At 39.7% G+C, this 72,089-nt stretch overlaps 1 protein-coding gene across 1 annotated transcript; it reads left to right on the top strand.

The window, feature by feature from the left end:
- Positions 1-18,560: 18,560 nt before the first annotated feature.
- LOC309679162 (transient receptor potential cation channel subfamily V member 6-like) lies at positions 18,561-45,159 on the top strand (the record flags this gene model as incomplete). Its single annotated transcript, XM_082492416.1, has 15 exons — positions 18,561-18,691; positions 28,431-28,528; positions 29,064-29,186; positions 30,134-30,274; positions 30,796-30,894; positions 31,103-31,278; positions 32,160-32,306; positions 38,707-38,919; positions 39,267-39,353; positions 40,487-40,563; positions 40,870-41,035; positions 41,309-41,375; positions 41,970-42,238; positions 43,324-43,430; positions 44,886-45,159. 15 exons carry the CDS (start codon positions 18,561-18,563, stop codon positions 45,157-45,159), a joined length of 2,175 nt encoding a protein of 724 aa, XP_082348542.1.
- Between the last annotated feature and the right edge of the window lie 26,930 nt (positions 45,160-72,089).

Genomic DNA, 72,089 nt, shown 5'->3' with positions numbered 1-72,089 from the left:
TAATTTTGAAGAAAGTGAGTTCAGATAAAAGAGTAAGTTCACAGTTGGGACCTTCCAAATTGGAGTTCTCCACTGCCTGCCAGGGCATGAAGAACCTGATGCCTTCAGCACAACAGCAGAGGAGTCAGCCTAGCCTAGGGAGAAGAAGCACCTTTCTGTCTGGCCTGTCGAGCCTCACATCCTTTATCCAAATATCTTTATGGCAATCATCAACCACCTCCCTAAGCATTCAATAAATATTGAAATCTCTTTTACAATGGTCTTATTATGTTTGCTTTAAAGCATTCTTACGTTCTTTCTCTAATTTACTTCAGGCTACCCCGGCCAAATTCAGACATAAGATAAAACATAAATGACTTCAAAAGAGTTTTAGCTTCTTATTATTTCAGAAAGTCATAGTTGCTAAGCAAGTTCTTAAGAAAACTAATAAACTATCTGTAAGATTATAAGAAACACAATATAGGAGATTTGGTTTTCCTTCTGCTCTCTGAATAAGCTTGCTTAATATTTTCAGGGTTCTTTTTTTAGTAATGAAATCTAGGAAGTAACTTTTTAAAAAGATGGCAAAATTCAGGGACTCAGTCCGATATGCACTGTAGGCTTTGAAGGTCTTTCTGCAGAAGGCATTGTAGTGCTTGTACAATGCAAGTTATGTTCATCTCCTATGGAATCTGCATATATCCATCCCTTCTGCATATATCTATCCCTCTGCTTTTTATGATGTAGATATTAATGTGTTTTTTTTTTTTTCATTTGTGATCTAAGGCCTATGTGGAAAAATATACATTTTCATGATTATTTAATTAAAATAATAAATATAACTAGTCATTATTGTTTAATAAATGAATATACATCATTATGGCAATAGAATGAGGCCTCCAAATGGGTGGAAGCTACATATACCCAGGGTTCTTGCAAATGAGAATGTGAGGCAACTTACCATGCGCTCAACGAAAGTAGAGAGAAGAGGAATGGTAAGGTTACCATGGGAATGCAAAGGTCATTAGGTGCACTGTCAGGGCCTTGAATTCCTTTCTCCCCAGGCAAAACGACAGTGACATTGTTCTGACATGTTTTCTTTATGAATGGGCAATAATACAAGGTTCTGTCTTAATTTCTCTTGAAACTGTTCCAGAATTGACCACATGATGTAACTATTCATTAGATAAGGTACACAAATCACTGCTGCCGTCTCCTTCCAGGCTGTAATTTGGTTTGGGGTAAATGAGGGCAGTACAATGATAAGATGGAGATCCGAGATAATTTGGTAGTTTGTAAGAAAGACTCTGATAGTTCACTGCTGTCAGAGGTGTTACTATGAACTGCCCCTGAGCTGCATAATCTGTGTCATGCAATATATTTCAGTCACTCTTCCTAGCAAGGAAGAATATCTAGTAAAAGAACTAAATAATTAATTATGTGTTTAAACAACTAAATATGATTATTAAGAAAATGAATCTTACTTCATTTTTATTATTCGTATCGTGTTTTCTAAATAGCCATGGAACACTTCTGAATTTCTTGTCAGATAGATATTATTCCAGTTTCTCTTTGTTCAGCGAAGATTTTACTCTTCCAGTCTCACTGTTTCTTCCTTCTGTATTTATAAGCCTGGGTTTGCAATACTGACTTGCTGTAATGGAATAAGCAGATGTATGAGATTGCACTGCCCCTTTAAATATAACTGTATTCTGATTTTGAAAAGAAGTCGGTTGCAAAATAGCAATAGTTTCATTTGGAGCCAAGATTTTGCTTAAGTAGTATCTGCATGCGTACTAGCTGAGTGGGAGTATCGCAAATAGTCTTCAAGGTGTCTGACGTAGGTAGTTACACAATACTGTACTCTGGAAGTTTTAGAGTTGGTTTGTGGTGGGTTTTTTTGCATTCAGTTTGCTGAAACAAAACCAGTTAACCCAAGATTGAATGTTTTGATGGTATTTCTTGGGAAATTATTTGAATTGTGTAAACAGAGTTGTCTGAAGAGGGAGAAAGAAGTGTTTACCATGAAGCATTTAGACTGAGAGGGCTGTGTTGCAGGACGGACTGGACAAGTAATGGTTGCAGCTTCAAAGATATGATCTTAGATGCTTTGCATTATCTACATCTTCTGTAATGTGCTTGACCTTCTCTTTATCTATTGGATAAAGCTCTTTTAAAGCTGGGCCCTCTCTTTTACTGATATTCCTTCCAAAATGGGAATACATTGATACTGCCAACAAACGACATCTGTTTATAAGGCAAGTGAACATGTTCTGACAGGGTAGTCGTGGCGGAAGTACTTCCTAGTACCGTAATACTGTCATGCTTTCTTAGAATTGCAACAGAGGGGGGCAGAAGTTGCCAGAATGTACATTCTTCCAATAATAGTCTTGATAATGCGATGCCCAACCTGTAATCTGATCTGTATGTTTTGCAGTGTGAACCGTGCCCACCATTGCAGCACCTGAGCTCAGCTATATATTGAGTTTCTTTGGGTGTCTCGTAGTCTAGCCCTGGGAAACAAATAGCAGAAGTTGTTTTGAAGATTTTTTTTTGTTCTTGTTCCTCCTTCTTTCCAAAGATAGCAGATTCACAAATGTTTTTGTGAAGATGAACTCCAAAGGTGGGGAAGTTCAAATGCCTTATGTTTAGTAACTTATGTGACTGCCTTCAGATCTTCTTTTGATGTGAGATGACATAGTTAAAAGGTATATACTTAGGGTTTTCTTCTCATGACTTCCTAGTCATGGCTTGGAATGTTTGCTATTTCTGTATAATAAAATCAACATGCTTTTAATATAAAAACTATTTCATATAGTTTCATAGGAAAGGATAAGAGTACACAGAGCATAGGCAATATTAAAGAACCGACACAAAAGATAATAAAATGGTAGAAATTATATTTACTTCCTGGTAGTGAGAAGTATTCTTAAAATTGCAAAATGATCTTTTATTAGGCCTACATTAAGTTACTCCTGTTTCTTCAAGTCATTTGTTCATTTGGGTAAGGTTTCAATGTACGTCACTCCCCTAGGGTAGATAGCTGTAGAAAAACTCTGACCATTTAAATTATTTGGTGTTAAGTTATTTTATAATTTATTGTCAGATTATCATTTCTCTACTTATTATTAAAAAATATAAATCAAGTCCCACAGATAATACAAAAAAAAGCAACAGTAGCTGAATGACTGCTCTAATTTATAGAGTCATCACTAAGATATCTTTATGAAATACTCACTGTATGGCAGCATGTGAACTACAAATGCAGCTGAGTTTGTGTTCATGATACCATGGCAAAGAAATCAGTACAGGTATTTTCAGACATAGCTGCAGCAGTTGAAGGAACTACCAGTTCAGATAAGAAGTTTAGTAGTTTATATTGTTAGTATTGTTGTTTCCATTTTTTTTTTTAATAATCAGTAACAATCAGTCCTCAACTTCTCCCTGACAACTATGTACCTTTTTCAAACGCACTTTTAACCAAAAATGTTATGGACCTAAAAGTGTCCATGAAACAGCTGCAGAGCTGCAGAGCACTCATGGGTCTGCAAGTCAGTAGTGTTTTGTGAAATAGGGAAATGAGCTGGCAAAATAATTCCTACAGGTTTTATAAGCATTAGCGTATTGATCATATGTACAAGCTTCCCATACTCCAAGTTATGATTACATTATTTCTGAGAGAGAATGGGTGTCAGAGCTTTGTTACTGGATGGTGGAAATGAAAATGCCTCAAACTGTCGGGAAAAGGAAATTTCCAAATGAGGAAAGATTAAAAACACTACACAGCCTAAATAAAAAAAGAACAAGAGGTGACATTACACTCTTTAAAGACTGGAAGCAAAACACTAAGCTGATGATCTGGCCTGTAATAGAAGTAATCACTTTTCAAATAAAGTTTGTATATGGCATCATGTGAGAAAAGATTGGGAGATTTATAGTTGATTTCAGAAGGAACTTAAGAGGCCGAGAATGCTTTAATACATAACAATTTTCCTTGGCAATCCTACATACAGGAGGAGCCAAATGGAGTAAGTGTATTCAGTTAGCATTTCTTTTTCAATAAACTTGGTGACTCCAAAGGGCAAATTATGGAAAAATGCCGTGGGTGTACAGGGGATGTTCAGGTGGAAAAATACTTTGTGGTCTTTTCCCCAGGGTTTGGATGAAGGTCACCCAGATACAGTGTTCTTAGAGCAGTTCTAGAGACATGACCTCTGATCTTACAGGCTTGAAATCAGAAGATGGGCAAAGACTTGGGCCCTAATGCTGGTTACTGAGCCATATTAACAGGAAATAATCTACTTAAGAGCTTCAGCTGATCTGATTTAGTGTTTGTGAATGTCCCACTCTAAGTGGGAGGTTACACTGGATATCTCAAGACATGTCTTCCAGAAAAATGTGATGCTACCATTTTATTTTTTGTGATAACAATGGCCTTGAACCTCCAGCAACTTGACTATGAAATCACATGGAGCAGATGAGAGGTTGCTTCTTCCTAACTATAACTGCAAAGATCACACATGTTTCAAGGGATACTAGACTAAGAAGCAGAATGGTTCACAGAGTGCTCTTGTGTGCAGAGAAAGCTAAAAGGCTCTTTGCTGAAGCAGGTTTACCCTGCAGTCTGTAGTGGTGAGATACCCGAACTACTTTTAAATTAGCTGGCTTGGTTGGCAGCAGCAGTATCAGCTTACACTGAATTCTGAGATGCTGTGGGTGCTTGGTGGCAGGTTCTCATCCAAAATCCTTTAGCTAATACACAGAGACACAGCAGGGTGACTACAATGTGGTTGTACCCTTGGTCTGTATATATGTTCCAAATAAGTCAAAGTTAAAATTATTTGGTAGAGGGTACATCTTGGATAGACAGTTGTTTTCCAGGTGTTATGAAAAGCAAATTCTTCTTTTTTTCCCCGCAAATTGAGATCTTGCGAGTTTATTTTAGCAAAATTCAAATTCTCCAAACCTCATACATTTTAGTTCATAAAATAATTAAAAAATTAACAGTAGAAAATGAAGTTTCTCTTGTTTCCTAAGGTCAGCCGTTAAAAATTATTTTTCAGCAGAAATAAGAGATGTAGCTTTAGCTCTTTGCTACTTGTAAGTACAATTTGTTGATTTAGTTACAACAACTCATGACTATATCACAAATTGAAGTGTGTTTGTAAGCAGTATTCAGGTCTCAGCAAGTGCTGAAAATACAAATAGAGCTGGTTCACACAAAAAACCCTGAAGGACAACAGTCACATTTATCGGTTAGTTGTTCACCTCCAGTATCTGCTTTGGTTAATGCTTGAAGAAGATGAGTGTGATGTAATTTTGATGGCTGTACAGGCTGTACTGATGTTAGCATGCACTAACATCAGTAAAAAGGTAATGATCAGACACAGGAAGTTCATATGTTAATTAACAAAATTTTAAAGAGTTGTCAGATTTTTAGTTCTTAAAAGCACTTCAATTGATTATAGCCTTTAAAACATCTGTACTCCTTGGTCAAAGCAGTGCCAACATCAAAACTAGATCAGCTTGCCCAGTGTTGTTCAACTGAGTTTTGAAAAGCTCAAAGAAGCAAGATTTCACAGCCCCTCTTAACCTATTCCAAAGCTGAACCATGTCCTCACTGCAGTATTTGAAAGTTGTCGGCTTTTGTCCTTGGTACCTCCGAGAACACTGTGGCTCTGCCTTCTCTATGACCCTCTTTAATGTGGTTACTGCAATTAGACCTGTGCCTTCCCCACCCTCCCTGCCCCCCCTGCCCCTTCGCTAGCTCCATGATAAACAAAACCAGCTCCCTCAGTCTCTCTTCGAACAGTGTTGTCCATCTTAGGGGCCCTCTGTTTGACATGCTCCAGTTTGCCAGTATCTCTCCTGCACTGGGGGGCCCAGCCCTGGACGCAGGCTCTTATATGTAGTGTAACACCTCCAAAATGGAAGGGAATAATAATTTCTCTTGACGTACTGTCTACAGTATTGCTAATGCAGTCTAGCACGTGGCTGACCTTCATTGCTGCAAGGGCACACTGCTGGCTTGTGTCCAACTTGCAGGCTCTTTTCTGCGGAGATGGTCCCCAGCCAATCTTTCACTAGCCTGTACTGACATGCAGGGGTTTTTCAATCCCAAACCCAGGGTTGGGTATTTGTCTTTGTTGAAGTCCCTGAGCTTCTTGTTGGCCTGTTACTTAATTTTGTCAAGTAGTCTCTGAATAGCACCCCTGCCCTCCAGCATAGGTCCCACTCCCCATGCTTTGGTGTCACCCGCAAACTTACTGAAGGTGCTCTTTGTACTTTGAATGTTTGTGAGACCATTTAACAATGTGAACGAACTTTAATCAGTCCAGTAGAGGGCAGTCAGTCTCTGCTAATTATCACACAGGGCACAAAGGAACGTCAAAGCACACATACCACCCCTACCCCAGCTCTGGTTGTGTTTCATAGATAAGTAGGTTAAAAACTAGGACACCCACTATCGAGACCATTGGGAATAACTAAAATAAAACAGGCATTTGTTTGTTATTCAGTTGTTGGGCATTACACTGTGGCTTGAGCTTGTGTTTAGTGATAGTGGATGTACAGTGGCCACACCTCCATATCCGGACTGAATCAGGGAGAAGTGAGATTACTTCTGAGTCATCTCCTAATGCCATTTTGTGATATCAAATTCGTGGTGCTTTGTTAAGTTGTGATCTTTGTGTCACATTGCCTATACTCCCTTCAGCAGCAGGAGTGATATTTTTGTTGCTCACTGAAGGAAAAAGTCTCATTTTGCATCATCTAAGCAGCAAAAGAAAGAAATCCTTGGTTAAGATGTAGTTTGAGGAAGATTTAAACATATTTAATTGTTTGGTCCATGGCCTTCAGGGAGGTGATAAATGAGCCTCTGCCTGGAAGATGTCATGAATCATACTTGCAAAGGGAAAGGTAACTTTTTATTTCAAGTTCAGTTCTCAGAAACCCTCAGAAAGATAGAATGCTTGCTCTAATAGTTTGTTTTCCAAATGTCAGTCCTATTCAGAGTTATGTAAGTCAATGGAACTTCTTTCCCCTTAAGAACCTAGTTAGTAGTCACTACAAACATATATTTCATATGCCTCAGGAGACTCTTCATAATAGAAAAGTCCAACTGTTCCTGGGGGAATAAAAAAAAGAAAAAAAGACCCAGAAACAACAGGTTCATCACTTTGGCTCAGCCCAGGTAATGCCTGGAGTATGTACAAATGCCTGAAGACCTGACTTCTCAGAATAACTTTTGTTCTGTACTCAGTTTTAAATCAGTGTGAGTTTGGTTTAGGGAACAGCTTTCCGGTATATTCAACATTCTCAGGAGGGAAAAGAGGAATTTTGACCATTCATCATGTTCTTAATTATGTGGTTGTAATGACAAACCTGTTTCTCCTATGGAGTAAAGCTCTCAACTTCTTGTCGGGGATGGGGGGAACAAACCACCAATGCAAGTACAGCTCTTGTGGCTCTTTGGGTGTCATGGTATATCAGGCTCAAAATTCATTGCTCAACATGAGCCAGCAGTGTGCCGTCACAACACAGAAGGCCAACCGTATCCTGGGCTGCATCAAAAGAAGTGTGGCCAGCAGGTCAAAGGAGGTGATTCTGCCCCTCTACTCCACACTCGTGAGGCCTCATTTGGAGCACTGCATCCAGCTCTGGAGTCCCCAACATAAGAAGGACATGGACCTGCTGGAGTGTGTCCAGAGGAGAGCCACAAGGATGATCCGAGAGCTAGAGCATCTCTCCTATGAGGAGAGGCTGAAAGCATTGGGGCTGTTCAGCCTGGAGAAGAGAAGGCTCTGGGGAGATCTTATTGCGGCCTTCCAGTAGCTAAAGGGGGCCTACAGGAGAGCCAGGGAAGGACTTTTTACTAGGGCATGTAGTGATAGGATGAGAAGGAATGGCTTTAAACTGGAAGAGGGCAGGTTCAGATTGAACATTAGGAAGAAATTTTTCACTTTAAGGGTGGTGAGACACTGGAACAAGTTGCCCAGAGAGGTTGTTGAGGCCCCATCCCTGGAGGTGTTCAAGGCCAGGCTGGACGTGGCCTTGGGCAATCTGGTCTAGTGAGAGGTGTCCTTGCCTATGGCAGGGGGGTTGGAACTCGATGGTCTTCAAGGTCCTTTCCAATCTAAACCATTCTATGATTCTATGATTCATTAGCTAATGAAGTCTAACTGGATAACATGAAAGTGAAGAAAACCTCAACATATTACAAAAAGTGAAAAAAAGTGATAATGAAATGAAACTCTGATCCAGCACAGTGTTATTCAGAATTCTTCACAAAAAAAAGAAGAATTCTGCATTATTAAATAGGGTGAAAATAACAGAATCTGAGGAAAAACAAAAATCCAAACAAAAATATCTCAACCACCAACTTTTCCAGCAGAAATAAAGGGGAAACTAACTAATTGCTAATTAGAAACTAAATTTAAAAATAAACTATTTTAGTTTTATTAGTTAGTTTAATAAATGCATTAAATAGAAAACAGTTGGTTCCATTTTACAGGAGATTTGTCATTTTCTTTCTCAGGGCTGTTAAAACTTCATTTGTTAGTTCACTGCCTTCTACCTGAATCAATTCCACTTTGGGTACAGCACTCTTCATTTTCAACCATAAAATTTTCCATGAGGTGTATAACAGTCCTTTTCCCAGAAGCTCAGGACAATAAGCGCTACAGCCTTTGAGTATCTTTCTTAACTATTGTGATACCATAGCTCCACAGAAAGAACAGGATTACTCACACAGTAACACAGTAACCTGAACCTTCCCTGGGTTAGCTAACTAAAGATGATTAATAGTGAAATGCTTCCTCTGTCTATGGGCAAGTCCTTTGATGAATATCCTTCTTCAGGATAACCTGCTTGAGAAGAACATCTCTATCTTATCTGCTCTTTTTCAGAGGGGACCTTTTTAAACTCTATCTGCTTGGGATCAAGCCCTGATATACTTACCTAATTAAAGGCTTCCCAATAGTTAATATAAGAAATCACTGGCTCCTTTGTCACTTCTCTACCTGGAAAATTCTATAAGAAGCTCCTCAGATACTGTAAGTGGACTCTACCATTTTTCAGTGATTATTTCTTTTCTGTTGTTGAAAGCAAAAAGTTCATGTAAGCTGAGATATTTGTTTCTACTTTAATACTACTTTTAGGAACAGTGGTTTGACAAAGTTAATTTTGCAGAACAACAAGTCAGATCTGGCCTCTTCCCATGATCTCTTGCTACTGCCAAAACTTTCAGAACAGTTCAAGACTTCACTAGGACAATCTTTGATATTGCAATTTGAAGAATAGTAAGTGCAGAGGTATTTATAGGACCTCTTAAATTGTGAAGGAAATGTTAGAAACCAGCAAGGGATGGCTGCACCTGAAGGGTTAGGAAGCTGAGCACGACTTCACACCAGACAGTAGAGGGTCCTCATTAGCTAGAGTACGGCCCCACACTACTTGAGCAAGGTGAGTAGGCAAACCTGGAGATGGTAGCCAGGTTCAAGCAAGAGCCTAGATTGTCAGGCAATTTTGTGATGATGAGGCAGGTCTCAGATCAAGCTAGGAAGTTAATCGATTGGTCAGAATGATGTCCAGTGATGGTAAACAAGGTCCACTTATCTCTAGGTAGCTCCATGTTGACAAGGCAAGTTTGAAGTCAAGCTACAAGTCAGTCAGCAGGTCAAGGTCCAGATCATTGGAGCCCATGGCCAAACACAAGCATAGCTGTAGCTGAGCTAAAAATTTATGCTTCTACAAAATAGCTAAAGTGGGAACTGAAGGCCCAAGACACATTGAAAATAGAGCTCTTATGCTCATGGGCAAGGCATACATGTATATGTGTTTGTGAAGGTCCTGGGTTACACTGGTCAGGGTCATCCAAGCCCATTAGTGCACTCAGGAACCTAACAATAGTGTCCCCTCCCAGCAACAGGTGTCCTCACACCCTACAGGGAACCAGCGTCAGAAAGGACTGTTTGTAGAGTGGTTTAATTGTTGTGGGGTTTCGTAGGATTATTTCAGGGGACACAGAGACAAGGACAGGGTACTGAGAGAGACAGAAGGCATGGGAGACTTGGGACTGGGTAGTGGACCTCAGGTTGCCTATGAAGTCCGTAAAGGCTGGGTGGGCTTGAGAGGCAAGGAGGGATGAGAGGGGCAGAAATTCACGCTATCCCTGACAAGCTTTGGAAGCAGGGGAGGGGGAAGGGTCCAAACTATCCCTAGGAAACCTGGGAGGCTGGACAGGATTTGAGGTGGTGAGTGTGTGGGTAGAGACCCCAGGTGAGGCTGGTCAGGGCCATTAAAGCCTTTTAGTACACTCATGGACCTGACCAAGGTGGGAGAGGGCAATAAAAAGAAGTCAAATATTTTTACTCTGTTCTGGTATGTTACAGGTGTTTGTAGCATGCCCTGTAGTCTGTGATGTATAGTCGAATGGCTCCACCAAGCCATCAGCAAACAGCGTTCTTAAAGACAAACATTTAAGAGGGCCCAGATTTCCCATGTTAGCCAGGACAAAACCCCTTGCCATCAGCAGTTACCTTCAAAATTCTCTCTCTTCCACTGAAACGTATATCCAGGAGCTCCCTGATGATGCTTTGGACAACAGCATAACTCAGAGCTGTGTGTTCCAAGTACTCAACGGTGTCACTTGTTGTCACACAAATAAAATAGTCACAATCCAAGTTTGATTTCCTGTCTGCTATCCTGACACAATTGCACTATTACTACAGGCTAAGGCTCAAAAAACTCAAAGTCAAATCAAGATAGATTCATTTTTCAGAGGTTTCTGAGACTCTTTAAAGCCTGATGCTAGCTATGAAATTGGGAGTCAGCGCACTCACACCCAGTCTTAATCCAACACCGTAAGGCATGAACACCAAGCAGTTGTCACACTAACTTCTTCCTTTTTCCAAACTGTAGAAATGTTGCTAGCCACAGATTTGGGGGTTAACATTCCCATGGATGCATCCCAGTTATATACTTTCACCCTTTTGAGTATCTTTTGGAGCAAGGAAAACTACTAAAAATGTAGAGTCTACCAATTCAAGGACTCACACACAGTACTTTACAATTACTGGATGAAAGACTTAGGTAGTCTTATAGCACTCCTGACCACAAGGTACAACTAATTAGTTAGGTGCTCTTTTTTACTAATGCTTTCTCCTACTGTGTTACAGGCTGGTTTAGAGATTCCTAGTATCATCCTTAGGCTATCTTAATATCCCAGACCTTTGAGGAAATACAAATGAGAAGGTTCTCACGGCTTGATTTCAGTATCTTATAGCTTAAAATACTACTGTCACAATTTTTATGTTAGTCTGCAGTCCAGATGAGTTTCCAAGTCCTTTTCTACTTTTTCTACATTACCTATTTTTATGTTAGGACCCACTACCAGTTCCCTATGTGCAGGACTAGAATATGCTTCGTGTTCACTCATTCCATCTTTTCCAAAGGAATATGCTTCTGCTTTTACTAAGTACATGAGTCCCTGAGACACTGTCCCTTGACAGAAGGCTGGGGGATTGGTCTCTTACCTAAACCAACAGTAAGCTCCCTAACTCACCAACAGAAAGCTTTCTGATTTAATCTAATAGCTCAAATCACAACAGTAGGAAAACATCTGGGACGCTTACCTGGGCTTCCCCAGCGAGGTAGAATCCTACTGACCCACTCATTCAAGGTTACTTATGAGTTAGGAAGTTTCTCGGTGATCCTTTTGCACCAAGAGCTCTCCTTTAAGTTGCCAATATAGCTGCACTCACCAGAGGTCTTCAGTTGTTCCTGTTGTGTCTTTTGACTTTTCTTGGAAATGCTACCAAGTCTGCTGCAAATGTTGGTGGGATCAGTTTTATGAAGTCTAGTGATTTTTGTGCTGCTGCACCAGGATTTTCTGTAACAGCCAATAGAACTATTGCTGATCCCTCATCCAACTCACCAGGAACCTCACTCTAGCAACCAATGATAGGACAAGGGGTAATGGATTCAAGCTGGAACACAAGAGGTTCCACTTAAATTTGAGAAGAAACTTCTTCTCAGTGAGGGTGACAGAGCACTGGAACAGGCTGCCCAGGGAGGTTGTGGAGTCTCCTTCTCTGGAGACATTCAAAACTCGCCTGGACACCTTCCTGTGCAACCTCATCTAGGTGTTCCTGCTCCGACAGGGGGATTGGACTAGATGATCTTTTGAGGTCCCTTCCAATCCCTAGCATACTGTGATACTGTGATACTGTGAATGCATCTTTCAAAGGACTCTGTGCCTCTGCTGCCATTCTCCACCACAAGTAGTTGACCTTGCTTCTGCTATTCCAAGTCAAGAAGCGGACACCAACTCTACTTTAAGTTTCTTCTTAACCAGGCTTACTGTGTACTGCTTACACACATTCACACACACCAAGCACATGCTATTAATTAAGATAATTCAGCACAATATTTTATTTAAAAAAAGTTTGCCTTCAGCCTTTTGGACTCCTTCAGGCCAGGAGATGGATTCACAGAATTACACATCAGGATTAGTTGTGTAATATATAGTAGATCCTTAAAGGACACCTATGCCCTGATATAGTTTATAATGCATTTTTAAGTTATTTCTCTTTCCGAGTTATCTGTGATTTACTGGTGGTTACATAATTCCTGTTTACACAGTAGATGATATCTTGTGAAGATAAGAGCTTCTCAAGACTGGTGGAGATAACTCTACTTGTGCACTTCTTCTGGAACATCTAGTTATTTTCCTCTGTTAGTTGGGGTTTTTTTTTTGATATATATCATCACTCAGTTGTGTGATAGGAAATTGTACATAATAATGTGTAGTATTTGCATACAATCATCCACAACTTTGTTTTCCTATGCTACACAAGGAAGATACTATAACTTGAATGACTGGAAATACTACAGTCCAACAAGATTCCCTGACATATCTGTGATACATCAAGCAGTTGTTGGCTAGTCATTATTACAACCTCCTCATAGGGAAGATTATCCATTATACACCTGGAGAAACTACATCACTGCTTACTGCTGACCTGGCGAGTTTTTGACTTTCTGTTCTGTGTTCTGTCTGTACTCAGAAAATGTTATTTTTCATTGCTTTTTCCTGTACTTCTGTTTCTCTCATTCTTTTCTCTCACAACTTACATCTTTAGAGCTTTTATTACATGCTGCAATTTCAGATGAAGAATTGCAGTACAACCAGAAATGTACAGTGGTGATGTTGAAAGGCTGAAGTCTGGTTGTAGGCTGCGCTTCCACTCTTGCTCTTAAGATGGTAGCCTGAAGTCGATTGTGGAATCTGTGCATTTTGTTTTTGCTGTTGCTGAAATGACAGAATTACTCTTGTGATTACTGAAGTGTGAATTTTTTAAGAGCAAATTCCTACAGAGGTGAGGTGAAAGATTTTTGTGAATTGGAGCAAAAAATGGAAAGCCTTTTTTTATTTTTAAGGTTTGAGCATGTGATTCTGATAGAATATATGGAACAAGACAGGGAGAAATATGCAGTGGTAGAAGAAGAGCTTCTGAACTGGCCTGGGTCTGATGCTGTCCCTAAGACAGCAGAACAGGCAAATCTTTGTGCTGAAATTTGTCCAAGGGTTGGACAATGCTCATCACTGACATAGACAACTTGGGTTGGCTATAGGCTAGCCAAGACAACCTGGCTACTCAATGGCTGTACAATGCTCTGAAGATGTGTTAAGCATCTGGTTATGCTACTTTATTTGTATAACAGATGCTTAACATGGATTTGGGGGGCAAATTTGGAAGGCAAATGGAGAAGAGAATTTCAATTCATCATAATAAATAAGCTGATTTCCCTTTCTTTCCTTTATCCTCAAAAGTCACTTCATGTAAGTTTTCCTGATATCATTTATTACATACATTTCTGTGCTTAACAGAAACCTTTAGAATCTTTTCAGAAGATAAAAATGGGTAACTTCTACCATGTGCAGCTGATATTGTTTCTCCTCTAGGTTCCACAGGCTTCCTTACTTTTACAATGCCTTTTATCTTCTCCCTTTGCTGCTAATCACATTTCATATTTTCATGGATCTTGTGAAAGACTAGGATTACACTTATACCTTTGTAGTAACTTTAAAATATCACCCAGCTCTTGCAGTTTTCTCCCCTATAAAGACACTGTAAGAGAAAAACAGAGAAAGAGAAAAAAAGAACATGCACTCCCATCCTGATTTGTCACCAGATAAGCATATTGAATTCAATCCTACATACCTTAAGCACTCAAAATTTCCAGGAAGGTTGTAAGAGATGACTTGTAAATTCCCTGAAACAAATGGTGAGAGACGAAAGGGAGGAGGAGGCCCTCCAAGACTCATTGAGGAATGTTTCAAACACTCACAAGTACCTTGAAATGTAGCTATAGCCACGGGGTATATATACGCATGCAGGCCTTATGCTCAAAGTACTGATAAGGCTGACACCTGCTTGCTCAGGCGGGAAAGACACTTGCTTGAGTCTGGATGAAGGAAACAGGACAGCGCTGCTTTTTGTCACCAAGGTCAAGATAACAAGAGTCTGTGTAGTCCTATGTTTCTTCGGAAGGCTGCTATGCCCTGTGAAGACCTTTGCCTCATTATCTGCGAAATGCATAATAAAGCTGACACCCCTGCTACGAAAGATTATCGAGATCATGCTGAACATATATGACTATAAGCACTCGTCTCTCCACGCGAATCGTGCTACATGTCATCTGTGGGGGGAAGAAACCTGAGCATCATTAACAGTGGGGCGGGTTGCACTGATACCACGAACATAAGAGGGGAAAATAAGTGCCCCTAGGGAGACTTTTTCCTGGGGAGATTTTACACATACAACGAGCCAGAGAATCCCGCTGGCCGGACCAACGCTGGAACCAGGACCTGTGATCTCTTTATGTATCTCTCTCTCTCTTTTTCTCTTTCCCTCTGTTTCTTTTATTTTCTTTTTTCTTTTGAAATTAAGTAAGTAATGCAAGGCATACCTTACCACTCGCCATAATTCATTGTATATCTGTTGTTAAGTACCACTTGCCATAATTTGTTGTATATCTGTTGCTATGTAATGCAAGGCACACTTTACTGCTTGCCATACTTTGTTTTACTGTCTTCCATAATTTGTTATATATCTAACCAATTATTGTGGACCTAGTTAAGATGTATATTAATCACCGTGGGAATCTAATAAATGTTTTTGTATGGACCTTGAGAGTTGTCTCACCTTAGTCCACAGCGCTGGGTATTTGTGAATCTGCGTCACTTCGCCCTCTCTCCCCTAAGTGGGGTTTGACAAAGGTTAACAGGAGCAAAACTCTCACAAATGAGAACATGGAATGTAAGGGTCAGGGCTATTCAGAAGGAAAGGAATCCATGCCATGTACTGTGCAAATTATGTCTGTCTACATTAGCACTGAAATTACTTCTATAATAGGCGAGGTAGTAGTCATTTTGATTTATGTTTGAAAGAAAGAAGGAACTGAAAAGGTGGCTGGGATGAAGAGAAAACTAGAGACTATGTCGAGAATTTTCTTGTAGTCTTTTTCTGTAATTTTTCTGTAATAATTTTTCTTTTTCAGGCAGGCTGCTGGAAAAGGCAAACTTAAGTTTCAGGGTCACCAAAAGTCTGTTTATTCATACTCAGCTATTCAGCTTTATGCTGGGTTTTTTGTTTGATTTGTTTGTTTGTTTGTTTGTTTGTTTTGGTTTTGGTTTTGGTTTTTAATCTAAGCTGACCTAAAAGAAACGCAATGCACTATAAAAAAGTGTAGAGTAATGTCTCTGGCAAGATCACAATCCCGAGTGGCAAAAGTGGCTTTCTTGTTCCCTTGTATTTGTAGTGGGATTGTGAAAATAGGAATTCCTTGGTTGTTGCTGAAGTGTTTCCACATATTGGCTTATTTACACAGTTTCTATAGCTCTACGAAGCGCAGCACATCCTAACTGTACCATATGCCATATTGATAGATCCCCTAGAATCGTGACGTGACTGAACTGCACAGAACCAACATTGTCCTATCATTGCTAGTCTGCTCCTAATTTTGTGTTGTTAAACACTGTGGTGGGAGGAACATATTTGGCTAGGTTGTACTTTGTATTTCTTCATGCTTGCTTTGCTCCTCGTGGCCTGTGGACATAGGAGGGAAATTGTGTGTGAGGAGATTTTGACATCAACTGTCATATTTGTTAGGCAGGGCCAAGCTAGAATCAAGAGATTCCAGGAATCATGTCAGTCGGAATCACGTCAGTCAGAATCAGCCCAAGTCAGAAAAAAGAGAAGTCAAGACACACATCAGGAAAGGGCATCACTGGCAGCCAGGATAAAGACCCTATTTGCAGTAGGAACCTGGAACAAGGAACAGGTAGAGATGGAATAGTGTCAGGAGCTAGTCACAGTATGACTCGGGAGCCATGGAAAGGGATACAAAGAACTAAAAGTAGATATCAGGTACGTGGGTACATACATCAAAACTGTACAGACCTACAGTCCATCCCTTAACAACTAGGCCTCACTGGGTCCTTAGTTTTTGAAAAATTGTTTACAGCCTCCTGCTAGACTGACCGTCCGACAGTGCTTGAGAGTTATGGCCGTGACCTACTAAAGAAACTTTGGTTCATGCAATATTCTTCCATATTTCATCCATCTTTCATCTCTGTATTGTATTACCTTCAACAGTGACCTCTATCATGACTTACAAGAAAACACTCTTCTGCAGTATTAAACTTTATATCTATACAAGTTGGTAAAGGAAAACTAATGAGTCAGATATATTGCAATCTGAAGCTATAATGAGAATTGTAAGGAGCCCTCCATGACAGTGTGGGTAGTGACCTAAGATACTGGTTTGCAGTTGTTTGAGCTGCCCTGGCTGCTGCAGCTCTTGCCTTCATGTACCTTAGAGCTGCTGGGGGGCAGTAGCACCACTGCCCAGAAGAGGGGAGGATATGTCACTGCTTGCTTGTCCTGCTGATCCCAGTCTTCTAGGGCTTTTACTCCTTGGACAGACAGTAGAAAGTATTCTCTGCTTGGGAGAACAGCTTAGGAAAATAGAGATTGTGTTTGTCTATCAATCATAGGCGCTTAACACTTCAGTTTCTAAATACCTTTCTCAACTTTAAGTGGAGTTGCTTCCTCCCCTCAAGAATGTTAGGAGGGACACATTATTGATGTTGTTAGAAAACCCTCACATTTTGCTGGTAACATCTGGCTGATGTTACACTGTAACCTTTCAATGTAGCAAGTAATAATTTTTTCCCATTATGACAGTTTAACTTGACACTTCCTCCTAGAACTGGACAATTCAGTGAATCTTGCATTTTAGGATACAGTTCCTCAGGTTTGCCTCAGAGCATTGTTTCTTCTGTGTGGTATCTTACATTTTTATAGGAGAGGACATATAATGAGTTTACAGAAGTTTGGATGTTGTGACTCTTGGTTTGGTAGGTCTAAGTATCCTCTAAATAAATCATGAGTTTCAAAGAGGTGACTCAGACCTATTGCTTTACACACTTTTCTCCCATGCCTACTGATTCTGCCTGGGTCCAGGCAGCCTGAACAGAGTCCTTTTCTACTACAGCAGAAGTAAGAATGAAGGGACATTTCTGTTGATTCAAGATGCAAGAATATCAGGACAAGCCTTTAGGGTAAGAAGATTAGAAACTAGGAGCTTGTTTTTTTTTTTTCTTTATTTCTCCCCTGTACCTTGCAGATTCTTCACAAGAAGAATGTCTTCTCTCTTCATTTTGATATTTCGTCTACTGCTTTGCAGAGATCCCCCCATGACCTTGATGACATTTTTCTATACTAAAGACTATGATTTTTTTAAATAGAATTTTTATCCCTTTCCTAAATAAGCTTTTCTGGAAGAAGTGTGAGGAAGTAACAAAAGACTGTGGAACAGAAAAGGAAAATGAAATATGTAAAGTTTACACATTAATCTACATAAACTCTTCTTCCAACTTGTGAAGTGATTGTTTTTGACGCAAGAAAGGTGGAGTCTGTAATGATAATTTCTTTAATGGGATTTGCAGACAGTCGGAGTGGGAGGTGTGTCCTCTATACCACCTTCGCAAAGCGCAGTGTCTTTTAGGGCACGTTCCCACACGTTCACTCACCTAAAAGGTGTTTTGCCTGACTTGTTCACTTGTCTGTTTTAAAATTGCTTAGATGTTGCTCTCCAGAGGCATTCAGAGATATATAAGGAGGATGATTACTTCTAAATTCTAGACTTCAGAAACGAAATACGAGACGCCTAGGACATTGATGCTGTATGAATCCTTCAGTGCTGTATAGGGTCTTTGTGAGGGGTAAGGCTTCGGGTGAGCTACTTCTAAATCAGACACACCTTTGGGTTGGGCTATTTTGGAAACTTAGAACTTGATGAGGCTCAAGGTATGGTCTGCTAGGGACAAGTGATTTTATTTTGTGTTTTTACATGTACTTGGATCAGCTGATGCAGGTGACAGACAGTCTCCTCTGTAAGTAACAGACTGGGGGTGGAGGAGCGGTGACCTGTAGTGAGCCTTCCCTGACTCTTATCAAAGTGGGGATTGCTGGCTTTCAGGCAGCTAGTCAAGAGAGAAAAAAGGACGTGCTATGGGGGTACCTTTACTTGGGGATAGCAAGCCCTTCTATTTCCGGATCTGGAATGGACTAAGTCAGAAGTTGCAAGGCAAAAAGTCCTGGGATAAACATCTGGATGAAATCTTCTTACTCCAGCAGAAAAGGTACAGTGCATTTCAGCCTTCCCTTTTATTCTGTTGCTCTCTCCCTGTAGCTGATTCTCACTCTTTTCCCTGAGGCTTTTCTGCCAGTAGATAAACTTTAAACAACCCTGGAGCACTTTTCTCTATCAGATTTCTTCTTTCAACCTGGAATGCTTCTGGAGTTCCAATCTTATCTGCTTTCACAGGTGGGTTTACTAGGTCGCAATTGAATTACCCTGAGTGCAGGACTTCAGTCACAAATTAATAACATATACTCTTGTCTTTCCTGCTTCATTGGTAAATCTCATAAGAAAATGCATGAGAGTTTATTTGTTTGGTTTGTGGTTTTTTTTTTTTTTAAATTATTATTAACAGTGTGTGTGACATATATGTTGCAGTCAGCTGAAATGATGGCTTTTTTTTTTGCAAGGATTCTGCTTTCTGTCTCTCTAAAGATTGCCCTTACTGTGGGGTAGAGTGGACTTAATGTTGTTCCACATTCTGGTGGTCAGTCACTTCCTGGGTCAGACTGCTGTTTCTTCACCCCCATGGCCCGGGTGTCAACATGTACAGTGACTCCTCTTAGACTTTACATTATCAAGAAGATTGCCTCTCTCTTCACATGTAAATATTGAATCAAGGCTGTTTGTTATTGCTGTGCAGGGTGGCTCTCTCCACACACAGGAATGCAGGAGTATTCATGGAAATCCAGCTGAATCTGTTTTTCATGGTTCCTTGTCATTTCTGCATGTGCAAACACTGTAGTACTCAAATAAGAAATTGCCACCAGTCCCTTGTAAAATTTGTTTTGTCTTTTTTCTTTCGTCACAAAACTGTGAACCTCTCTGGGGACATAAAGGTGGCTGTGTGGGCCAAAATCTATCTATCTGTACATATGCATGTGTATATACACACATATAAGTAGGATAGTACCTTAAGAGTACATATCTGTCTTTAGGGCTAGAACTTACATATATCATCATTTAACTTCTGACCAAATACCAAAAGCCTGTTCTATTTTACTTCAGAGCAGTGGGAACTTAAATGCACTTAAAATGGGAGGGACAGTGGGAACAATAGTGTCTCTGTAGAATGCTGAAGTGTTTACATTTTGGTATGTTCATGAGACGCAACACAGGTAACTGAAAAATAAGTTCTCAGCAGATTCTGTAATATCGAAATGAATGTGTGCAAAAGAAAAGTCTAAATATATTAATATTTTTATAATTATAACATTATCTTCACATTTTTAAGTCATAGAGGTGTGGAAGGAATCTCTGGAGGTCTAACCTCCTGCTTGAAGCTGGATTATTGCCAGCAATAGATCACATTGCTTTGGCTTTGTCTAGCTCAGTGTTGAAAGCCTCCCAGAAGAGAGATTCCACCATATCTTTGGGTACCAGTTACAGTGTTGTAACCTCCTAGTGAAAAAAGTTTTTCTCCTAATGTTCAACATGAATCTCCAAAATCATCATTTGATGCTGTAGTCCCTTGGTTTACCATCTGCTGTTACCAAGGAGGGCTTGACCCCTTCCTTTTTGTGGCTCCCTTTCACATAGGCTGCTGTTAGATTGCCTTTCAACCTTCTCTTTGCTTGACAATCCTCATTAGTCATGTGCTGCAGGCCCATGAACATCTTATGTGTTGCTATTGATAGCGGAAAACAGAAAACCTGTTAGGCATATAAACCCTTCTTCATCAACTTCTCTTAGATCACTATAGTGCAACCCCAGTGGTCCCCAAAACTAACATTTCTGCGTTTCTTTATAAAACTCTGTGTAAAAATAAACATAGTGCATACGAGATTATTGTCTGTGAAATCAGAGTTGCATGGGGACACAATTGTTCCCTTCCATTTTAGGTCTATGTGTTTCTCACAGCTTTCAACTAACATAAATGAGCCTTCTGGTATTTGGCCAGAAATTCCACGGTGGCAATATGTGGATACTATTTTCCTAAAGAGGGACAGGACCATTTCTCCCTCTTATTATCTGGCTCTTTCCTTTCCTTTGTTGTCCCCAGAGATACTTTGAGGAGCAAGAAAATGAACATTTTGCAGAGGACTGTATTCAGTATTATTGCTTTCATATTTTTAATTACCTATAGACAGAAAAACACAACAGGAAAACCTTCTGCAGTGTCTTGTGTATGGTAGCTACCTTTGCTTTTGTGGAAAAACTGTTGTAAGCCGTGAAAGCTTTTACTTCATGCTGTCATTTTGTCGTGTGGAATTGCAGTGTTGTGGCTTCAGGTTGAGCTGAAGTGTGTTAATGGTGCTGGAATACATACAGCAATACTCAGCAATTAAATTCTACTATTTTATTAATGAAAGCTGGTGGCAAATATGTTACTATTTAACTACTACACTCTGACTGCACACAGAAAGTCTGCAAGAGAAAAACAATGCATTTTCCTGTCCTACAATTGGTGATGATAATACCTGAAAGCTAACTGGTTTTGGTAGTTCTCACCTTCACTGGAATTGCTGTTCATTCTCTTTCTTCATCTGTAATAGTTCTCTGAATCTTATTTGCAGTGATCTCAGCATTATCCACGGCGAGGGATTTATTTGGCTTAATCCTGCACTGTATAAAATTTCCCAAAGGTGCATCCAACTTCAGAAAGTATGGTACAATCTTGTAATATTAAAGAGGACTTTGAATTTGTTTTGCCTAACTCTGATGGTGTCTTTCTGTTCAAAACTATTTTTTAAACAGCCTGTAGCTCAGTGTGGAGTCCCAGGGACAGTGGTCACATCTCATATATACTTTCTAGAATTATCTTTGGAAGTAAACTCTGGGATCTACATAGCCTGGAGCATATGAACATAAGAACTCAACATAGTTCATAATCATAGGGAACAAAGAGATAAATACTTATGAAAATTCAGGCCTGATAGATGTGAGGAGTCACATGCCTGTCAAAATCTAATAGATCTTCCAGAAATTATGAAAATCATTGCTTGATTTTTTTTTTTTTTTTTTTTTTTTTTTTTGGTGTCTGGATTTCAGTGTAAGAGGTTCTAAGGAAACGTGAACAAAATCGCACTAGCATGTAATTTTGGAAATTCCACCATATAAGAATTGCATTGTTCATAAAAAAACCCTAATAAATAAATTAGAGCAAGTGAGTACATGGATCCAGGACAATTATGTTATATTTTTCTTTCTGCTATTGCCTGCCTCTATAACTTTGACTGATAAATAATCTGTCTTCTCTGTGTCTCTTCTCTTTCACAGCTGCTGTTTAGGGATTAGTGGTACCACCTGGCTCTTTCCTTTCCTTTCTTGTCCCCAGAGATACTTTGAGGAGCAAAGGATTTATTGCCATTTTTTAATGGCAATAAAATATTTGTGTTACATTTTTAAAAAAAACACCATAAACCAAAGTATTTTTACACATTAATTTAGTATAGAAATCTGTGCTATGAGAAATAATGCATTAGAGGTGCTTGGGACAAATTGCATAACTTGCAGAGAACTATAGTCAATCCAAACATGTCACACTAAAAAACTTTATATCCTCTTTAGTTTCCAAATTTTTTTGTGACTCTTTAGTCTCACAGCCATATTAGCGAAGTGCTTTGCTCACCCTGAAAGCAAACATGGCACAAATAAAAAGTAGCTCAGCCTAATGCGATTAAACTGCATTGCTTAAGAGTTGTACAGGGCCACAGAGAGCATTCAGCTTCTGTAAAAATCTTTCTCAAGCTGGAAGTGAATGAGAGATGTCACCATAGTTTTGCTGTTCGTTTGTGTAAACAACACTGCTGAGTTTCCAGTGCACAAGCTAAGGTAGGACTCTCCTGTCTTAAAATCCACAATGCCTGTCAGTATTAATTGTTTCCTTTGCTTCCAAAGGTGAGAGTGAAATAAAGAGGCCAGCTCCCAGTTACACCACTTAATTTATAACATGTTTCAATAACAGCGCTTCTGAGTAATCAAGATGCAAAGAACAGTCTGTTGGAAACTCTGCTGCTGCGTGTCAGATAAAGTCAAAGGCATCACTGGCAGCATTTCTAGTCTTTCCTTATGCTGTTAAACCTTCATCCTAATCAGATTTTTGAGTCTAATTACGGAAAACAATCCTTCTTAAATTCACAAGTGTGAAGGTCATCCAGAACTCACTTTTCCTCAATAATACACAGACATAGACACAGCTGACCTCAGGCCTAAGATGTGGTGTAGGCTCATAGATTTAGGAAGCTATCTGCCATCTTAAACTTGGCTATAGGTTTCCTTGTGAAGCAGTAAATATGAAATTTGTGCTCTGAAAAAAAAAAAAAAAACAAACATGCCAAATAAAGAAGTTGTTAGAGAAAACTAATTAGACACAGGGTGAGGAACACAATCTAGAATAAAACTGCAAGAAAATCCCTGTTGAAGAGGGTTGGAAATTTTGATGCAGTATGAGGTTGTGCTTCAGAGAACAAAATTGTTTTATGAATAACTCAGTGATACTAAATAATAACTAACATCTGCTGAACTGTAAATCCAGTCCTACCATGAAATTATTCTTAGGATAGTCTCAGATATAGAATTAAAAAAAGGAGATTCACGCAAGGAGATTGCCCTGCTGCAAGTGACTGAGCAAGATTTCTATTGCTTAGTGTGGTAGATAGCTAAATATCTGAAGGGATAAGACTTCCCTATCAGTTTCTTGTCTAGTAGCATCGGCAATTAGTAACCTGTTTGATTTATTTCCAGAGAAGCTCTGTTTACTGTTAGCTGAAGGGGCTTCAACATGCATGCGCAAGAGGTTCCATTTGCCGAGTCTTGCTGATGGTGCTGAAGAAATTTGCTGACCCTGACCCTGCGTTGATTGTCCAAGCCCCTGTTATCTGTCTCCTTTTCACTTTGCACTATTAATTCCTAACTCATTACTTAGCATCTTGTTAGATGACTGCATTGTTCCTCTTTCTGGCTGTTTAGCGTCCTCTGAGCACTCCTCTGCTCTCCTGAAGTCTCGCACACGTTTACATAAACATACTAGCAGAAGGAAGGGAGAAGAAAAGGAGAAGATGAATCTCCTTTGGCAATTTCATGGCGGAGTGTTGAGCATGCGTATACTGAACAGCACGACTGGGAAAGAAAAGAAAGCTGAAATAATATCCTGCTGATGAATTTATAGCTCAGAAAGAACTGCTTCAGACCCTCAGTAACTGACATAGCTAGGGATAAAGCATGAAGCTAGAAGAAGCCAAACAAACTAGAGCAAACAACAGGAAAATTCCGTACAGGGTATGACTCAAGTAGCAGAATCTGAGAAGGGAAGGAAAGAAGAGAAAGATGCTCCGTTGCACCTCTGGTGAGCACAGTCTTGAAAAAGAAGCTTCAGATTGGTTGTTGTCCAGACAGTGCACATATTTAACGTATTTCTTTGTTTTAAAAGAAAAATCCTATAAATCCAAATTCTTCTTTTTATAACAGAATTAAGACTTATGGACTTGTCCTTGCATTCTTTATCTCTTTATAAGTGTAATGGGCAGTATGCACTCCAAAAGAAGTGCTTAAGAAGCCGTAAATCCGAAAGGGTACGTATTACTAGCAGAAAGTGCTTGTGAAATCCTTAACCTTGTTTAAAAGTATTTTACATGACTCCCTCAGTCAGAATCTGACCTACATTCTATCTTCTCTTTGTTTCACAATGGATTTTTGGGTGTTCCTGATCTTGTCCTTACCTATATTGAAAAATAAATCACAGCTTGCTGAGCATATCATTGAATCATCTGTTAAGAAAACTGACTGATAATAATGCTTAATGATCAAGGCTTACTAAATGTCTCAACAAAGCTACATTCCTTAGCTCAGTAAGAAGAACCCAGGAGCACTTTCAGATGGATACTGTTGTGGTTTTCCATTGCCCATCAGAACTATTGGTTAGCTATGTAGCTGTGTTTATCCTAAACTGATCCTATAAGGAAACATCAGTACTGCCTTGTGTTACCGATCCAACTTAGCTGACTAAATTAGGAGCTTAGTGTCCTTTGACTCCATAGTTGATGAAAAGAATGATTTAGAACAGGAGCATAACTTAGATGTGCTGAATTACCTTCTCGGGGTGTCTAAATAGGTCTCTGCTGAATCATTCTCAGAAAGCCACCCTCTCCATCCACTGACATAATGGTACTTTATGAAAACTAAGCATCTACTGAAGGCAGCACTGTTAATAGACTAAATTAGAGAATTTACCTGCTGCTGCTTCGACACACAGGAACCAGAGTTGTAAAATGTAAAATTCATGCTGTGTTTGATGGGTCAGGAAGAAAATTGGTTAAATATGCAGAACTTAAAGAAATTAAAATGTTTTAAGGTTCTAGATTCAAGTGACTTTATTTTATTTTTTATATTAGCAAATTTGGCTCACCTGACATTTGTATGCTCACCACATCTCTCTAATGTGTTAAAAATGAGATGATAATTATAATGGTGTGTTTTAAATGAGAGTAAAATGTTTCCCCAATTATGGGGCAGAAAATTAAATAAGAATAAAAGCATATGGTATAAAGATGTCATGGACACTTAAGGCATCAGAAGGAGTGTACCATGACATTTACCAACACTGCTGGGTTCTTCACCAGGTTGCTGTTTGGCCTGGGATCTCTGGTTCTTTAAGCCCAGTTGGAGGTTCCTACAATAAGTAGAAAGGTTTGACAATTTTGGCCTAAATTTCTGAAAGCTGAGTGTATTAGTTTTTAGGTGTCTCCCTCTTAGCAGGCTTGTAATTTAATTAGTTGTTTACAAAGGCTTTGGCGAATTTTGTGAGAAAGGTATTGTGTTTGTGTCCTCCCACATTGTCTCTTGCCCAATCCTTCCTCCTCTCTGAGGTCATTTGAGGGATAAAGGCCTACCCAGTAAAGCATCAACATATTAATTGTAGCATTGTTTATACTATTGAAACCCCACCTCCTTCCCACTTCCTGCCTCTGAAACTTACATTCTCCAGGAACATAGAGTCTTTCTCAGACAAAATAATGGCAGAGGTGGCAATCTTGCTTCACTGATATTGAATCTTACAACTTTTGCTGAGAGTGCCTCTTTATTTTGTTCCTATTTGTCCAAACCTAGATGATATGCTCACGTTAACTCATCTTGTAATTAGCAACTAACGCAACTGATGCATGAGTAAGCTAAAGAAGGAAGACTTCTTAAAGCAGCGAGGCTAAGAGTTTGAAGGACGCATAAAAAATAGCTTAGAATGGCTCCCTGGTTTGTTCAGGATGGTTCTTTATATTCTGAATGTTTTTATTTCTCCTCTGCAGCACTTTCCTAGTCTAGTTTCTAGTGACTTAGGTAATCAGGTGCTGTTGGTGACAGGAAATGCTCCTTTTATGAAATGATAAATATGATGTTCTGTTATGATTTTATTACTTGTAGCCCATGCCCATTAATTTACTTATTCAAATGATTCCTATTTATCTGTGTAATTTTGATACTTCTCTTTTTTTGCTTTATCCCCCAAGTTCTCTCAAGTGTGTTAGTATCTTTCTGCTGTATAGTTGTGCGGAACTTGCACATTTCAGGTGGATTAAATCCAGAGATAACGGCATATCATATAATATTTTTTTTATTTGTTTGAAGATTCTTGAAGATTCTATTGTTTGTAAGAGAATAATTTAAAGCAAGAAATATATATTTCTGTAAGCCGCAGAATATATGCTGCCTGTTTTCCTATGGTTTGATTGTTAAATTACCCTATACCTAATGAGCACAAGTTTTGAGAAAACATTTTGTGCAATGGGCCATTTATATTCTCTTTTTCTCTTTCTATGATGTGGGTTTTCTTGTGGCTTATAATAGAGTTATATTCATTGATAATGTATTCTAACATCAGTGTTATTACTTCATGCAAAACACCTATTGCTTTTTATAGTGTTTGCCCCATAAACTGTACCCCCAAAATCTTGCTACTAAATAATACCAGAATGCAATGAAGAAATCTGGGACATCACAAGGAGAAAGCATTGAATGTATCTCCAGGCATATGGTTTGACTAATGTATTTTTTCCACATGCTTTTTTTGTTTGTGTGTGTCTGGGTGGGTGTGAGACTAATATCCAGTCTATTGGCGATTGCAGTAAAAGGGCAGATTGGGGTGAGAAAATGAGGCCTGGGCTTCTCCTTGCTCATATCAGCTTGAATTTGTCATTGTTTTACTGTTCTCCTTAGACTTATTCCACATCACACATTACAGCTTGACCTGAGCCATGCTAGATAATTAAGAACAAATTAAACATCTGTACTACAAGAAAGCAGAGGTGAGATAAAAGCACAAAATTGGCATCTGAACAGAGGTCTAAAACTGAACTTCTCCTATTTGGAGAGAGGAATCTCTTTCTATTTCATACTGAAAAGTCATGAAACGTAGGCTGTTTCTTTGGGTTTGAGGGTTTTCTTCCCCTTAAATCTTTAGCTCCTGAACTTGGGCTACGTATAATTCTTTATCTGTATAAAACCAAAAATTGAAAAAAAAACACCCTAAACCATTTTTTATTAATTAAAAGATAAATCTGAAAATATTCAAGGACAACAGAAATATTTACCCCAAATTAGTAGATTTTGTTCTATGTTTTGTGACTTTTGGGTGGGCAACTCATTATTTTGAACATTGGCAAAGCATATGTGGATGCTGAGCAAGTGGGCATTGCAGGTAACTCTTTGCACCCTCCCTTCAGGTACTTACACATGTTGATAAGAACCCTGCCCGAGTCTTCTATTCTCCAGGCTAAACAGTTCCCGCTCTCTCAGCCTTTCCTCATATGAGCCATGCTCCAGTCCCGTAATCACCTTCGTGCCCTTCACTGAACTCTCTCCAGAGCTCCATATGTCTTTTGTACTGAGGATCTTTTGTACTGAGAAGTGGACACAGGACTGTAGGTATGGCCTTGCCAGAGCTGAGTGGAGGTGGAAGATCACCTCCTTTAGCTGGCTGTTTGCATCAAAGGACCTTGTTGTGGTGAAGTTTGGTAACTATACTTGTAAATTCTTCATAAGCTCCAGAAGATCTACTGAAATAACCCAGAGCCTCATGGAAGACCCAAGGGTTTTCTTCAATTGTAAGTGAACAATTTCCAGTCTGGAACTTGTTTGGTGGCATGCTCCTTCCTAGGATAGGCATACATTTCAGTTCTCCATAATTTCCCCAATTTTCTCAACATCAGAGAAAAAAATGGTATAGCTAAGCTTCCAAATTTTTCGTCATAACTTTGTATGATGAGGAACTACATTTCAGAGCTCATTCTTTTAATTATACTGTAGGAAGCGTTTCTATGACACAGGAGGAATTCTTGTTTGCACTTTTTCTTTTCCATCCATTCAGATGCTGAACTTCTTTTGATTTCTTGTGCTGTGTAAAAAAAAAATACCTGCTTTTTCTGGCTCCTGAGATAACCAGTCTACTGTCAGGAGGGGTATCAAATGACCTATCATTCACTATCTTCTGTGGCTCAAAATGTGGGCTATATAAACCTGAAACATTTTGGTTATTCATTTCTCCTTCTCTCTGCTGCCACCATATGGTTAAGCGTTAGTAAGTCTGGAGAGGATGAACTACTTGGGTTAAAGCCCTACATTTCTATACTTTTGCTGGTTCTTTTTTTTTTTTTTTGCATCCAAAAAATACCTCAGACGGTAGGTGTGCGTTACTGATCTTTCAGTGAAAATGCTGAAGATACTGTCTCAAGCAAAAGCCACGGTAGCTCTGGAGAGAGGCACTATGTGTTTGACTGTGTCTCTTATCAGCCACTTTTTTTTGACTACAGGATATGGGAATCCCCACTCCTCCAGGCTGCCAAAGAGAACAACCTCCCAGCCATTAGGAAACTTCTCACTGATGGAACATGTGATATCTATCAGAGAGGTAACTTGCTTATTTCTCACAAACGGCTTTCTGTGGAAGGCAAGAGTCTGCTACAACAAGTAGAGTAGTATGTTAGTTTGCTAGGACATTTGCATTAGCAGACTTAAACTACTTAAATGTGTGTCAGCAGCTCTGCAACAAAGTGAGTTTTCTAACTTGGAGACCTCATCAAACCCTAAAGGAATGGTGAAGATCAGAAGTTTGTACCATGAACAGGCCTTTTTTTCTGGAGGGACTGAAGGAGGTGATTTACTGTGGAAGGTGGTCAGTGGAAGGGTTGTGTGCTCATTCACTTCACACCTACATCTGCTGTCACTTACAAACACCTGTTCAGCTTTCAGATTTTGATGGGGTGAAGGACAGAGACTATGCAGTTATGTGGCTGTTACCATGTCATATGATGAAGTGGGACCTAACAGCACTCAAGGGAGGACCTAGCACTCCCGTAATTCTCCACCCCAATAAATCCATTTCTGCTTTTGGCCCAGACAGTTGAATGTCTAGATGACTCACATGCTTCTCCTACTGTTTTTAGGTGCAGTGGGGGAGACCGCCCTTCATGTAGCTGCCTTGTATGATAATGTGGAGGCTGCAGTGATTCTGATGGAAGCAGCTCCCGAGCTTGTCAATGAGAGGATGACATCAGAGCTCTATGAAGGTAACATCTTAGGGAATAAGGATGGCCAGGATTTTCTGCAGGGGAAGGGAGGAAGTACTACCTGTACATGTAGGAAAGTGACTTATACTGTCCTTGCTTCAGTATATTGCTAAACTGTTACACAGCAAAACCAACATACAAATAGCTCCTGACCATTTGTGGAAGGTGACATTATATTAAACCCAAGTACATACGTGTGCAAACATGCAAATGTGTAACGGACAAACCCTTAACCACAGGTGGCCCTGTTGGCTATACTGGGATTGCAAAGATATGCACAGTTTGCTTTCTGCCATAGTCATGTGTAACAAAGGGGACATCTACTCTATCTCCTCTGAAAGAAGAAAAAATGGTTCTTTGGTTGAAAAAGAATAGGGATTGAAAGCAAATGGGGCCACTGCTTTTGAGTCTAGACTCTGAGCCAGGTTTTTAAAGAATGGTTCTCATTGACTACACAGAAGTGCCAGACAGAATCCTGAAACCACTAAAATAGTAATGATAGGGTTTTAAAAATTCTAATACCTAGTTTGATGGATTAGGAGTCTGCTTTGGGAGCTTTGTCTTGACCTGGCCTTCATGTCCCATGAAGGAAAGCATAGTCTTTTCTGAGAGACACGAGCTTTCAGTGTGCCTCCTGGAAAAGTGTGGCATGTCTTGTTTTCTCCCAGAAAAAATCTAGAAAGTGCATCCTGTTAGCTTTTAGGGCAGGTTGTAAAGTAAGTTTTCACGAATCCATAAAATCCATTAAATGGAATGGGACCTCTGGAAAATCTGTAGCCCAACCTTCTGCACACAACAGCTAAAAACTTCAAAGCTAAATCATATAGCCACTATGGATGCAGTTCCAAAAAACTTAGATTTACCATGAGTGAAACGTGAACTGCAGGCTACTGATCAGCCTGAAGTTGCTTTCTTGGAAAGCGAAGTTTTATTTCTGTGTCTTACAGGGCAGACAGCTCTCCACATTGCAGCAGTGAACCAGAACATCACTTTGGTGAAGGCTTTACTCAAGACTGGGGCCAATGCCTGCACAGCACAGGCCACTGGGCACTTCTTCAGGCGCAGCTCCCAGAATCTTCTCTATTTCGGTACAGCCTTTTCTTTTCCCCTTGCTGTTATGTGGTGATGAGGGAATATAAGGGAGGCTTGCTTTAGTCCCCATCTAAACTGAGGCTCCTGTCTCCAAGTCTCACCAGTCACACCCCTTTTAGCAAACAGTAAGATTCCATCTGAGTATGTAAATACTGCATAAATATAAATATATAAATCATACACATTTTATATATTTGCATTTATACAAAAAATATACTTTGCCTAAGAATTATAGTTTAATTTCTTCCCAGCAGCGTATACTGCAACTTACTTGTCAACCTTCTTATGAAGATAATCTGAAAAGAATGCTTATTCCTTTTAGTGTTTTGTGGGGAAAGTCGTCTTTTCCTTGTTGAGTAGGATGAGGAATGGGGCAGGAAATTTGCAGGTTACGTGAAGAAACTCTTCCTTTCATAACCTCTGGCTTCATAGCATGGATAGATTTCCCTCAGCACGCTTCAACCTCTCCCGCCTCCTGTGGTCTTAATGTTGTTTCTCCCCATTCCTTTCTTTGCAGGAGAGCATGTTTTATCATTTGCTGCCTGTGTGGGAAATGAGGAAATTGTACAGTTGCTTATTGAAAACGGAGCAGACATTAGAGCTCAAGATTACCTGGGTACGTGCTGTGGAGCCTAGTAAATTGCATACAGTGGTTCTGGACACTTTAAATCAGACTCTCTCATCTGTGCATGCACATAGTTTTCTCTCATTACAAACAGCTGTGGGATGAGGGATGTGCCGCTGTTATTGGCAGCAGTCAGTTGCCAGTCTTTGCACAGGGCTGGGCTACTCCCTATACTTTATCTGCTCTGCTTCCTTCATAGGTAACACTGTTCTTCACATCCTGGTTCTCCAACCTAATAAGACATTTGCCTGCCACATGTACAGCCTGATACTTTCCTATGACAGGAACAAAGAGGGACCAGGATCACTTGAATTGATTCCTAACCATGAGGGGCTTACTCCATTCAAACTGGCTGGAGTTGAGGGCAACACTGTGGTGAGTTTAAGTGACACAGTTGCCTCCTTACAGAAGAGGTTATTCAGAAACGGAGAACTTGAAATAATATCATCCAGACCAAGCAAGTTTGTGCATGTTCTTAGGGAGTGGAAGACACATAACAAGTCTTTTTTTTTTTTTTTTCTTTTGCTAGGTCTCATGTAGGACCAGAAATTTCTTTATCCTAATGAAAGAAATAAATGCTTAAAGAACCAGTCCTTTGACCCAAATTTTGAAGCATTTTTGTTAAACAGACATTAACAGAGAGAGCCACTCCAAGCAATTTTTTGAAAGTCTGACTGAAATTATTGTCTTTGTGGTCTAGATTTCATTACTCTAAACTTGACATGTAGAAAACTTCTTTGGGTATCCACAGACATTTATTCATAGCCAAGAACTTAACATTTAATGCAAAATCTTATCCTTCCTCTTAACAAAAAGTCAAAGATGGTTAGTCTTTCTTCTGTAGATCCACAAAGGACAGGATCATTTCTCTTGCCACACATCTTTCGTAATAACTTGTAGAAGAGTATAATAGAATAATTTTTTTTTCTAATCAACATAAAATTCCATATGAAGTCTATTGTCAACATGTACAACTGTGTCAAATAACTTCAGCAGCTTGATCAGAATTGAGAAGAAAAAATCACTCGTCCTTCACTTCAAGCGTGATCTAATAATCAATTGCAAGTCAGAAAATGTTCTTCCACTTCTTAACCTGCTATAATTGTTCCTGGGACATATAAGAAGCACAACAGCTACCAAATTCAAGGAAAATACATTGTAATAAAGAGTTTTTAAGAACTTTATTTATTTTCATTGCAAATATACTATATACTGGAATGCTTCTGATATCTTCCATTGCCTCCTTTTCTCCTCAGATGTTTCAATACCTTATGCAGAAGCGGAAGCACAATCTCTGGTCCTTTGGCCCCTTGACCACTGTGCTCTATGATCTCACAGAGATTGACTCCTGGGCTGAAGATCAGTCCTTCCTTGAGCTCATTGTCTCAACCAAGAAGAGAGAGGTATTGTGGGCACCACATGCTTTCTATGTGCAGACAATGGTGATTATAAAAGGCGAATGATGAGTTTGAAGTTTCGAGCTCTTTTATATTATCCATAGAGCAAGGACTCTGCAGGGAATACATGAAATGTAGCGGCTTTTTAATGATCTGGCTACTTCTGATGCTTTACACACAGTTTCTGCTGAGGTGTTAAAGAACTTTGTATGAGCAAGCTACAAGAAATGACATTGTGTGATTCAGCAAAGGGTTCTTTCTCTTTCACCAGGCTCAAAGATATCAATAACTAGTAGCTCTATAGTAGCTCTAGCAAGTAGCTTTCTATAACTGTGATATTGATTAATTCTCACAATGTCCCTATGAGTCCCATGACTGTGTTCAGAAATCCTAAACTGGAATGCATTTTAAAACCACTCATTATTGTTGTTCCCTTCACTTAATAACATTGCTCATCCTGGTTATGACCCAAAACAAAGCAGGTGAATTATCTCTGCTGTAGGCTCAAAAACTTGTAGAGAGATCACTAAGAAAAAATAGCAGAGTGTAATGGCAATCTTAGACAGATTTGCTTACGACTTTCAAGGTACACTACCCCATCAGTTGTAATCACCTTAAATAATCCTAATAGGACAGGAAATTAACCAGAAGACACTTTAATTAGCACAATTCTACTCATTCTGTATTATTTCAATCTATAAAAAATTTAGTCAAACTTCTCTAAAAGTTTCAGCTACTAGAGAGCCTTGCACAATGTGGAGGAAGTCTATGTATCTCTCATTTGCTTTTTAAATAAAATCTTCTGAATTTTTATGTGTAGCAATTCATACAGAAATTCAGGGGAAAGAAGTCTATGTCAAAAAAATAGAACAACCTTAGAAGTTGTCCAGAAGACTAAATCATAATCCTAAAAGAAAAAAGAATATTGCCCCTCTGTCTTCTCTCAAAACATAGTACATGCAGATCCAAGATTCCTAATTTCCGAGGGTAAAATGTCCCCATGACATATTATGATTTCTTTATTTTCCAGAATGCTCTTCAATATGAGTAATTGCAATTTTTGCATGCATAAATAGTAATTCTTTTTTGTATTTGATATATGTTTGGTCCAAAATGTTTGCTGTCTCCTCTAGAAGAATGCAATGTGTCACCCCATCCTATCATACCCTCCCAGACCAGTATTGGACTAGAGTAGCATCTTTAGGCCCCAGTCAGAAGCAGGTTCTTCTTGTATTAAGGGTGACGCATACACAAATAGGTACGAAGATGTATTTTCTGACCCTTAAGTGGATAAAAAGTGGCAAAAATAGAAGGGAACTACGCTACAGGAAGATTACAGTAAGCTTCTAAAATTACATCATCCTTTTGAAAATTAAATTTACTGTCCTATGCAAAGAATTCCAGAATATTGACTTCTACACAAAACAGAGCACCTAAGGCTAGGTTCATTATCTCTCACTTCCTTTTGATCCTTTAGTATATCTCTTAGGCCATGCAAGAGTCATGTCCATTTACTGAAACATACATATTCCTTGCACTTTGGTCAATCTGTCTTTGGCTGACTTAGAGGAAACAGGGCAATGTAGGAAAGGAAGGAAAACATCTAGAGTGCGATAAGAAGTTTTCCTTTAAAACAACCCACTTAAGCCACTTTGACTTATGTCTGCTTCTTGCTTATTAATGTGGTCCCCTAAACATTACAGTAGGATGTAGGTCCAGAAGCACTGAATAAAGTGTGTGGGTCAAATTCATAAGCAAGGTGTAAAGTACACCCTGTTTGTCCTACTTATGCTCTAAATATCATTCTTCTAGCAGAAATTGAAGACTTGATATAGATGATTCAATGAAGTATCCAGAAAATAATGCAGAAACTTAAAATGTAATATTTTTACATAAGCCATAGAGCTTTAGACAAGTACTAAACTCATTTGGAAAAATGTTCCAATTTTAGAATCATAGAATCATTTAGGTTGGAAAAGACCTTTAAGATCATCAGTTCCAACCGTTAACCTAACACTGCCAAACACACCACTAAAACATGTCCCTAAGCATCACATCTACACATCTTTTAAATACCTCCAGGGATGGTGACTCAATCACTTCCCTGGTCATCCTGTTCCAATGCTTGACAACCCTTTCAGTGAAGAAATTTTTCCTAATATCCAATCTAAACCACCCATGGCGCAATTTGAGGCTGTTTCCTCTTTTCCTATCGCTTGTCACTTGGGACAAGAGACTGATCCTCACCTTGCTACAACCTCTTTTCAGATAGTTGTAGAGAGCGATAAGGTCTCCCCTCAGCCTCCTTTTCTCCAGGCTAAACAACCCCAGTTCCCTCAGCCGCCCCTCATAAGACTTGTTCCCTAGACCCTTCACCAGCTTCGTCACCCTTCTTTGGACACCCTTCAGCACCTTAATGTCTGTCTTGTAGTGAGGGGCTCAAAATTGAACACAGTATTTGAGGTGTGGCCTCACCAGTGCCAAGTACAGGGGGATGATCACTTCCCTAGTCCTGCTGGCTACTCTATGCCTGATACAAGCCAGGATGCTATTGGCCTTCTTGGCCACCTGGGCACACTGCTGGCTCATATCCAGCCAGCTGTTGACCAACACCTCCAGGTCCTTCTACACCAGGGAGCTTTCCAGCCACTCTTCCCTAAGCCTGTAGCATTGCATGGGGTTGTTGTGGCCCAAGTGCAAGACTTGGCACTTGGCCTTGTTGAACCTCATTCCATTGGCCTTGGTCCATTGATTCAGCCTGTCCAGATCCCTCTGTAGAGCCTTCCTACCCTCAAGCAGATCAACACTCCCATCCAGCTTGGTGTTGTCTGCAGACTTATGGAGGGTGCACTCAATCCCCTCATCCAGATCATTGATAAAAATATTAAACAGAACTGGCCGCAGTACTGAGTCCTGGGGAACACCACTTGTGACCAGCCACCAACTGGATTTAACTCCATTCACCACAACTCTTTGGACCTGGACACCTAGGTGGTTTTTTATCCGGTGAAGATTATACCCGTCTAAGCCATGAGCAGCCAGTTTCTCCAGGATATTTTCTTAACCTAAATCATCTCATACAAAAGACGTGTATCACTGTACTAACAGCAGTATTCTGTCATCCTCAGTTCTATGTTCCCACATACAACAAAAGCATTTCAAAGGTTTATCAGATAAATTTTAGTTGTTAGTCTTTTCTTTTACCCTCAGTATGCCATAAGAACTGAGGGTAGTTTCCAACCAATTATATACATGCCTTTGTTTCCCTTTTACAGAAAAGGCCTTGTTGATATTTTGGCACTCGTTTGGCAACCTCAAAAAGGATTCTTGGAAAAGTAGCTTATTGCTCATGTGAAACCTGCATATGTTCTGTGAGAATCACCAAATATTTTTTTCCCCTTTTTATAGGTAGAGAAACTACAAATCAAATAACACTGTCTTAAAATATCTGAACCCAACTACTTTTCAACTATCTCTCGAGTAGACCAAGCCCCTTGACCTACAAACCAAACTTTGATCCTTTGTAATCATACCAGCTATAGTGCTATTTCTAGACTTTGAGTATTTATGTATTCTACTTACACCAATAGAAATTACACTTCCACTCAGGGAAGACAGACGAAGGGCTACAGGCTCATTCTTCACTATAGAAAGTCACTACAATTATGGCTTCCGTTCAGCTTTACTGATTTCTTCCAGATTGGGAATGGACCCTCGGCAGTTATAATGAACTGACAGAAAAACACAAAAAGAATCCACACTGATTTTCTGGGCTTGCAGGCACTAGTAAACAAAATATATTTGTTTTACTTTTGCTTTAACAGAATATGGCTTTTAACTGAATGAAAAAGAAAATTTTGTTTTGAAAATATTTCAAGGTGATCCATTTGATTCCAAAGTAGAGACCTAGCTCTTCAACTATTACAGATCTTGGAGGTCACGATAACCTGTGTCACTACCATCCAACTACTTTGGAAATAGCATTTGTTACTTCTGTGGAATACACTTCCTTGCAGTGGAATTCTATGTAGTTTATGACCACTACGGAATCATGGGCCAAATTTTAAAAAGAACTTTTCAGTATGAAAGACCCTGATATTCTCTCTTCCATTTTATTCATATCAGCATAGGGCTCTTGTCACTACAGTGTTGAATACATGCCAGTAGTGTGTTACATACTAAAACTAACATCTTTCCCACATGGTTCATTCTTTCTTCACTCACTAGTTTATTAAGCAGACCATCTAGTTTTGGGTGGGCTTGACAGGGTTTACTTTATTGCACACAATATTGTGTGTTCATGTTGGACAAATTAAGCTAAAAAAGTGCACTTGGCCTAGATTGATCCCATCTATTTTTTGTCACCAACTGAGGTGTTTAATTAAGTAAGACAGATTCCTTAAGTTTTACATGTGGTTGATAGAGACATGCAAGTAACTAAGAATCTCCAGAGAGCAATTTAGATCTTAGGTAAGCTGAATGGCAGTCTGTAGGCCCTATTGCTTACAAGGAGAGAAATCTTAGGATAACCGCATCACTAATGAAGATATCTCCTTTAGGTACCTAAAGTTATGTCATGGGGTTACTTGTAGTAGTGATACTCTAAGGACATAGATGAGGCAAAGTTTGTAGGAAGAAGTAATGACATTTATTAGACAGTTCATGTAGCCACAGTTTCATCTTGTCCTAAGAAAACAGCTAAAAAGAGTGGAGTGACATTGATGTTTCCATGTTTTATAGTTGTCATCCCAGCAGCAAATCAATAGATTCACTCAGAGGCATAGATTAGCAGTGTTCAACAGAGGAAAAGATGTTGAATGTTTTTTTCCATATTATCTCTCTGTATTTTCTGTCCTTTATACGCATGTGTGCAAATCAACCAGATCAAACATAAGGGCACCGAAGAAAATTTCTGGATTCTTCCTGTTAGTTTTTGAAATGGAGTTGTATGATAAGAGAAGATTCTTCCCTTCAGTGCTCATAACTCCAACGTTCCTTTTATAGAGCCTCATTGTCACTTCTAAAACTATTGTCTCAACTTTTTTTGATGAAGCTTTTTGTATAGAATTCCTCAGCCACACAGTATGTATGGATATATGCAGATCTTTGACAGAAACACAACCCCAACTTATGCATCAGCACTATTTTTCATATCATGCAAGATGCTCACTGAAGATTCTGATTATTTCTGGAAATGTATGTGGTCGTCTAGATATATTTGAGCTGCACCAGTGCACTTCTAAAAAGAAGGACCCAAACTTTGAGTATAATATAAATAATGTAAAGGAAGTAAGTTGAAAGAGCCTGCAGGTATACTGCAGCTTTTATCGTCAAAGATGGATGGTGAAAACTTTCAAAAATCCAGTCCGTAAACAGGCTGCATTTAGGCAGAAATAAATGAACTTTGGAAATCTTTCCAAGGCCCTCTTAGTGCCTGCTAAATCAAAGTGATATCACTGTCAGTTTTTCAAAGAAAGCTAATAATCTAAAGGACCTTATGATACATTTCCTAGAGAAGACGATTTTCCACAAATGCTACTCAAGTTGATAGAAATAGCTTTTGAAACCAATGTTAACTTACATGTATAAATGCAGAACTCCAATTTGGAGAAAAAAATCTAAGTGAATTTCACAAGGTTGCACAGAAACTTTTTTTCTGTAGCTGAAAATAGAATTCAAATTATCTTATTTTCAATTCTGTGTTCTAATAACAATGTATATTTCTCGCAGAGGAGAGTAACTGCCTGCTGTAAAGTGCACTGTGCTGTGTTGTTTAACATAAAATATTATTCAAAATTGATTCCAGTTACAATTGAAGTAGTTTTTTATGCATTTGAATCTCTGAAGTTTACAGGATTTATAAAATTTCTACGACTGTAAAGTTTGCACACCCCTAATATGTATATATCATAATATTAATTATTACTTATTAATAATACCTTTTATTTTCTGTAACATTGTCATATATGATTCTATGATTTGCATTTATGGATGTAGATCATAGGTCTGCCTCAACTGTTTATATGCATGCAGGCCTACACAGACAACAAACTTATTCCAGTATCTAACGTACTCCTCTTGCACTTCCCACTGGTACTTAAAAACTGTTCTCTGCAGGATATAATTTTTACCTTTTTTCAAAGCTCTTTACTGGAAAACTGAGCAAATCCCAACCCACTTGAGCATTCAATTTTTGCAAAATAAATTCAGCTTCCTAACACTGAATAGAGTATACTGAGCAAATCCAAGCCCTCTTGAGCATTCCATTTTTGCAAAAATTCAGCTTCCTAATGCTGAATAGAGTAGGTGAGAATAGTTTGTTAACATTCTCCCAGAAAACAGTGTGAATGATGTTTAGAAGCAAATGTCCTCTTGGCAATTAATTCCTTCTTTCTGTCTTTCTCAGGCACGCCAGATCTTGGACCTAACACCCGTGAAGGAGCTGGTGAGCCTGAAGTGGAATATGTACGGTCGTCCCTATTTCTGTTTCCTGGCTTTATTCTATATACTCTACATGGTCTGCTTCACTATGTGCTGCGTCTACCGACCACTGAAACCCCGAACAGGCAACAAAACAAGCGGCAGAGACAATACAATCTATGTCCAGAAAATGCTGCAGGTACTGTGTCTATAGGAGTCACGGCCCCATAGGCAGCATTGGGCAATTCTAATCTACCCTACTTAACTGGAAGTACAAGTCTTTCCCAGTTGCCACCTATTGCAGCTGTCCTCCTTCTCTCTTTCTGCCAGCTAGTCTTTGTCAGTGAGGAACATTGGGTATGCTCTGTTCTCCATTGCTGGGACTGGGCTGGTTCCTGTGGCCTTGTCAGGCCTAGTCATGTTTATTACACTAACAGTAGACCTTCATTTCCCCCGTCCCCTTTTTAATTTCCTTTCACTCCCTTTAAAATTTAATTTTCATTTCCTTTCATTATGGGTTTGTTTTGTTTTGTTTTGTTTTTTCAGGAATCATATATGACATATGAGGATGAGCTGAGGCTGGTAGGGGAGCTGATCACAGTCATTGGAGCTGTAGTAATTTTGATCCTTGAGGTAAGAGTGAGCTATATAGTCTCAAGTTTAATCAAGACAGTTTTTACTTACTAGACAAACATGAGTTTGTGCTCACAACTTGGTAAGGGTTATTTGCTTAGTCTAAGTGCTTCGATATACACCTATGACAATAGACTCCATCGACAGTATCTATTGGATGAAACAGGGACTGTGACAATGTACTAGTAAGACTCCAGGTGTGAAAGAAGCAACTAGAAGAACTGGCCACACTATCAAGTACTATCTGCAGGGTAATGCCACAGTTCCTGTTAGCACCATCTCAGCTGTTGAATGAGATTCTTGGAGATTCTTCACCCAGCACCTCTAAATACTCATGTGTTTAGGGATGCTGGCTGAAGTGATTTCTGTGTGTACACAGAAAAGTTTATATTTAATTGGAGGTCAGTGACTCTATGAACCTATAAAAGGAGCCTCACTCAACCAGAGTTCTGAGGGGGACATGTTTAGGTGTTTGCCTTACCATGAACTCTCTCTCAAAAAAAGCAAAAGTTCTTTAAATTAAAACAAATACATCCCCCACTCAGTTTTATTATAATATGAAATAGAAGACTGAATTTTTCATATGAGAAAATTCAAATGACGATGCCAGGGTGAATCAAAGTGAAATGGGGCTTGTAAACAGCTTTCTCTCTGCCCATATATGTTCCCTCTGCCCATATATGTTCCAGAAGGACAGGTCCTTCTTCCTGTGTTTGGTCAAGACTCTGTGGCTACACTACAACTAACACAGTGAGTCTGAGTTATAACAAACTCCTTTGATTCCCCAAGAAGGTCTTCACTTCCAAGGTTCAGCTGTTTGTCTCGTCTCTTCTCAGTAATCTATATCAACTTCAGGCTCACAGCTCAATGCTGCAACATCTCTCTGCCACATACCAAAGTCTTTCAATCTGCCCAAGCATTCTTAGCTTTTCCAGCAATCTGTCACATCCTGAGAGGGACCCACCTGACTCGATCATTCAGTTTTTAAAGTAGTACAGAAATCAACCTATGAACCACCAAACAAAGCAGATGCAGCTGGCCCCAAGATCCTGTGAATATTGGAGATTAACATGACATTTGATAGTATAATGGAATCCGTCTAAGTCCTAAAGTCAACAGGATGTCTCTCTTAGATTCCAGATATCCTTAGAGTTGGAGCAGCGAAATACTTTGGACAAACCATTCTGGGAGGGCCTTTTCACATAATTGTGTAAGTACACCACTTTTTAAGTCTAATAAATACATTGTCTCTCATTTTCCCCATTGCTGTCTTTTGCCAGATGAGTCAGTTTCTCCATTCTTTTACAGTATCTCTTCTCTTTATTTACTTCTCTTACTGGCTTAACTGGTGTGTAGGTAGCCAGGTGAGTGGACATGTAGAGTTAATAGTGCTGAGAGGTCTCTGCCTATGGGGCTTCTGTCTATATGTGCCTGTCCTGGAAGTTTTGAAAAGAAAAGAAAAAGGAGGGTAAGATTCCTTTACTGAAGTTTTTTCGCTGTCTCTTCTTTTTTGCAGCATCACATATGCTTGCATGATTCTAGTAACCATGGTGATGCGTCTCACAAGCACAACTGGTGAGGTGGTGCCCATGTCCTTTGCCCTGGTGCTAGGATGGTGCAATGTCATGTACTTTGCAAGAGGCTTCCAGATGCTTGGACCCTTTACCATCATGATCCAGAAGGTAAAAGACACAAACAAATATGGGCTTGTTACACGCATCCTGACACCTCTTTGAAGACAGGGAGAACTGAAAGAATACTTTTTCTTCCTCAGGACTAGCATTAATGGCAAATGGACAAGTTCTTGTCTACACGGAGGTTTTGGGACTTTCATATTCTCTTTTCAGTGCAGAAGTTTCCTTTAGTCTTAGACTCTGGAAAATGGTTTACATAGGGTTGCATTGTGGCTTGGTAGGACAGCTGGGCCTTATGGTGGCTCTGTCTTTGCTCTACAGATGATATTTGGAGATCTTATGCGCTTTTGCTGGCTCATGGCTGTGGTGATACTAGGCTTTGCATCAGGTGAGTCTACAAAAGGAAAACAGCATTATGTTACCCCTGCCAACTTCTTCAGTATGAATTAAGTGTGTGGATTTTGATTTATTCTCAGGTTGCCCTTTGAGTTAGTTGGCAAAGGTGGTAATGATGTATAACTTCTATTTCTTTGAGCATGGACACTTTCACAGTACTGATTTCTGTTCTTATGAGTTTGGTTTTCAATTCTTGCTCTTTCCAGGTTAATAGAAATTAGGAAGTCCAGATAATTCTACATATATGTAAGTCAAGGTTTAAAAACATACTGCATTTATGGTATTTGTCTTTGGAAAATGAGATTAACACACATAGGTTCATTATATCCTTGAAGAAGAAAAGATCACTATTTTGAGAACAAATAAATAATCAAAGTAATTCTGAGTCGTATTCTGAGTTGGTGATTCTAGTCAGGGATTTGTCCTTTGTTATCCTGGGTACTGCACTAGCATAGAAACACATGCAACTCCCTCCCAGATCACTTTGTGTTGTCGGCATCTGTTATAGGACCCTGTTGTTGCTCTTGGAATGTGATTCCCATTGTTAAAATCTCTCTCTTTTTTTTTCCTTATTGCTCTCCTCTAGCTTTTTACATCATCTTCCAGACAGAGAATCCTGAAAACCTTGGGCAGTTCTACAACTATCCCATGTCCTTGTTCACCACCTTTGAGCTGTTCCTCACTATCATTGATGGCCCTGCAAACTATGATGTGGACCTGCCTTTTATGTACAGTGTGGTATACTTTGCCTTCGCCATCATTGCCACCCTCCTTATGCTCAACTTGTTAATTGCCATGATGGGTGACACTCACTGGAGAGTGGCCCATGAGAGGGATGAGCTCTGGAGAGCCCAGGTAATCTAACTTAGACGGTAGAGGGTTCACTTTGAATAAAGAAGGGGAAAAACATGCCAGACAGTGCAATTACATACTCTGCCATCTGTGCTCTAAAGGACGTACTTTAAAACCTTTCCCTGGCCTTCACTTTTATCAGGTGCTAATACAATAAGCCATGTCCTTTTAATTCTGTTTTATGGCTTCTGTACTTCAGCCACCAAATTTCTTTCATCTTTTCTATGAGTGTGAAGTGTCTAAGTGCAAGACTACTCTTCTGCACATCTTCCCATGTGAAACTGTCTGCCAGTATTTCTTTGCTATGTGGGTATTCCTACCTTATTTCAGTTAGCAGCTAGAAGCCCATCTAGACTTTCTTGTCCATCCTGTGTCTCCCTAACTGTTTGCTCCTTACGCATGAAAACTCTTGTTAAATAGAATTAAAGTTGCATCTTTTTTTTTACAAATCACATTTCTGTGTAACTGAGAGTTAAATTATATCTATAGGGATTGACTGAGGGGAGATAGAATGCAAGGTAATGACTACAAGTAGGTCAGTAATATCTTTAGATCCGTTAAGTGAAGTTGGCTTGACTCTTGCTCAAAAGGCAAAAAAACCTCAACCAGATCAGTTATATAGCTGCTTAACAGGAAATCAATTTCCTAGTATTTTTCTGCTAGAAAGCAGTAAGTCAAGTGGTAAATGTAGTTGTGTGGCCACATTGATAAGTTCTGATGATAGTTAATGCAGATATAAATACCATCCTGTTCTCTTGCTTGCAAATTAATTACCCTGCTCATTGCCATCAGGTATAAAAGAAAAGAAATTTATCAGCATTTTAAGAGCACCATTGCTTCCTCAAAAAATGGCACAGTTAGGACTAAAATAGTGAATCACCCTATAATAAATGGAGTATTGACTCTATGATTTTTCTTCATTACATATGGAGCTGTAATGAAGTACGGTAATGGGTCAGTACTCATGAAACTGATAATTTTGAAAATGTCTGATTTTTTTTCTAATTCATCTGAGTTCTTTGTTTGTGTTTGGTTTTGTTTTATTTTATTTTGTTTTTATTTTATTTTATTTTGTTTTTATTCTAAAGGTTGTTGCTACTACTGTCATGCTGGAGCGGAAACTGCCACGGTGTCTCTGGCCTCGTTCTGGAATCTGTGGGCGGGAGTATGGACTAGGGGACCGATGGTATCTCAGGTGAGTTCTCTTCTAGTGTGTACATATAGGATCCCAGAAGAAGAATCCAATGTATAGATGATAATGAAGAGCCTTTCCAGTGGCCTGGGGAGGAGTGTTTAGAGTCTTTCCCTTCCAGAATAGACTCCAGTTTGTTTTCTGTCTGTTACTGATAGGCAAGCATTGTTCCCTTCCGAAAGCTCTGCTGTGCAATTCCTTGTGCAATCAGCTGGTGTTTTCTTATCCAGTAGTCACAGGAGACAAACACCAGAAGTTACATGGGTTATAAGACCTGAATTTTTCTGTCAAACATCTTATAATGAGTATCACAAAGCTCACTGCTGTGCTTGGTTGGCTGTCCCTATCTATTAGATGCTTGAAATGGCAGAGGCAGAATCAATCAATTAGGCATTCAGCAGCAATGAACTGCACTACAAATGATTCAAAACCAGAACAGGAATAATTAAAGGCAAGATTTCTTTCTGGTGTGAACCTAGTAACTATATTATACTTTGCAAAGACTGCATCAGGTGGCAAATCGTAGGTCCAGGATTTCAGTTTAGGCACTGAAATAATAAGCAAACTATCTGTACTCTAGATAACACTTGATACCTCATTATTCCTGATTCTAATCAATATTTATACCAGGGTAAGGAAAGATTAAACTTTGTTTGGGCATGTGTCATCTTTTGCTGATAAAACCAGAAGGGGGAGTGGTGGCTGTATGAAACAGGACTTTCTACGGGTTTTAGCAGAGTAATGAACCTTGTGGATTTTCAGGTCTGCTGGGCACAACAAGCAGACCTAAAGTGGTACCAAGATGCAACACCTTCAGTCCAAGGTGCAGAATATAACTTTGCAAGAGCAATTTCCCAGCAACAATTCTTCATTGGATGCTATAAGAGTGTTGGTGTGATCTAGTTCTGTCAAATTACATGTGTGTTCACTGAATATAGTGTGGGATAGCGTTACAGAAGACAAGTTATAAGTAATGTACAGAAGGGCTGGTGGAAGTAGAGCAGTTAAATAAAAGTTCTGCAAAAGGTAAGTGACATCCTGAGGCTAGCAACCATGGAGTATCAGAGGAGAAAAGACAAAAACAAAGGATTACTATACCTGTATGTACAAAGGATCCGGAGCTAGCGTCAGGTTGGGCACGTCTGCCAATAGCTTAAGGCCAGCAAAACAGAAACGGTAAGTCATGACCAGGAAATGGGTTAAAGGACAGGAAACCATGAGCAAGCACCAAGGGTACTGAAGTCAACGATGGGGATGAAGGTCTAGGAGATAATTTTGTGCTAGCAGCTGCTAGCACCATGCCTATAATCAGTTTCTTATTTCTGTCTAGGTTTTCTGGAATGTCTGGGTCAGTAGGCAAGTTTTGGGGAGGGGCTTGCTTCTTGTGGCTGCTTGGTTTTGTTGATAAACTCAGACTTTTCTACTTCATTCAGTTTATTTTTTTTAATACTCTTACAGAGTTCAAGACAGGGTTGATCCCAACAAACACAAGATGATGCGGTACACAGAAGCATTTAAGGCTCAGGATAGGGATAACTATGACAAAGGTTTGGAAAAGCTGGAAATCAGTGGAAACTTCCTGTACAAGAAGGAACTGTCTGCTCTGTCATTGTCACGGAGCACATCCAGGACTAGTTCTCACCGTGGCTGGGAGATCTTGAGGCGCAACACCTTCCAGCAACTTCGTGGAGAGGTTGGTCATGCCATGGAAGAGGAGGTCTATGATGTCTAAGAAGCCTCATTTTCTAGTCCACAACATGGATCACTTTTGCCACAACAGTTGTCTTCTCCAACTGTTCATACACACTCCAGCGTGCCACACACATTCGTCAGCCTTGAAGAACTCTGCTGGTGAACAGTTTATGGCATCTATCCTATGATATGTGAATGCGGTCTTTTCTCTCCTACTTTTAAGTGTCCGAGCTGTTGCGCTGGTACTTGCATCAAACTGGTGGGCTTGCTCAACTAAGTTCTGTGGTGGTTTGCTATGTTTTGTAATGCCCCACAGACATGAGCAAAAGAAGCCAGCAATGGATTAATCCATTTACAGAGAAGTGACCAGTAAGCCCTCTCCCAGACTGTTACATACAGTATAATCTCTCCCTTCAGTTTCACAAAATCCCAATGCTCTCATAGCAAAGAGCAGACTGAAGTTCTGTTTTATGATTTGGTACAGAACTGAAAAAAAACCCTATAACTAAGCTCAGGAATGAAGGTAGTTGCTGACACTGTGATGATTAAATGGACTGTAACTACTCAGCTGGCATTCAGGGACTGACAGATTTTGCCCTCTGAAGAAAGGCAGTCTCTTTTAGCTGCATTTTCAATATTGTTATCTTAGCAGGACTGTTTTAGTTTTGGTTTTGGTTTTGTTTGCTTGTTTGGGGTTTATTTGTGGTGGTGGTTTTCCTTGTTTGTTTGTTTTATTTTCTTGCCACATGAATGCACTTTAAGCTTTTGAAAAGAAGTGATTGCTATTGCTGGGAGGATTGTGAAGGATCTGAAGTGGGAACCTCTTTTCCTAATGAGAGCATGTATGACCTAGTTAGGTGACTTTCAGCAGTGTGATTTTCAGTAGAGCTATAAATCTTCCAAGTGAGTTGAAGCTGGTATTTTGTTTTCTGTGGAAGAGTTGGATTCTGAACCATAGTTCTCTGAATAATTGAGCCATCAAAGTTGGGTAGTGAGCTACAATATACCACTGAAAGAAACAGAGAGGAAATGTTGGGTAGATGAATAAGAGCTATTGCAGAGGCAGTTCAGAAACTGGTGTTCTTGCTCTCTGTCTCTATGAAAGTCTAAAACTATCCAATGAACAACTGAGTCATCCACAAAGTTCCCTTCCAGGCATGATGCTGTGCCAGTCTGCCAATTTGTCATCTGTCTAGGGCCGCTTTAAGAAAAATGGAGAAATGTTCAGAGAAATGGACTGTCATTTCAAAGTTTTTTTTTATTCTCAGGAGCGTGGAAAGCAATCCATGGTCTAAACATTTCCTTCCAACAGGACTGGAAACAAAAACTTTGTTTTTTAAGAAACCAAGGATTATTATGTAGCACTAGACTTTGAGCCAAATCACCCTGTGAGAATCAAAGCAGACAATGAAAAAGCTGAATCCAGTGGATTTCTGATTGTATTGAAATATCACAGCAAACATCTCCTACATCTCCTCTCTTGCAGGTGCTGTAATGAGTGTATGATCTTTGCAATTATGTGTGTTTATTTAAATGTCCCCTTTCTCTTACTTGAATGTGTATTTATGCTCCAATGGAAGACTGTCAGAAGACTGCCTCTCTGGAAGTGAACTGCATACTTTTGAGTTGACTCATTTTATTGAGTTGAAAGTGTTGCCTGGTCTCGCTCACTTAAGTATTGTCAGTCCTTCCCAAAACCTTTGGGATTTGTACTGGTGGTCTATGGAGATGGGAACAAAGTGGCACATTAACCAGAACTGTGGATTGCTGCTGTAATAGTAGATGAATTTTCTTTCATAGTGAATAGGAAATAGCAGGAAGTGGAGAATTGTTGGCTTCCGCCTCCTCCACCTGCCTCCAAGTATACTAGTCTTTTCACTAGTTTGAAAACCCACAGAAATACAATTAAGATGGAGCCACATATAGCCATTTCTTCTACAAAAGGACTCCTCTTTATGACATAATAATAATAATAAAATATTTAAAAAGCTAGTTTGAAATATAAGCTGTGTAAGCCTTGGTTCTTATTTTGTGTTCTTCTTCATTGCTATAAACCATAATGAGAATTTTGGTCTTGGAACTCAAAACAACATATTGACATTGCAGGAGGCAGACCAGAACTCAGTTAACAGTGCTAGACCTTTATAGATTTCTCTATCTGCTCTCCATAAAAAGAAAAGAAAAAATCCAGGAGCAGATATTTTTAAGGAAGTGCCTTCTTTTGTAAAATTACATTCTGTTAGCTTTCAAACTTGTTGCACGGAACTCACGTACAGAACACCATCAGAATTGTGTGATTTCCTGTTGTTGGAGTTGCCTAATTTAAATAAGAGAATCATAGAATGTTTTGGGTTGGAACGGACCTTTAAAGGTCATCTAGTCCACCCACCCTGCAATAAGCCCGGACATCTTCCAGGTCAGGTTGCTCAGAGCCCCGTACAACCTGACGTTGATTGTTGCCAAGGATGGGGCATGTACCATCTCTCTGCGCAGCCTGTTCCAGTGTTTCACCACTCTCACTTTAAAAAATGTTTTACTGATTGCTATTGGAATTTAGCTTCCAGTTTTCTGGGGTGACTTGCATATTTTTAATCCTGGAAAAAGACCTTATAAAAAAGGGAGCAGAATATTTTACCAATAGTCAGTGATTCCCCACTCAACTTTGCATAATCTTTTTGTTGAGCATGAATGGTGCTGACCATTTTTAGCATAATTTATTTGATCTGGAGGATAAACAGCTACAGAAAAAAATTTGAGGTGGGAAAAGTCAGCAGATACAATGGGCACACCAGAAGCTGGAAATATTGAATTTAATACATAAGTGTGGAATACCTATCGTCTTCCATTAGGACATATACACATGAGCTGTGTCCATGTGAACCTCAGATGATGAAGTAATAGGAGGCACTAGACTAACATTTGAGCTGGGTCAATGCAATCTAGCTTAGACTTGGAAACAGCAATGACTACGGTCACAGAAAGGCAAAATAGTTTTGCTGTAATATTCTGCATGAACATGCTGCTTTCAGGATTTGCCTCAATTTTTTGCATTTTGAGCTTTATCCTAAAATTCCAAAACAGTATTGCTCCTCTTTGCTGTTTCAAGGTGTCTTTTCTCTCCCTTCTAACAGTTTTGCAATAATTTCAAAGCAGGCATTTCTCCCCTCCTTGAAACTGCTAATCTCAAATATCTTCTACGTTGCTGATGCAACTTTTGAGTTTATAATAATGTGATAAGAATGAAGGTTTTGATCCAGTTGCTTGTAGTAAAATAAGAATTATTTTGATGAAAATAAAAATATTAAATATCTGGAGTATCTTGTCTGCTTCTTTGTGTCTAAAATAAATATTATGGGGCAATTTTTGTGTTTGTTTCTTTGGTAGCAATCATGGACATTAGCTGATAAATTGTTTGGATTGTCATGTTTGGGTCCATGTTAATTTTCTTTACAGAAAATTTGTATAGTTTCATATACTGATTTCCACTTCAAAAGAAGAACTATCGAGGCCCTTTTTTTTTGTAGTCATTGAGCATTTAGTGAAAACTGCAGTGCAAGAAGCTATATTTTCCTGTTGGTGGAATGCCCTATTTTGGACGGTGAGGTGATAGGCCTTGCTATGGCTGCTTGCAATAAAATACACATAGGTACAGAGGGTTCTCTCAGTAATGCACATGCAAGACAGATACAGATAGCCCAGTTTTGTCTGTATACTTACAGTTTGCTGAATCTGATGTTTACACCATTTCTTAAATGATTACTATGATTTCCTTTCTAGCCTCGTTAAGGGCTCCATCTTATTACACATTAAAGCAAATAAGGCAAAGAAACCACAAGTCAGACTAATGGGATGAATCCTGATTAATGAATTTCTGTATTCTGATACTTATTCTTCTGATAAATCATATAAAATTCACTAGCTGACCCAGAAAAACTCTTCTGGGTGGAAATTTGACTCATTCACCCTTCACCCTTTCTTTCAGTGTTCAGTGTTTGACAAATAAAGCTCTAGGGTTTCACCTAGAGGTGAAATAGACTGGACTAACTATTCCCACAAATAAATACCAGTGATTCTGATCACAAATCAATGGCATTGTCTAGGGAAGAATTTTACAAGCCATCTTGGATTTGAAGATATAAGAAAAGCAAATTATTAAAAAAATGAATGAAAGATTTGAGGTTAGCAGATTTCCAGTGAGATCTACCCGTTGGCTCATAGAAGAATTGGTTGAAAGGACATCTGAGCTCATCCAACCTCAGACCACAACTGCCATGACTTTGCCTTACGAAGTCTTCAAAATCTTGAAGATGGTGATCCAAAACTCCTCTGTATACTTGTTTCTGTGCTGCACCACCCTTGGGGTGAGAATATTTTTCCTAATGTCCAACCTGAACCTCTCAATTCACAATTGAGCATTATTCCTTTTTATTCAGACATTAGTAGCCTCCTTTATTTGAATCCTCATCCCCCCAAACAATGAAGACTTAAAAGAAAATGAAATTGCAAGTCCATCTTTACTGCCTCCTGTAATTTCCCCCTCCCATCTCATCTTGTGCTTGTATTTTGTCCTCCACCACCATTTTAGAGCTCAATATGAATTTGTATAGGCTTAGATATATACATATACAAACCACATATATACATATACGAACCACATGAATTACTGCAGTACTAAAGAGATGAGTTTTATATTTACAGGTAAAAAATTTGACCTAAAAAAATATTACTTAATGCCACTTAGCAAATAGTGTAAAGCTGGAGATTTGCCTTGGTGTTTTTCTGATCCCCAGTATGAACAACAACCTTGTATTCCTTGGGGTTAAGGATATAGTTGATAGTGCCATTCAGATAGTGTTATGGGTCACCTTACAAACTGGAAAGTTGTGAAGCCCTTACCTGCTGACAGACATCAGCTGAAGCATATTGAAAGGCCTCTAGAAGTAATTTGGAGAGTGTGGGTCTTCATAAAGCTCCTAGTAGGCTTCACACAAAACATCACATATTGATAATTAGGCCAAGAACAAGAATTTTTAAAACTGTGCTCCCTGAAAGTGTTGCTTAAGGCAAGACTTAAGACAACAAGACAACAGAAGGCTGGTTTTGCTTTGTATCACAGAATCACAGAATTTTCAGAGTTGGAAAGGACCTCTAGAGATCATCTCCCCTGCTAAAGCAGGATTGCCTAGACCACATTACTCAGGACTGCATCCAGGCGGGTCTTGAAAATCTCCAGAGAAGGGGACTCCACAACCTCCCTGGGCAGCCTGTGCCAGTGCTCTGTCACCCTCACTGTAAAGAAGTTTTTCTGTGTATTTGAACGGAACTTCCTGTGTTCTAACTTGTGCCCATTGCCCCTCGTCCTGTTACTTGGAACCATTGAAAAGAGCCTGGCTCCATCCTCCTTCAACCCACCCTTTAGATACTTGTAAGCATTAATAAGGTCTCCCCTCCGCCTTCTCTTCTCCAGGATAGAGTCCCAGCTCTCTCAGCCTTTCCTCATAAGGGAGATGCTCCAATCCCTTAATCATCTCAGTTGCCCTTCGCTGGACTCGCTCCAGCAGTTCTGTGTCCCTCTTGAACTGGGGACCCCAAAATTGGACACAGTATTCCAGTTGTGGCCTCAGCAGTGCAGAGTAGAGGGGGAGAATGACCTCCCTCGACCTACTGGCCACACTCTTCCCTATGCAGCCCAGGATTCCATTGGCCTTTTTGGCAACAAGGGCACATTGCTGGGCCATGGATAATTTACTGTCTACCACGACCCCCAGATCCTTCTCCTCCAAGCTACTTCCCAGCAGGTCCACCCCTAACCTGTACTGGTGCCTAGCATTCTTCCTCCCCAGGTGCAGGACTTTGCACTTGCTTTTGTTGAACCTCATTAGGTTCTTCTCTGCCCAGCTCTCCAGCCTGTCCAGGTCACGCTGGATGGCAGCACGGCCCTCTGGGGTGTCAGCCACCCCACCCACCAAACTTGCTGAGGATACACTCTGTCCCCTCATCCAGGTCATTAATGAATATATTAAACAAAATTGGACCGAGTATTGACCCCTGGGGGACACCACTGGTTACAGGCCTCCAACTAGACTCTGTGCCGCTGATCACAACCCTCTGAGTTCTGTCCCGCAGCCAACTCTCAATCCACCTCACTGTCACCTCATCTCGCCCATACTTCCTCAGCTTCCTAATGAGGATGTCATGGGAGACAGTGTCAAAAGCCTTGCTAAAGTCAAGGTAGATGACATCCACGACTCTCCCCTCATCCAGCCAACCAGTTATAACATCATAGAAAGCTATCAGGTTGGTCAAGCACGATCTACCCTTGGTAAATCCATGTTGACCACTTCCAATAACTTCCTGTTCCTCAACGTGTTTGGAGATGACATCCAGAATGAGTCGCTCCATTACCTTCCCAGGGACAGAGGTGAGACTAACTGGTCTGTAGTTCCCTGGGTCCTCCTTCTTGCCTTTTTTGAAGATCGGAGTGATGTCAGCCTTCCTCCAGTCCCTAGGCACCTCTCCTGTTTTCCATGACCGTTCAAAGACGATGGAGAGTGGTCTAGCAATAACATCCGCCAGCTCTCTCAGCACTCGCGGATGCATGCCATCAGGGCCCATGGACTTGTGAATGTCCAGCTTGGCCAAGTGGTCTCTGACACGGTCCTCCTCAACTGAGGGAAAATCTTCCTCTCTCCAGACCTTCCCCTTTGCCTTCAGAGTATGGGATTCATGAGGGACAGCTTTAGCAGTGAAGACCGAAGAAAAGAAGGCATTCAGTAACTCTGCCTTCTCTGTGTCTTCCACCACTAGGGCACCTGTCTCATTCACCAGTGGGCCTACATTTTCCCTAGTCTTCCTTTTTCTATTGATATACTGAAAGAATCTCTTCTTATTGTCTTTAACTGCAGTGGCCAAGCTGAGTTCTGATTGAGCTTTGGCCCTTCTCATTTTCCCCCTACATAGCTTTGTTATATCTTGATAGTTCTCATAAGTTGCCAACCCCCTTTTCCAGAGAATGTAAACTTTCCTTTTTTTCCTGAGGTCCAGCCAAAGTTCTCTATTTAGCCAGGCTGATCTTCTTCCCCGTCTGCTCGTTTTTCGAGACAAGGGGATGGCCTTCTCCTGCGCTTTTAAGAGCACCTGCTTGAAGTATGCCCAGCCTTCCTGGACACCTTTGCTCTTCAAAACTGCCTCCCAAGGGACACTCTCGACCATGCTCCTAAAGAGGCTAAAGTCTGCCCTTCGGAAATCCAAGGTGGCAGTTCTGCTGGCTCCCCGCCTTGATCAAGAATTGAAAATTCTATCATTTCGTGATCACTCTGCCCAAGGCGACCTCCAACCTTTACATCCCCCACAAGACCTTCTCTGTTAACAAACAGTAGGTCCAGTAGGGCACTTCCCCTAGTTGGTTCCTTCACCAGCTCTGTTAGGAAGTTGTCTTCCACACACTCCAGAAACCTCTGGGACTGTTCCCTCTCTGCTGTGTAGTATTTCCAGCAGACGTCTGGGAAGTTGAAGCCCCCCACAAGAATAAGGGCAGATGATCGTGAGACCTCTGCCCCCTGCTTATAGAATACTTCATCGGCTTTTACATCCTGATTGGGAGGTCTATAACAAATTCCCATCACGATGTCTGCCTTATTGGCCTTCCCCTTAATTCTTACCCATACACACTCAACACTGTCATCCACACTGTTAAGTTCCAGACATTCAAAACTGCCCCTAACATAGAGGGCCACCCCACCACCTCTCCTTCCTTGTCTATCCTTTTTGAAGAGTTGGTAGCCATCAATTACAGCACTCCACTTGTGTATGTCCTCCCACCACGTTTCTGTGATGGCAACTATATAATAGTTTCCTTGCTGTACAATGGCCTCCAGCTCCTCCTGTTTATTCCCCATGCTGCGTGCATTAGTATAGATGCACTTCAGCTGGGCTAATTGTCCTGCCACTTTCTTGGGGGGACAAGCCCTAATTCTCACCTGATCATACTCAGACACTACTGTAGCTACCAAATTATCACTACCCCTCATGTCTTTGCTGTCACACAATTCACCATCCCCCACCATCACTGGGACAGGCTGCAAGACCTTGCTAACACTTTTACCCAGAAGCACTGGTACGCTTCTCCCAGGCACCATTTTTGTAATCCTGGTTTCATCCCCATCCCCCTTCAAACCTAGTTTAAAGCCCTATAGATGAGCCCTGCTCTTGTCCCAGGATCTTTCTTCCCCTTCGGGTTAGGCTTCCCCTACCTGTTGCCAGCATGCCTGGTTTCCTGTAGATGAGCCCATGATCAAAAAGCCAAAGTTCTGCTGGATACACCAGTCTCGGAGCCAGGAGCTAATTTCCTGACTCCTCCTATTTATCCCCTTGTCAACCCCTGCAAATGGTGGGATAGAGAACACTGTTTGTGCTCCCGATCCCTTAACCAGCCGTCCCAGGGCCCTAAAGTCATTCTTCATTGCCCTTAGACTTCTGGTACCTACCTCATCACCACCTTGTAGCCCCAAAGAAGACTTTCTGAAGTGCTAGGTTCACCATATTTTGCAAAGTTTGCAGTTTATGTGCTACAGAAGATAAGGCTTAAATAGTTTGGCCTGTCATTAAGGAAAGTATGAGGGTTTCCTCCTAAGTCACTGAATCTGCACCCCACCTTAGCTTGGCACCTTTTTCTTAAATTGCAGTTCATATACACTTTTTCATGATTCAGCCTTTCCTTGGTTTCACCAAGTTTACGGCACATACCTGTAACATTTACAACACCAGCCCTGCGTCAACTCAAGCTTGCTGGCCACGGCTGGGGTCAGACTAATGAAAAGGTGTCAGTACTGTTGATTAGGCCTGTACACGCTGGAGAAGAAACTGGTTGCTGTGTCATACTGTCGCACAGTTCTCAGAGTAGTGTCCCTGTGAATAAGTTAGGAAAGTTGATTTTTATAGACATAGTTTCCAAACTTACTAAATGGGTAAACACTGAAGAATGACGATTTAGCTCCTAACTTTAGAGGAAGTTGTTCACCATTTTAAAACTTTGCTTTAGAGCAGGAATAGATCTTTATAATATTGCAATGTTGTGGTACATTTTTAATATCTTTGAGTTGATGGATTCCAAAGAAACAGAAACATTTCTTTGGCAGAAATTAGACTGGAATTTAGTGATCATAAAAATTTAGTAGGTGCTAATGCAGACGTTTGGGGATCAACAAGGAGCAGACACGGGTGTTTAGATATCAGGGTGTTTGTGTTATGATCAAATCATATGGGAGGAAAGTAAGAAGGAGGGAAGAAGGAGAGGAAGGGTGGGAGGGAAGGAAAGAAAGGAGAGAGGAAGGGAGAAAAGCAGGGAAGGAGTGAAGGGGAGAGGAAGGAAGTAGGGAAGGGGGGAGGGAGAGAGGGAGCAAGGGAAAAACAAAGGAAAGGTGGGAGGGAGGGATGGAGAGAGAGAGGGAGGATGAAAAGGGAGGGAGAGAAGGGGATGAAGGAGGTCTGTACAACTTATTTTTTCATCTGAAATGCTGAAGTTGAGTTTACATGCTGTTAACTGACCAAAGCAAACTCCATTCTTAATAAATGACAGTGGGTCCACTTTGCCTCTACCAAAAAAAATCCACATCTCCTTAAGGGCTATTTTTCTCTCTTGCTAGAGAAAGAGATTCATAGTACTGCTATAGCCAGAAAAGAAGAAAAGAATCACACAAATCCAATTCCTGAAGCAATTTTTATAGTAAATCAATGAGAAATATGCATTATAGGCTGAAAGCTTTCTCTTCAACTATTTGTTTAAACTGGGTGTTAACTGTGACTTCAGACTAGATTTCTGAAAATAGCTGTAGATGATGATGACTTACATAGCAAATGCTGGAACTTTAACTAAATGTGACAAATCCAAACACTGCAAAGATGAAAATACTAAGTGGGATATTAATTTTATTGCACTTCAACTGACAGATAAAATGACAAGAGTAGGTTTTAAGGAGGTACAAGGCAGACACAAGCAGAAGAATTTGAACTATGATTATGTTTTCTTTTTTTTTCTTTAACAAAGCAATGAGATCACAGCTGCTCATAATTATCCCAGAACTCCATCTATGCTGTTTCTGCACATAGATGTACATATTCCACATATTGTCCTTTGTGGCAGACATGAAACAGAATCTAATGGATTCAGGTAAGAGTTAGTTAGTTCTTTATTCAGGCTATGCTCACGGTACTGTTAGCTTGCTTCGTCTCATGGGGACAGTGCCCTGGACTGTTGAAGCAACAGAAACTGTCTCACTCTAATGTGATACACTGGGGATGTAGATGCTTAAGAACATGGGCACGCTTATTCTTCCTATGTCTCAATGTTTGGGATGGGCCTCACCAACTCTCATTGGTAAGATCACATGATATTACACATACGAAATAATCAGGAATGGATCATAAATGTCAATGTGCAAAAGGTCACCTTCATGGCATTGTGTCAAGAGCTGGCATTGGCTCTGGACAGTCTGCACACACATATCTGGGTATCAATCACAATTCGAAAGCAAGTGACCATTAACAAATACTAATCTCACCAGGGAGGGGCTGATGGAAGGAGTGGTTCACTAGCTCGTAGATGGTGATCCTAGCCGGACTTAGAGCATAGCAGTTTCATCAGAGTCACGGTCTGGTGAAATCCACGCTGAAAGAAGGTATGTGGTCAGTCCAGGTTATTTGATTGTAGCCAAGTCGCCTTTAACCACCACCTTTTCACAACAAGCCTGGATGTTCACCTCCTATTCTCTGTGAAAGGCAAAGATGATAGGATATTCTGAAATGATTTTTACATATGGTAGCAATGTATTTCCCCGTCTTCATCACTCCAAACAGGAGCTGCCATTTATGGCTTTGTGCAATATTTTTCTTTCATGTATATTTGGTCTATAGCTTTGAACACTGCTCAGGTAAAGTGAGCATTGTTGGAAGTGATTTTTGAGTGTTTTTAAGAGGGCTTTCCAACATCAGTAGTTCTTGAACTGGGTGCTAGGAGAGCCTCTCTTAGGAAAGTACAAATGCAGCCACAATGGTGCTTCTCTTATTAGCAGAACAACCAATACAGACTGAATGACCTAGTGGCTGAACTACCTCCTCACAATACAAAATAGGTGACCTATTTAAACTCAAATATATGTGACAGCTGAAAAGTGAGGGCATTTTCTAACTATAGCACAACTCTTCACTATTAAAAGCAAAAAGATGAAGTAACATAGTCAGGAACTCTATATTTTCTTGGGAAGATCTTTTCTAAACCCTTACATCACCAATGCTTTCCAAAGACCTAAGTCCAAAGACTCAGGCATATGACTGAATGCCAAAGTAATAAAATCTTTATTTTTAAGTGTCTCTTCCTATGTGAGAGTAGATGTCCTATTGACGGCTCAGAGGATATTGCAAATAGTTAATGAAATAAATCCTTTAATTCATAACAGTCGTGTCTGTGTTGTTGATGAGAAGTGGTTCTGACAGCCCTTTTGATGTTTTATGCTAAGAAATACTTCCTCTAGATGTGCATTTGTCTTCATATTTTAACCTCCTGTATGTCTGGATTTTCTTTAGGAGGAAGGAAGAAGTATTTTTTTGTTTCTGTCCTTCTGTCCTCTTTGGTGTCTACTCCAGCAGCTCCTTCCCTATATACTTCCATATAAGTCTTTGAGTATGGAATAGTCTTCCAGCTTGTCTTTTAAAACTCTCTATTTTTATCCCAAATGACTTTTGTTGATCGGTAGCACTGGGGACACTCCCTGACAGGAAAAGCTATGACCAAGACGTTACCTAGTTCTATTACATGATAGACTCCCAAGCTGCTTTAGAGGGTTTTGCAGCTCTGTGACAAATAAAAAGCTCCCTTTTTAATATCACATGCAACCTAGTATTAAAACTAATGAGCACAGCCTTTTAGAAAATGAGATTTTATAGGAAGATCTTTTCCTGGAGCTAAAATACAGAACAAATCTCAACCTTCTGAGAGATTCCTCACATATGTACTTTCTCCTGGGTCTTCTCCTAATCTTCTGTCTGCCTCTTAATTGTATTAATTTCATCTTCAGACACAAGTCTTTTCTGGAGTAACCAATAATTCAAGGAAGCCTAGAAGTGTATTCGTCTGTGGGGCACCTCCACTTATGTACTGAGCCCTGTGCAAAAGGTATGCAGACTGGTACATTCAGTATAGGCTTATAATAAAAAGCAAAGGAATCAAATGAAAAAAAAAAAGAAATAAAGGAAACATAACTGCACCTGCTGTAGTTCTGACTGTGTATAATAATGTAATAAAAAGATGGGGCCAATGAGAACAAAGGCATAACCATTTATTTTCAACAGTAATGTGAAAATCTACTCTGACTTGTCATTCAGAGTGACATTGCCGAAGGTCAGAAATGAGATAGCTTACCGCTTTATAAATCAGTTTTTTGTTATCATGTTGCAGACTCCTAATTGCTGAAATCTGTTTTAAAATCTATCTTTAGATACCTTCAGTTTTGCAAGACACCTATACCTAAAGTTCTCCTCTGTTTATACAAAGCATACCTATTTTCTTCTCAGGAACTGAAGAGTTTAACTCTTGAACTTGTCTTTGTGTTCAGACACAAATGTTACATTGTTACTAGAATATTTATTTTTAATGGCAATTGCATAGCAGCTTCAATAACATTTTGAGAACTACAGGGTAACATAAGACTTACAGAAAAGTTCAGGCAATTTCCATAGTATTTTCTTTCCTGTAGGCAAACCTGAAGAATATGCAAATAGGCTATGGAAGCACGTAAGATAACTGGGTATGTAATGCAGGTTGCTTTAACTCATTCTCCTGAGGCTGCACATTACATCATTACATATCTGGGCTGAATTTGGAGGTTTGGGGGCTGGGCTTTTGTCCTGTATCATTATTGTTCTGACTAGTTTGGGGGCTTCTTCCACACTGGTATCTTCTGCTGTCATTTAGCCATCTAGGTTTCTTGCACAATAATATACAGAGAAAAATTAATTGGATGTACTGATTTTGCTTAGTATAGAGTCAGTTCTTTTCATAGTAGCTCAAATGGTGCTGTGTTTTGGATTTGCAATTAAAACAGAGTTGATAACACAGGCACGTGTTAGTTATCGCTGAGCAGTTCTTGCACAGCATCAAGGCCTTTTCTGCTCCTCCCACCGCCCTGCCAGCTAGTAGGCTACGCGTGCACAGGAAGTTTGGAGGGGACACAGCTGGGACAGCTAACCCCAGCTGACCAAAGGGATAGTCCATACCATGTGATGTTGTGCTCAGAAATTAAAGCTGGGGGGAAAAGGAGGAAGGAGGGGGATGTTTGTCTTCCCAAGACGCTGTTACACACGATGAAGCCTTGCTTTCCTGGAAATGGTTTAACACCTGCCTGCTGATGGGAAGTAGTGAATGAATTATTTATTTTACTTTGCTTGCACATTCAGCATTTTCTTTGCCTATTAAGCAGTCTTTATCTCAGCTCACAAGTTTTCTCACTTTTACCCTTCCAATTCTCTCCCCTATCCCACTATGGGGGAGTGAGCAAGAGTCTGTGTGGGGCTTAACAGCCTACCAGGGTTAATCCACAACAGTGAAACACCAAAAAAAAAAAAAAAAAAATTTCATACTACACAGAAACTAGGTTGAGAAACCATCTGAGTCAGCAAATAAGAAATGCGTAAGGGAGGAGAGATGACCAGACAGTCCTGCATATTCTTGGCAGATAATGTCAAATCAAAAGGAAATATCTCAGCAGCTCTCAAAACTTTGACTTAGGGGTCTAAAAATGGCTCAACTTATTTTCAAGATACAAAACAAGAACACACAGCCATTATATCTAGTTTCTTGCTCTTTCAGCCCGTCTTCATGAAGTTACTCAACTTTTTTGTAATTAGTCTTTGAAAAAAAGATGTGGATTTGACCTTCTGAACACCAAATAGCTGCCTTAAAAACCCAAACTACAGCGTAAACCTAGTGTTTTACTTGTACTCCAATCTGATTTTATTTAAATTCATCATTATTTATAAAATACTATAAGACCTAGTAAAGAGAAGTGTAATATTACAGCTCAGTAGTTTTTGTTCTCTTGAATAATGGTATCTGAATTCCTGCAGTATTTGCATTTTTTTCCCCCCTTCTCAGTATTTCAGGTAGCTCATTATTATGGGCTCCTTGTTCCCATTTACCTTCACAGCCTCCATTAGTTAAGGTTCATACATTTTCAGGGCGCTCCTTAGTCATGCAGTTTCAGTCCTCCTATATTACTTGCAACTAGTCTTCAATTTCTACCTCTTTCTTTAATTTTCAAATTAATAGGTTTGTTTTATGAGTTGCATCCTTTTGAAATAAGATTTCTGAACTTTTGGAGATACTTGGTTAGTCTATTTCTATTCATTTTGATCACATCAAGAACGCAGGCACACACACACGACACACACGTGGGAATTGCTTGTTTGTAACCATTGAGCATTTTCTTCACTTACAAACTTCAGTATGCAGACAAGTAACCCTTTCCTGATTGTATTTGCCACCTACTTGTATATTTCACCTTTGAGACTGGGAAAATCCTGTCATGCATAAAAGAAATAAAGTCAGCAAAGGTGAGAGCCTTGTTTGACTACTTCTACATGTCAATAACTAAAACAAAATCCGCAAGACGAGTTGTTAAAAAGTGATTTGAAGGAAAATGAATGCATCAAACAAATCCAAAAGTGATTAAACACCATTTAACTTTTCTGTGGGTGATGTTTCATCCATCGTCTTGGCACTGAAAAGTCAAAAGAAAAGAAACCTAACCAGGTAGAGCTGTTTAGTATGGAATAGCTCTGCATTTCATGATATGGCTCATAAAGCTACCAGAGAAGAGATCACTTAGTTTTTAAAGGGGACCTTGAGTTTTCAAGTGTAGGTCCTTGTTGCAATATGAGCTCAAAAAGAGTTAGTCAGGGAAGCGTATGGCTAGAACTGAGTATTTTCTCTCTAACCATCTTATTCTGTATCTTTACAAGGTGATACAGAACATGGATAGCACAGGGCAGGGTGCAATCTATTTTATTTGACATAGTCTCTGTTGGGGCAAGATTAGAGAACTAGGATAATAAGTTAATGAAATAACTCAGGTCGGAAGGGACATCATTTTGTCCATACTCCTGCTCAAAGCAGGGTCATCTATGAGGTCTGACAAGGTTGCACAGGGCTTTCTCCAATCTGATCTTGAAAGCCTCTGAGGAAAAAAACTGCTCAAACCCTCTGAGAAACCTGTTCCAATGTTGAACTTTCCTCACAGTGAAATGCTTTTTCCTTATATCCATTTGTAACCTCTCATTTTAACTTTGTTCCTTGCCTCTTGTCATCCTGCCATGCACTGCTGTGAAGAACCTGGCTCCATCTTCTCAATAAGTTCTTTATATGTACTTGGAAGCTGCTATTAGGTCCGCTTGAAGCCTTCCCTTGCCTGGGTTGAACAAACTCAGTTCCTCCAGCATCTGCTCACAAGGCAAACATTCCATTCCTCTGACTATTTTCATGGCTTTTCTCTCGTCTCATTCAGTTTGTCTTCCTTGTTTTGGTGAGTGGAAAACTGCATGCAGAACTCTAGATGTGGTCTAAGAATTGCTGCATAGAGGGGAATAATCACTTCTCCCAATCTACTTCTTGTGTGCCTTTGAATAGAGCCCAGGATATTGTTTGCCTCTTTTTCTCTCAGGGTACACTGCTGGTTCATATTCAGCTTGTTGTTTACCAAGACCCCCATGATCCTCTCCAGCAGAGCTGTTCCCTACTCAATCAGTTCCCAGCCTGCACTGTTGCAGTGCAGACTTTGAATGTACGCTTGCTGAATTTCAGAAGCTTCCTTTTGCTACGTTCTTCCAGCGTGTCTAAGTCCCTTTGGATGGCAGTCCTGCTCTCATATGTATCAACTGCTCCTCTCAATTTGGCGTCATCTCTAAAGTTGAGCAAGCACTCTGTCACCTCCTCCAGGTCATTGATAAAATCTTGAACAAGACAGGCTGCAGGAATAACCTCTGCCATAACCTACTGGTTACTGGTCTCCAGGCAGAATACAGTCCACTGATCAATTAATCAATCCCCTCTGAGCCTGACAATTCAATCAGTTTTTATGCATGTGATTGTCCACCCATCTAGACCATAATGCCCGAACTTGAACACAAGAATACTGAGCAAGAAAGCATTGAGGGCTTTGCCAAATTTGATGTAAATAACATCTGTGGCTCTCCCATTATCCACAAATCAAAACATTTTATCACAGAAAGCAATCAAGTTGGTCAAGCATGATTTAACCTTGGCAAATCCATGCTGACTGTTCCAAATCACCTTCTCCTCATATCCCCAGAGGACTTGTTTTGTGATTTTTCCACTGACTAAAGTGAAACTGTTCAGCTTGAAGTTCCCCAGCCTGTGATCAGTGACTCAGTCTTCCACTCGTAGTTCTCCTTCTCATTGAACTGTCCTGCAAAGCACAGAGGCCTAAGAAAGCTTGTTGATGAAAACTGAGCAAAGAAGACATTGTATCCCTCAGCCTTTTCTATGTCCACTGACTCTAAATTATACACCCATTCAACAATAGGCCATCATTTTCTTTGTTCTGGCTCTTTTGATGCCCTTGTGAGTGTCAACTCTAGTTGAGCTTCGGCTTTCCTAACACCATTCCTACCTGTTTATGCAATATTTCTCCTTTGTAACCTGACCTTGCTTCTACTTCTGTACGCTGCTTTTTTTCACTGGAGCTGCATCATGAATTCCCTGCTTAGCTAAACCAATCTCTTGAGACTTCTATTTGTGTTTCTGAGTACTGGGATGGACTGTTCTTGCACTTGGAGGATGCTGTCCTTAAAGACCTACAGGTTTTCCTGAGCTCCTTTAGAGTTCATTCGAGAGCTTCCTCCTGCGGAATCCCACCCACCAGTTTCCTGGAGAAACTGAAATCTGCTCACCGAAAATCCAGGGTCTGTACTCTGCTACTCTCACATGCTTCTGTGTTTTGAACTCTCCTATTTCAAGGATGCCACTGATTATCACATCTACAACCAGTTCTTCCTGCTTACCAAGTCCTTCTAAGAACATTTTCATTGTAGCTGCATAATAATTCAAGAAGAGTTTAACTGAAGATTCACTGATTTAGTATGACAACAGTGCTTTTTTTAATTATTATTTTCATGTGGGCAGCATTGGGCTTAGGTAACCCTTCCACTCCCAGTTTTTCTGTGCTCCTGGATGAGCTTTTGCTCAGTTAGTCAGCGAGGCCAGGCTCTATGTAAGTTCCCATACTAATCTATATAATAAAAGTAATAAAGAGAGTCTGTTCCTTAGGGCAAATGGAGATGTCTGAAGCCTTGAAAATCCTTTCCTAGTCAGTACTTGCTACTTGGTACACTTTATCTGATAACATTTTACTACAGTGGCAAAAGAGTGAAACGTTTTGTGCTGGAATGAATGTGCCTTAATTTGGAAAAGGTGCCAAAGTAAGTCCTAAGAATAGATGCTGTCATCCTATAATGCACTATATATCCTGTAACGTAATTCTACAATATATGTAACGCATTGGACAGTTATCTAAGTGATTTTGGGGGGTTGATATATCAAGCAAAATGAATCAACACAAGTTGCTGACACGACTCAAGACACCCTGATGGTAATCTCTCCATTCTGCCTCCAAACAGTATTCTTCTGCTCTCCCTAAAACCTACCTGTGTCAGAGTAGAGGAGTCATGTAGTGGTGTTCTCAGAAGAAACTTCTTATGCATCTACATTCAGGCATAGTACCATAATAATAATAATGAAAATATACCAAATGCATCCATTGGATATACTAAAGGTAATACTAACACAAGCAGAGCGCCAAGAAAAATGGTGTATGTTATTGCTGCTGAGGGTTTCCTAAGTTCATTTTGATAAGCCACCTTAGCTGTGTGTGAAGACATAAAGAGTGGCTTGTCTCTTGGAAAGCCCACTAAGCCAGCGTACGTGTGCTGAAGTACAGTATACCCTTGCTAAGTTCAGGCTGACCCGTTTACCTCATCCTTCTTTGCTGTATACAGCAACTGGGAGGGAGCATCCACAACACCCATGCTCTATTTATTGCCCAGTGCTGAGCAGCAGCAAACTGTTATGAGATATACTTGGTGCTAGACTTCAACTAAAGAGGAATGAATGTGTCTGACCCTTCCATACTCTAAACAATTCCATGTTTGGGTCCTTATCTCCTTACCCAAATCCTTGTTGGTGCATGGTCTTTTATGCAAACAGTCTGAACGCATATGAAGTAAGTCTGTGTCTGAGTATGGGTAGGGCTATGCTCTAAAGGCAGGTAAGATGGAGCTATTACTAGTGTTTACCTGAGACACCTTTTCTGGAAATGGGGATAAATAGGATGATTTTAATCTCTTCCTTAAATCCTGTATTAACCTATCCACAGCAAACACAGTGCTGACTGACAAAGCAAAATCTTAAAGATGTTCCTTCAGCAATTGTAATGTCATCATGGTACGTGTGTGTACCTTTATTCTGCTTGGTCACTAATGGGTGAGTACACATTTCATCTTCCTTCAGCACATAAATGTGCTTTCTGCTCATCTAATGGAAGCACACACCTGAATGAAAAACAAGTTACCATGGATGATGGAAGCATAAACAAAGAAAGCAAGCTGAAACTCAGCTTTTCATCAGCATCCCATATGATCTTGAAGTGCTTGAAGTCTGCTTCAGAGTGAACTTTAGTATAGTATCATATATATATATGGAATATATATGGGAATATATATAGGAATATATGGGAATATATTCTATGTATTATAGTAGAGCTACTAGATGAGAGTATTGCGCTTACTGTTCAGACTATGACAGAGGCAGGGCTTTATTACAGAGTTTACAGCTGTAAGACTATTCAGTCTTCACTAATTACAACAGCTACGGGAGTTGAAGTGATTAGCATAAAGACGTGTGGCTAGATATAATATTTCGGATCCAGAGCTAAGTTAAAAAAAAAAACTAAAAAATCAGTCTATTTCAATAAGATCCAGATGACTTAGAAGCCATTATGGAGTCACGGGGAACTGCAAAATGTAAGATCTGATAATTGTAAGAAGTATACACTCTCTGCATTAGAGCAGGAAGAGGTTCCTTGGACAAAAGTGGAAAAATCTCATACTAGATTGTGTGCAGATGTAACACTGTGCTGACCATGCATAGGTAAATAAAAGCAATAAGAACTTCATTGAAAATGAGTGTTTTCCACATGGCTTGAAGAAAATGAGGAGATTTCCACATATTACTGAGCGCAGAAAACATGATCACAGGCATGCAGTGACCGTGGTTTCCTAGTAATTAGATTTTACATAGCTGGAACAGACCCCATGATGAGTTCAGATCCTATTAATGGAGGTAGTTTTACAGGGTGGAAACACCATGCACTGCTGTATTATAAATATTTCTCAACAATGAACAGGAAGATGTACAGGTCCTTTTACACTTGAGGCTGAGGAAGAACATGGAACTATTAACTAACTGGAGAATTAAAAAAAAAGTAGTATATGGCAGTTTACATATGGAGCAATGGAAACTTTGGTGATCTGTCATGTTGGGAAACAAACCATTTCAGCTTTATTCACACAGATGCTGGGAAAATCTCCAAGTATAACATCAAAGTTAAGGTGTAATTGCATTAAGTCTTGTCAGATCAGGTCCTAAGTATCACCAAAGGAAAAAAAAAATGAAACAAAGGCATCCAAAAATTATGAGAAAAATAATACAAAGATAATGATTTATTTGGATAAAGAAATTGCCCATTCCTCTGACGGAATCCTTTGCACAGGTACAGTCTAATACTGAAGACTCCTAAATAGTCTTGACTTCAGGTTTCTGCCCATGAGGTACCCTAATCACCAACATTTCTTTGGCCAGACATGAATGCAACTACCCAAATCCTGGCAACACTGATTTATAAAGTATTTAAACCCTGGAGGGGTACTCAGGCTCCCCTGGGAACCTCATGTGTGAAGCATGATCTTCCAGGCACGTTCTCAGGCTGAGCTAGTGGCAGTTTAGCCTGCACCTTGGTGGGACACAGTGCTACAGCTCTTACGTCCCATGCCCTGCCTGAATTTGAACTTTTGTTTTCCAGACTGGCACAAGACTCTTTGGCAGCTCTCAATTCCTTAAGGCTTTTCTACTTGAAAAATCCCTTTGTGTCTCTCTTTCAAAACGTTATGATGAAGAGCTTGTTTTCAAGGTAGGTGAAAAAGTAAATAATCCATGAATAGCACTCCCAAGTATTTCATAAGACTGAATGAGCTTCCCAGCTGTGAAAGTCCTAATATTAATGTTAGAATTTAAATATTGACGCTAACACCTATTTGTTAGGGCTGTTTTCCAGGTTCTTGAATAATCACAATGGCAATTGTCAGTAGCTGGGAGGAACAGGGTGTTAACCACGTTGGGTCAGACATCCCTGGAGATCCTCCGCAGTCAGACACCCCTGGTGGTAGGGTTGTACTGTCCCACTTGGCACTGAGGTGGATCGTTTCTATGAAGTGGAGAGGATCTTCCAAATAGTTTGATCTTTACTGGTTGGTGAACTGCTTCAAGCTGTTGCTTGTTGACTGGTATGGCAAGTAGCCGGACAAATATTCCTGTGTAAGTTTTTTTTCTGTCAGTTACGTGTTTTTTTTTCATAACACGTTTCTAATTGTGCTTATTTAACTAAAGTTATTTCCCTAATAGTAACATACAGAAGGTGAGACTGTGGGCCTCTGACATTAGCCTAACTATTCAAGTTATGCCAGCTCATTAAGTCAAGACACTCGCCTCTAGAAATTAGGAACTTATGCAAAATGTTTTTGACAAGTCTCCTAATTTTATTACATTTTTACACGTCTACTGACTAACTAGAAATATGTCTGAGAAAAAACACAATTATGAAAAGAAAACAGTTAAAAATAACTTTTAACAAGTAAATGAGGGAAGTTTTTTATCATCAAGAACATCATGAAGTTGTCAGAGACTCCTCCATTTGAGGATTCATTTAACTTTGTACATTTAGTAAAAATGCAGTTTAAAATTGTGCCCAATGTTGTACTTGCTTTTTTCAGGAACTGCTATACTTGAGAACAACCTTGTTGTCCACAGCAATAGTACTATCTGCATATTTGCAGAAGGCTTTGTGCCTGTGGAACCGGACATACAATCATTCAGATTGTAAAGGAAAGATTTCTGCTAAGCTCAGACCTACATTTAAGAAGACAAAATTGTGACAATATTTAAATTATTTTTTAATCTCGTTCATTTCAGTGCATTTCATCAAGCTTATTTTATGGAGTTAAAGTTAAACCTAAGTAAATATTTTAATCTTATCCTTTTCTAAAATCTGTAAAGAAATGTCCACCTTCTTGAGTGTTTTTAAGACTGTATTACCATATTATCTGAAGAGCTCACATGTTTTAGTACACTTGCCCTCTCGAGTTCCTGTGAGATGAGTAATGCCCATAGCCCAGGCAGATCCCCAAAGAATCCTCCCTTAAAAGTACACTCCTGAATACCTTAAGGTAAGTCACCTTGGCCAAGAATTTTGATATCATACAGGAATTCTGGAAGACTAGGCAATTGATCTCCAATCCTCCAGTCTAGAAACTGAGCTCAAAATTGGAGGGTTAGGTGTAAGACAGCAGAAATGCGATTTTTAGCTGTAAGAGGACAATTGTATACTCAGGGTTCTGTCTGACTAGAACAATCAGTCTTTCTCCATTCTGTCTCTCTAATTTCTTACATTCTACATTTCTCCAAAACATGTTTCTTCACGTGGGAGAAGATGAAGGGAAGGAAAAAGGAAAAATTATAGGACCAGAAATTGAGGAATAGAGGACAGACAGCAATAAGAGAGAAAAAAAGGGGGAAAAGGCAAGTGTTAAGTAATTCCCCAAAAGTTTTAGATCATATCTATAAGATTTTATGCCACAATGAGCATAAGGAAAAGCTTCTCTAACATCACCACGGGAAGTGAATGCTCCCTCTAAAACACAGCTTGAACCCTGTTTACGTACCACCCATGTGATCAAAGATCTGCAGGGAGTAGTGATGAATGTTTCCACTGAAGATAAAGGGGTAAGATGTCTACCCAATGATATTGTGATCTGCAGTTACGACTTCAGAGATAAAAAAGAAACAATAAAAATATTGCCTCAGATCTCCTTCCTTCATTTTGTAAGCATAGGGCATATGAATTTAGCAAAATCTAACTACAACTAGTAAAATATCACAGTCTAAGACAGAAGAAGAGAAAGTACTCCATGGGCCATTTTGCCTTAATCTTGGGACAAAGGGGAATATACCCTGGAAGCAAGTGGAGGGTATCATGGATATAAAGTTACATTAGTCTTGGAGGAGGCATGACTTTTGTAGGCTGTTTATGCGAGTGAGGTTCTGCTCTGTGTCACTGGTTGAACTGTCATTGGAATGGTGGTGCAGGACTTCAGTTCATACAGCCTTGATGTGAAGATCACAAAAAGGGAGACAACATCTGTAGACATGCCAACAGAGTGAGGATGTGCTCTTGCTACAGACAGCAGAGCATTTCTAACTCCCAGCATTCATCCGTTCTCATCAAAGCAATAAAGAATATCTGAAGTATTTTCTTTGTGAAAGGACAGCTTGGAGGAGTCTGTTTTAGTGTCTCTTAAGCTTGCTTCAGAGCTGTGTGTATGATTTATTTTTTATTTGAGAAAATACATGAATCATTCCCTCTGGAGATGTGGATTCAATTATTCCTGGTCCTCTACTGCTATGTGGTATTCTCTTTGCCAAGTCAGTTTTCCTTTCCAGTAACTTGTTTCTTCTGTTTGTCAAGACAATAGACATAGTTTCACAATGTATATTGTCTAATAGAAAAATGTTGGGTTTTTTTAAGACTTCCAACATTATCATAAGTATACAGTACTTAGAAAATAAAGGCACTAATTACTTTTTCAAGCTACTTCTCAAAAACAGTAGGCGTAAAAGAAAGGAGAGAATCAAGAATTTTCTCAGTGCAACATTGCCCAGATTTGCTAGAATAGGAGTGCGAATTATTTTCCTTATCATATATTGAAACCCTGGCACAGCAGAGATCCAAGTGAATCAGGATTAAAAGATATTCTGAAATTTCCATTTGTGGCTGAGAGGTTCCTAATCAGCAGCCCTGGCTAAACCAGGGCTAAAATGAGCAATGGAAGTTGAATCTCACGAAATTTGTTTCCCCAGCTCTGAGACTGACAGTGCATATGTGAAAGAGAGATGTTTCCCAGAGACATGGAACAAATGCAACAGAAAGCCCTAAAACGCTGTGACATGAGTATGGATCTAATGCAATGCACACGCCAGATTCTGCCAGGTCTTTTTCTTTATGTTTTCTGCTTAAGGCATAAATAGAAGACAACAGTCCTCAGATATTGGTCTGCCAAACAAAGTATGAAGTATTGTTTTGGCTTCACCTTAAAAATTTAAAGATGAAAGAAAAAGATAACAGAGGATCAGAGGGGTTAAAGGCAGATAGACTATTTATGCTTCTCTCTGTGAACTCAGTGACTTCAAAGAACAACGAGGTAAAAAAATCCTGTGCAGACTGAAGGAGGTAGAAGTAGAAAATAGCTCTGATTTCTCATTACAGACAGAGGAGTGCCTATGAGGACATGGAATGAAATACAGAGAAGCAAACTAGAAAAAAATATTGACTATTTAGAAGTCTAACGACTCCTGGCTGTCCAGATGTTCTCACAGTTCTTACCAGGGATGGCAATTTCATTACAGAAGATTAAAATACAAAATGTTTCCTTTAAGGAACCATTTCTGTTCAACGTCTTTATTGATGATCTTGATAAGGACATAGGGTCTATCATAAGCAAGTTTGCAGATGACACCAAGTTAAGCAGGAGTGTTGATTCCCAGGAGGATAGGGAAGCTCTACAGAGAGACTTAGATAGATTGGATCACTGGGCCAACATCAATGGTATGAGTTTCAACAAGGGCAAGTGCCAGGTCCTGCACTTGGGCCCCAATAACCCCACGCAGCGCTACAGGCTTGGGGAGGTGTGGCTGGAAAGCTGCCTGGCAGAAAGAGACCTGGCGGTTCTAATTGACAAGTGGCTGAATATGAGCCAGCAGTGTGCCCAGGTGGCCAAGAAAGCCAACGGCATCCTGGCTTGTATTAGAAATAGCATGGCCAGCAGAAGTAGGGAGGTGATTGCGCCCCTGTACTCAGCACTGATGAGGCCACACCTCGAGTATTGTGTCCAGTTTTGGGCACCTCAATACAAGAGAGATATCGAGGTGCTGGAGTGAGTGCAGAGAAGGGCAACGAAGCTGGTGAAGGTCCTAGCAGACAAATCATATGAAGAGCGGTTGAAGGAGCTGGGACTGTTTAGTTTGAGGAGGAGGAGGCTGAGAGGAGACCTCATCACTCTCTACAACTATTTGAAAGGACACTGTAGAGAGGTTGGTGCTGGTCTCTTCTCACAGGTAATTAATGACAGAACAAGAGGGAATGGCTTCAAGCTCCAACAAGTTAGATTTAGTCTGAACATTAGGAAAGAATTTTTCACAGAAAGAGTGGTCGGGCATTGGAATAGACTTCCCAGCGAGGTGGTTGAGTCACCAACCCTGGATGTGTTTAAGAGATGTTTAGATGTGGTGTTGGGGAATATGGTGTAGGGGAGAACTTTGTAGAGTAGGGTAGATGGTTGGACTCGATGATCCCAAGGGTGTCTTCCAACCTAGACAATTCTATGATTCTATATAAAGGACTCTGAGCTTTGGCCTCATTCATATCTGTGTGCCTGTCACTTTGTGACTATTCATGTGTGCACATTCGTGTATGAATTTGCTTTCAGCTTCTGTCATCATTTTTTTCTTTCAGTACCTGTGGAAGGCAGATGTCAGTCTGGTGACAGTCTGTTAGGGATACATTTATATCTCTGTCTTGTTTTTAGCTGAGTGGTGTCATATCAAAAGCTCTTATAACAGCTGCCGAATTTACTTAATAAACTGTTAAATTACAGTTGCTAATTTCAGTACCTGTTCATGTTAGGTCATGTTAGTATTCAGACCTCCGTGCTTCAAAGAGAAACAACTATGTATGAGTCAAACTTTTACTCTGAGGGAAATATGAATGCTGCAAAATTATAATGGATAAGTGGAAATGAAAAAAAAAAAAGAATTAAATGCATTTGCTAAATCCAATAAATTAGGAGTTAGAACTGCAAAGTCAACTTTGAAGGTAAATGTGGGAAGAAAGAAAGAATTTTTGTGTGTGTGTATATGTTGGAGGCTGCTGACTGCTCTAATTAAAACAATGACAAAAGCAAAAAAGTAAAACCAGATTTTACTTTTCTTGAAATAAAGGTCATTGGAAAATAAGATTTTAAATAAATGTTTAGAGAATCTACAGCTGTTGGTTTTCTGAACAGTATTGTCTCTTTTTCTGCTGCCCAGGAACAATCTCTTCATATCTGCTTCTTTAAACTAACAGTATATTTTATTTTTGTCTTCTTACACTGTAAAAATCTCTCAATAAACAATGCTCTGTACTATTAAAATTCCCTCTAAATTTACCACAAAGTATAAAAATTTTTCCAGAACTATCAGTATCATAACAGAAGAGCTTATGCAAAATTCAGTAGTCAAAATAAGGAAAGCATCCAAATAAGATATTTGTCATAGCAGCTGTGGCTTTATGCCTGTATTATGCTTTTATCCCAGAGTTACCAACTGGTTTTAGATGGTAAAACATATCAAATAAAGGGACATTGTAACCCAGTATTCATTTGTCTTATACCTAAAACCATTAAAGAAATACAAAAAGTTGTTATGGCATCATCGAAATTGATGATTAGGATTATGGAAATTTTGCCAATGAGGTGATTTCTAGCATGTTTTTCTTTCAGGCTTCAATGACATAGGAGTAAGTCTCAACTCCATACTTAAAAGTTGTATAAAACAGAATTACAATATTCAAATTCATTTATAAAAATTGCATATATGCAAAAAAACAGAAAGTTAAAATATCATTCCCTCATGTAAGAAAAGGGAAAAGCCAGGCAGCTTTTTATTTTGTGTACAAGGATCTTCCTAACAAATGCAGCACTAATCGTCCTTCCTTTCATGCAAATCCAGTTGCATGCCGATCACTTACACTGGTCCCTGATTCTGCCTTTATAATTATATTTCCCAGAGCATTGAGAAAACTCAATGCTATAAAATAAAGCTTTACCAAGTTAAGCCACCACTGCCTTGGTAAGGTATAAACTAAGACAAGACAATTAATTACAGGACACTAGTTTTTCACATGAAGAAGGGAGAGGCCTGCAAGTTTGGTTTTGTAATGAAAATAACGCCCTTCTGATGTGACCTTACCAGTATGCTAGTTCTTCTTGCCCTTCCATAGTGACAAGATACTCCTCTGCTTTACAGGATCTATTACAAAGTTTGCTGAAGAATGGAATAGAGAAGACAATGGTTTTACATTTCTCCATAATTTCTGTCCTTCCTGTGCAATTTCTTCAATATGTTTGATAGAAGTTGGTTTGTGAAGGTAAAACATTGTCTTGAAAACATTGACCATTTTGTCTTAACAACCAACTTTTCTGCAATGTCTGTCTATAGGAAAACAATGGCAGAATCAGTGCTTTTAGGCAACAGATCAAGCTCCCCAAAAGTCTTATGCTATAGTTCTCCTATCCTCTGGATCCCAAAGGAGAAGATGTTCTAGGCAATAAACCGCTCAGCCATTTTTGGAACTGGGGCATGTGTTGTAGTAATTCTAGACACTTGGTGACCATTGTGGTAAAGACTTACTTTAATAAAGTAAGTAGCCTGCTTAAGGAGAGTGGAAGCATCCACTCTCCAGGTTGAGGACAGAAGCATTCAGATTTATAATGCTGGACATATGCTCCCAATTTCTAATTGTATCTTGCTCTATAAGA

This window comes from Vanellus vanellus (genome assembly GCF_965231255.1).
Source record: "Vanellus vanellus genome assembly, chromosome: 1".
In the NCBI taxonomy this organism is placed as follows: Eukaryota; Metazoa; Chordata; class Aves; order Charadriiformes; family Charadriidae; genus Vanellus; species Vanellus vanellus.
This window is presented reverse-complemented; position numbering and strand designations above follow the sequence as displayed.